At 43.4% G+C, this 72,089-nt stretch overlaps 1 protein-coding gene across 2 annotated transcripts; it reads left to right on the plus strand.

Annotated features, from left to right (window-relative positions):
- Positions 1-29,428: 29,428 nt before the first annotated feature.
- On the plus strand, positions 29,429-53,001 carry LOC136481709 (uncharacterized). Of its 2 annotated transcripts, none has more exons than XM_066479025.1 (5): positions 29,429-29,714; positions 29,818-30,224; positions 31,134-31,295; positions 31,385-31,538; positions 52,745-53,001. In XM_066479025.1, the coding sequence occupies exons 2-5, from the start codon at positions 30,210-30,212 to the stop codon at positions 52,804-52,806; spliced, it is 393 nt and encodes a 130-aa protein (XP_066335122.1). In that variant the 5' UTR covers positions 29,429-29,714; positions 29,818-30,209; the 3' UTR covers positions 52,807-53,001. The 2 variants fall into 2 exon arrangements, with proteins under 2 accessions (XP_066335122.1, XP_066335123.1); XM_066479026.1 differs by having other exon boundaries at positions 29,818-30,085.
- Positions 53,002-72,089: the final 19,088 nt, after the last annotated feature.

Here is a 72,089-nt window from a genome sequence, read left to right on the forward strand (position 1 = left end):
CATCGACAACGACTTTTGCTTCTCCAAATGATTGCACTTTTCCAAGTCATAAAACCTTGATTGCTTCAATCCAACAATGATGTCGCAAGCTCATAACCAACTTCATTCCAACGAGGATTTCACAAGCTCAAGACCATCTTAATGAAGATGTCCTGTAGATTCTTGTGACCCCCCCATATATCACTTTTACACCCAGAAGATAGTACTTCTATGCTTCATAATTGATAACTCCAGATAAAACGCTAGGTAATTCAACTCACTCTTCCTTAGTTGACTTAATGAACAAGCCACTACTTTTCTTCTTGTATAAGGACACATCCCACACCTTGACAAGATGCATCATTGTAGATATAAAGCTCTTGTCCTGATTTGGCAAAACTAATGCATAGGTTTTACTTCAACTTTTTTTTCTTTACTCCTTTCAATACTTAGGCGAGGTCTCTTGATCCAAACTAACTTAAAAGCTTCTTCGGTAGCTTTATCAACATCTTGGTGGTCTTGGATAAACTTCCCTCTAACCAATCCTTATTATTTAATACTCTGAGTTCTCCCTTACATCCTTGAGTGCCACCACGCTTCTGTTGCGCAAACTAGAACGTAGGACACTTCATCTTGCAAATTCTTCAACTTGGCTACCCCCTTAAGAAAGGACCAACTAGGGGACACCAAGCATAGCTTTCACCTTTTTTTAGATGAGCTAACTAGTATCAAGACATTCTGATATCCCAATGATACTCTTGTGTATGGGCAAGAACAAGAAATCTGAAATTCCTCATGAGTAGAAAAAAAGCAGCGCAGTAAAATAGTTGTAACTCTCATTCTGTTAATTCAATGATATTGTAGATTATACCGTTGGAAAGATTATCAAATTATCCACAACTTACTTAGAGAACACTTTTCCAAATTCTGCAGTTAACTTGGTCAAAAACAGTGCACAACAGAAACTATTCTAGGTTCCAAACAGCACAGATGCATTGCCTTGTGATTTTCATATCTCCATAACCAAAATAGCTATCAGGATGCTTCTTGCGCTCAAAGAAAGATATTGAAGTCTACTATTTTCTAGAATTTTCTCATGATTTATGATAGTACAAAATCAGAGATATAAGCCGAAGAGTGTAGGCTGCTGTGAAAAAATAGGATAGGGAGAACAGAAGAAAACCATAACCCAACTATTTATTGCACTAATCCTTATACCTTAGGTCTATAAACTAAATGATATTGTGGGAACACCCAATAAGATCATTACAGTTATTACAAAGATCCAAAACAAGCATAAACATAATGATAATTCAACAAGCAATAAAGGTGCACAATTCAATCATTAACTCAACTTACGATACTATCGTTCTTATTATACTTGGGGTAATAATCCTAAGACTCATCTTTAGATTACACAAGAAGGTGGTGAGGGATAGTTCTAAAAGCATATCAAGTCAAGGAGTGAAGATGAGAACAAGGACTTTAAAATAAGCACCAAGGTAGAGATGAATAATAAGGGTAGATATATAGTAGAGAAGAAAATATCAAGGTTCATAGAGCAAGGGTTTTTGTAGCAACTTCTAAACCTTAAAACAACCAGTTTCTACTAGGCTTGTGTCCTACAGTCAGCATTGCTCTGATACAACTTTATAGCACCCGGTTTTAAGAACAAAACCAGATACACACCATATGTGAGCTCGGGAAGTCAAATCTCACATATAACTACAAATAAGGGTAATATCAATAGACAATGCTCAATATATAACGTACTTAGTATAGAGAATATAAGCTTAGACAGCAAACAACGGAAAGACAACTCCGATCTTTGGGTGAAGACTCCAATTCCACAGGGACAACTGACTGGTTGATCACAAGCTTAATTCCTCCAAACTCTAGCAATCTGGTACCCATCCGGGATTTTTCCAAATATTTAAAAAGTAAAGCAAGCGTAAGTACATGTCATACTCAACAAATATAACATGGGATTCATGAGGCTCAAAAGGATGACACTGGTTTACTGCGTTCAGCTTTTAGTGAGTCACAATTTTTGCAATTGAGTAGCAACAAGTTTATGACAAGCCCATATAAACACATGATCAGGTAAACATGAATAATGAATAGCATAAACAGTATACATTAGTGAGCATCTTTATCTTCAGTATCATCAGTGTTCATCATCACTGACCATTAATGATCATCTATTCCGTATATGTTCCAAGGCCCCTTGTGACCGTGAGCACGGCTGATATACCAGTTTTACACTCTCCAGAGGTTGTACACTTTCACTGTGAGTCGTGATTTACCCTTTCACCCGAGGTGATCGGACACAAATATTTTTCATTCCACATATGATCGCTGTAAAAGTGGAAGCAAAAGTCAATTGTCGATTGCACTCATCATCTTGGAATGAGCTTCTATTCATATTGATCAATAACTGAGTACAAACACTCAATCCATGATCTGAGTAAGGAGGAGATCATGCCTAGTCTAGCACAACAGAAAAGAAAAGGCAGACATGGTCCCATGGCCACGGTCACCACGTTGAACTCTCGTAAATTTGTAATGGATCACGCACACACGTACTAGCCTATTGACTAAGCCATTTACAATTCTTAACACTCCCTCAATAGGTACCAATTATATGTGGGAGAAAATTTGGAAGTTAAAATGTCCAAACATGATAAAGCATTTCCACTAGAGAAAGGCTCATAATTCATTGATCTTATTATGATGTAACCTCAAGAGAAGGGGATTGGATGTGGATACTTGTCATTTTGTATGCAGAAGGCTAGATGAAGCTGGAGGCCATCTCTTCAATTCAAGTCCAAGTATGTAAAAAAAGTTTGGTGTGAGATGAATTTAAATGAAATCAAGGAGCAGTTGGCATGTTATGGGTCAGCGAAGGAAGTAGTGGAGTGCATACAAAGACTTGACTATGAGCCCCAAATAATGGTATTGTTTCTCCTAAATAATGGTGGTATGAGAGAGATAGAATCAAAGAAGGGGAAAGAATGTAAGAAACATAGACCCTAGTAAGGGCTTAGTGATTTTGTTGGTTGAATGAAAACATAGCCAATAGGATTAACAATGTTTGCTAGTATACAAGGGTACACTAGTCCTAGGATGCAAAGATGGACTTGATCTATGCTACAGCAAAATCAAGGAATCAACTCCTCAAATGAAGATCAAAGAGCAGTCATGAAGACCCCAAAAGAGACAAGTAAGGAGCTCAAGACACACTACAAGGATTCACCTCTAATGCCACGCCACACGTTTGCAACACCAGTAATTTGGTTGCCATAGGGGGGTCGTATTGCAACATTTCCGTAAAATGGTTGCAATATATGCCTATAATGCAACGGACTAAATGTGTTGCAATATGTGTGGTTTATCGTTGCAACAGGTGTGTGCTACTGCAACCATTTTAGAATTGTGTTGCAATTAGTTGGCATTATTGCCATGGCGCTTTAGAGTTGCATTAGTAATGATTTTCGTTGCAAGTATTTGGTGTTATTGCAACTATATTGGATTTGTTTGCTTTTGCTTGTAACTATTGCCATGGTTGTTATGCGTTGCAATAATCTTCTGTAGTGTTGCAATTGCTAGGTGGTTATTGCAACAAAAATTATGAATGCATGCAATAGCTTGTTCCTATTGCCATGGTTTTTTGGGTTATAATAACCTTTTGTGGCGTTGCATTTTTTAGGTACTTATTACAACTACAATCCTAAATGAACGCAATATCATGTTACTATTGCCATGTTTTTTGTGTTGCTATAGACTAATGTATTTGGTGGGCCTTTCTTTGTCTAGGACCCAGCAGAGGACATGAGCATCATGTTGGTTAGAGATGTGCATGGCTCTCTCCATCAATCGATCTCTAACACAACACGCATGCCACACCCTAAACAACGTTGAAGAAGCGATAGAGCGCAGCGGCTCTTCCCATTGATCTGATCAATCACATGTGCAGCTAGCTCCAGCACCACGCTCATCATGTTACTATTGCCACGGTTTTGTTGTGTTGCTATAGACTAGTGTGTTTGTTGCAATAAGTTGTGACCAAAATATTTAATACTATGCAACGCTATGTACATCATAAAGTCATACTAAAACATTTATAAATAAAACTAGTAGTAATACAACACCGAAGGCCAACTTCAGAGAAACAAAAAACAAAGAAGCACCGATAGATAGGCATATATGTCCATACGAACTACCTCACTTTTACTCTTATTTTTTCTTTAGACTAAAAAAACATTGTTGTCATTCAATTATGCAGCTACAAAAGGACAAAATAGTGCTTCATTTTCCCGTCTTAATTAATATGTAACCCATTAATTAAAGGATTTTATGATTAGACATGAAAGTTTCCATTGTTCAAATTATCCAAACTTTTATATAACCTAAATTTCATTTTGGAAACAAATTTAAATTTTATAAGCAAATTTCAATGAACAAGCAAGACTTGTCCTTGCAATACAATGTTTTTTGCATGGTATAAGCATTTTCAATGAACAAGAGGCATCAAAAGCCAAAAATCACTACATTAACATGTCCAATCATGCATCTCAAACATGCGAACCATCACTCCAGGCATGGGATGCTGAAGCGGTGGTTGCCTCAGCAGCATTAGTATGGCTATAACGTCTTCTAAAACCTGCAAGATGTACTAATGAGCTTAAAATAACCAAATATGGATAATAACAAGTGAAATAATCTCTTCTGAACATGATTGTTTTTAGAAGAATCTTAAAAAACAGGCTTTCTTGTGGGAGTATAACAGATCCACCAATTCATTATAAATATCTTACCACATAAACATTAATAATTTAGAAGTTATTATGCAAACTATTTCGATTAAGACTGATGCCAATCATGAACTTTGAATACTAACCGAATAGTGATTGAGGCTCACACCCTTTGGCCTATGTCAGGAGATGAACAAACATCTCTTATATCTTCCAAAATCAAGGAGCGAGCCATAAAAATCTCAATTATTTGCAACCACACTGACAACCATATTTGTTAAGAAGGCTGAGCTCACATATATCAAAACATTCTAGAAAAACCATGAACATTTTTGCTATTACACATATGCATAATTAGAAAAGAAACAGAGTGGCTGTTACTAGAATAGAGCACTAATGATGGTTGTTACCAGAATACAAAGTGGCTGCAAGCACACATCAGTGAACTAATAACTTCATTGGTGAACTCACTATTATCATCAATACACAAACAAAGAAGGTTCACTGAATTCCACACAAAAAATTAATGGTACCCTCGGGATCTAAATCTAATATACATGGATCCATAGAAGGCCAAGCAACAAATTCAGGTTTCATCTTATACAGGAGGGAGAACACAAGATAGCTGATGTTGCATCTATACAGGAAGGATTATGATTCACCCCTTCAGCAAAAGAGAGTTTCTGACTATTGCATATATATTCATCCACACAATTGTAAGGATGTAAACTTAATAACCATAATGAGGATGGACGAGCAATATGCGCAATAGGAGAGACCAAACCTACCTAAGCTGAGCATGTAAAGTTAATAATAAAATATCAAAGCAACCTAAGTAGGGCATGTAAAGTTAAAAATAAAATCATGTTTTACTTACAAATGTAACTTAACTGGAAACATCAATTTCTTAAAGAGGACAGAGTAGATTTACCTTCTCTACATCCACCTTCAGCAAGACAAGTATCACCGCTTTCAACTGCCTTTGGTAATGCTTTATCTTGTTCATCGATGCTTAGCAATAGATGAATCTATGAAGGTGAAATAAATTACAAGAACCTACAAAAAATGGTCGATGGTATCCACTCCCTAGCCACACAGAGTGCAGCGATCATGGTCCAGGAGACCGTGGCGTCAACGCCTTGATGCAATCCAGCAGCGAGCAATAATAGACAATCAAATGAAAAATTTGGCATGCGGGGGCCACAGTTTTCCAGAGTACGCGTTTACAAGGCACTGTAGTGGTATCAACCGCGACTCAATCAAGCAAGATAGACTCAAATGCCTGATTAGCACTCATTATTTGTTTATAAAGCTCAGCTCCACTAGTTATTTTATTTCAGCTCAAGCTTCTCCAAACTTCTCGTATTCAATCAAAGCATACCCCTCTATAGAGAAAGTGGTAAAAGTAAAAAAAAACAATGCTTGAGAAAATGTGTGTGTGTGTGGTGGGGGGGGGGGGGGGGGGGGGGAGACCGTAGTATTTAAACAACATTTGCCCCTTGATCAGATGCCAAAATATTTGTTTATTCCAGCTATTATCTGCAAGTTATGGAAGTCAATAATATTTAAGTCGACATCAGTTTTATTCCAAGGAAGCTAACCAATTGATGCTAAATTAAAAAAAAATCAGATATCCCATCCATGCTACAAAACTAACAATGAGAGATGATTTGCATCTACATGTTGAGCGGAAAAGTAAAAGGTCCAAATTCAAATGCAGGATTTTCACCTCCCAAATTTTCTTGAGCTTCTTCCTGAACTCCAGTGACCAACACAATCCATCCATCAATTACTGCAAGGGACCAAAATATATATACATGAACTCAAAGTGGAACTAATTATCATCATAGAGAAGAAACTTCTTATACAAAAGTAATATACATATATGAACTCAAAGTGGAACTAATTATCATCATAGAGAAGAAACCATTTCATGATGCTTTAATAACAAGAACCCATTCAGCCATTGCTATTTTTTATACCTTTTACTACAAGCATACATATATATACCTAAAAGTGACACATATATATCTATAGTAAATTAGTATTTCTGCTAGTTGCTGCCATTGTAGCATACAACATAGCAATCTTGAGTAATAGCAGTAAACTAGCTGCTGGTAGAAATCTCTAGTTTTTCAACTTTATTTTTGTTTCAAGTTGATACACCTGTACAACAAAAGTCTAATTTGCCAGCTTTAAGTTGATGCACCTGTGCATCTCTTTTGATGAGAAAGGACAACATAACCCCAAAACAAAGAAGGGAATACGACAACGAATTATATTACTACAAAACAACCGAAGGAAAATGTGGCTAAGAGACTATCAACCAAAAGGAATCAACAAGTTGGCAATGCACAGGTGATTTTTTTGTAACTCCACTACCTATGAATGTTTCTGTATCAGATTCCAAAGTGTATATGGTTTTCTTATATGCTGTCAGTGAGAGTGTTTTTTGTATATACCTAATTGACTTCTAGGCTTGATCATATAGCCTTTTCATGGGGAATTTTATTTTGAATACAACAACAACAACAACAAAGCCTTCAAGTCCCAAACAAGTTGGGGTAGGCTAGAGTTGAAACCCAGTAGAAGCAATCAAGGTTCAGGCACAGCCTTTAAGCACGGGAATTTTATTTTGAATGATTCTGCAAATTTATTTGCAAACTTGTTAGTCTTTAGTTTAAGATTTCAAATTGCTTACTTTGTCGACTCCATGCTATTGTTGCCAAAATAATACAATTAAAGTTTGCCTGATGCGTATACAAATGTTAATGATTCTTTCCAGGAGCAAGATGGAGTTTGAGTGGAGCGCACGATTGATGGATGATCAACATCAAGGCAACCTTTGATGCAGTGCTACATATATAGCTCATTACATTTTGATGTGCTCAAACTAGCTACTATGTGTCAGATACCTTATGTGTTTCAATTGTGCGTGTGTTATTGACTAAGTTTGACATTGCATGGTTTCATTAATGATTTGTACGGACAAAGCATATTTTGGTTTAATGGATGTCTAAATGCTTTATCCATCATATTGTTCGGCGTGCAATTATTGTTTGAAGCTACCGAACAAAGCGTTGCAATATGGACTATTGGCATAATAATTTGACATTGCAATATATGCTATAGTAACAAACAAACCGTGTGGTAAAAACATTATGCGTGGCAATAGTCTCCAAACTATGGCAACACAGTAGTAAGCGTGGCAACAGATGATTTCTCCTATAGCAACCAAAATATTTAGTGTGGCAATAGAGTGGCCACCTCTAGCAACCAAACATTTATCGTGGCAACAGAGGGTTCAACCTATAGCAACCGCAATGTTTAGTGTGGCAATAGAGAGTCCATCTCTAGCAACCAAATATTTATCGTGGCAATAGAGGATTTCATTTATAGCAACCATAGACATAGTGTGGTAATAGAGAGGCCACCTGTAGCAACCAAATATTTGTGTGGTAATACAGGGTTCCACCTATAGCAACCATAGAGATAGTGTGGTAATAGAGGGTCCATCTATTGCAATGTTATTTATGTGTGGCAATAAGGTCTATTGCAACACCCATTGTTGTTGCTAGTGCACATATTGCCACTCTTTGGGTATGTGGCAACAGGTATGTCTGGCAACACCAGGTGTTTTGCAATAGTTACTATTGCAACACCCACGGTGGTTGCTTATACTATGGATTGCAACACTACATGGTGTTGCAACAACACTCCATTGTGTTGCAATAGGGGAAAACCTATTGCAACACAAAAATAAACCGTGGTGCAAACTTTAGACCATGGTTATTGTGGCAACGCATCCCAACTAAATTTTTGTGTTGCAATTTTGTCTATTGCAACCATTTTTCGCATATTGCAATACTTTTAGGCTGTTGCATCAGGGGTGAAACCTTGTAGTGACATTAAGGAAGAATAGCCCTGAAAATTGGGCTTGAAGAAACACTTCACAGGAGCACTAGAAAGGCACACCGGAAAAAAGAAACCTATGTCACTAGGAGATTCTAGGTGGGGCGGTACAATAAGAACTTGGGCTGATTTGTCGATGTCTGGTTGTTTACATGAAATTCCCCTATACTTCTACCTGTCTGTTTCCTTCAGTTTGCCCCATCTCTTCCACTTCTCTACCTTCGACTAAGTTGAAAAAATATGTTAACATCTACAATATTAACCAAATGGAATATGAAGATGTATTTCATCGTGGGTTCAACAAAACTAATTTAATGTTGTATTTTTTGAGAGGAAATTTGATGCTGTATATGTTGGTGCATTTTGCCATGAACAGTTAATATGATTGTGTTGATCATGATCAATCTAAAAAGTTTCTTTAAGAACTTGCGGAGGAGACATGTAAGTTAGTCATGAATGCGAACCCTAATGTCTTGATTTGGGCTTGACCAGAATCTTCAAACAGGTCAAGTCATTAAAATCTTTCTGTAGCTCCCGTTGCAGCACACCACACTCACCTAGTTAAGGATGCAAATGGTACAAAAATATACCAAAACGCATCATTTTCTACATTTAATCCGATTAAATTCGTATTTTCGAACAAATTTAAATTTGGTTCAAAATTCAGAACACCAAATTCAAAATCAAAACAAAAATGGTTTAGTTATTTTTTTGACCATGTTCTACTTTTTAATTCAGAATACCCCGAATTCAAAATTCAGTTTGAACTGAATTTGACCCACTGCATAGGTCACACAGCCCAATTACAGGCTGCTCACCACGTAGCTGCTTGCTTTCTACTGGGAGCCAGCTGCTCTCTCATATAGACGACGTCTAGCCTCATCTCATTTCACCTCGCGAGGTGGTACAAAACGGCAGCAAGCCAGCAGCATCTTCTCCGCTTCCCTTCTTTCTCAGCTTACTAGTGCTACACGCAAAGCCCACCAGGGCCGTAGCCTATCAAAGTCATCGGTTTAACCATGTTGCCTCCTCAACTTTCATGAAAGTCTGTTTTTTCTCCTTTAAAACTCCAAAACCGGACAAAACACGTCCCTCAACTTTTAAAACCATTCACCTTACCTCCCTGACCATGTTATAAGCAGTTTTGAAGATGGTTTCGTTTTTTTATTTATTTTAGCTGAATCTTTGAAAAATCATAGTAAATCACAAAAAATCATAAAATAGAAAATCCAATTTTGTTGAACTCCACATGAGTAGATCTACACAGTGAACATATAATATGGTATGCTTTTGTACAAAGTTTTTGTTGTGTCTTTAGATCTATGTTTTTTATAATTAATTGGAATAATTCATAGCTGCAATTTTTATAGTGGGCTAATTATTGTATGATTGAACTGTAGTAAAATTTCGTACTCATTAGATAATATATAGCTTAGTTATAGATTTATTTATATTTAACAAGCATAAACCGAAATAAAATCTATAACTAAGGTATACATGATCCAATGAGTATGACATTTTTACTATAGTTTAAGCATACAATAATTAGTCCACCATAAAAATTTCACCATAATTTCACCATAGAAACTGCAGCTATGAGTTATTCTATTTAATTACAGAAAGGCATAAATCTAAAGCTATAGCAAAAACTTTGTACTAAAGCATATCATATTATATGTTCACTGTGTAGATCTACTCACGTGGAGTCCAATAAAATTAAATTTTCCATTTTATTATTTTTCTGTTATTTACTATGATTTTTTAAAGATTCAGCCAAAATAAATAAAAAAAGACAAAGATAAAATCGTCTTTAAAACCGCTTATAACTGGGCCAGGGAGGTAAGATGAACGGTTTAAAAAGTTGAGGGAGATGTTTTGCCTGGTTTTGGAGTTCAGGGAGGAAAAGCGAACTTTCGCGAAAGTTGAGGAGGTAATGTGGACTTTTTTTTCTTTTTGACTCAGTCAAATAAATCTTTGTTACTCAAAAGAAAATGCTAAATAAATCTTTAAAATAAAATACTTCTATTCCAAAAAAAATAAAATTATCCTGACTCAGTTCGTGTTCACGTTTCTATGACATCAAATTTTAGTTCAGATTCTAAAATGTATGCTAGTTGCGACATCTAATTTTAATTCCTATTATCCTGCTAGGTGTTAATTGTTTGTTCTATACTTGTATTTGTGTGTCAGCTGTTGTGTTAATACTTAAGACCAAGGATCATGCAATTGTTAATTATTATATGCACTTGAACTTGATCATGCATGTACATGTACTTAGTCATGCACTTGGGCCTATGGGTCGGTATTTCGTATTGAATTTTCGTATACCGACCGTGTTTGATATAATTCCGCTCGAATTGGTTCGTTTTCGAAATTCTCGATATTCCGTAAGTTTGCGTTCGTTTTCGTGTCCGGCTTTACCGTTTTCGTTTTTGTTTTCGTATTAAAATGTAAAAGTAGAAAACAATTTAGGAGTTTTCCGACCGTTTTCATCCTTAAGTACAGTAGGTAAAGCACGCATAGGATACTACTCGATGAAAAGAAAATGATGTATATCTTATGTATATAGAGGCACACAAAATATTAAGGGGTTATTTGAATCTCTTTATTTTGGAGGAATTGAAATCTATATAATGAATTAGGCTATTGGGTTTGGAATTTGACATTCCATAATAACATTACTAAGCTCACAAATAAGCCTATCTCAAATTAATCTATGCAATGCGTCATCATTCTACTTTCAGATCCTGAGAAGACGAGATTCAAGGAAGAGAGGATCCTGTCTCTTCAAAATGTCTGCTAACTACCTTAGTCCCGATGAGGTAAAAATCGTGTATTGCTGATCCATTTTATGCTAACATAAACCAAAAATGTTCTGCTAAGCTAATATTAAACTGTTCCTGTTTTACGTTCCAGGCCTTGGTGCAGTAAAGTGGAGGCAAAGCTACAGACAAGATAGACTCGATGGTTAATAAAACCTATAAAATATTCGTTGTGATATCATGCATATCATTCGAGAAGTTAAAGAGATCAGCGTTAATTTGATCAAGACATCCGGTGTCAATTTTTCTCCATTGAGCATTTGAGCTTGCCTCAGCGTTTGGTTTGAAAAAAAAAACTGACAAACTGTTAGAAACTTGACCTATTCCCTCCGTTCTAAAATATTTTTTTGTTATTTACAAGTTGTATAAAAAATTAACATTCTATAATAGTATGGAAAACTGCCTCTCCTAATATTGAAGATAATCATGGTGCATGCAAACAATAACTATCAATCTGGAAAAGGAAAGGAGAGGAGGGTACATGCGTCTTTTGTTAGCGTCCTTAGTGTGTCTTAAATTTTTTAGAAAGTTATTTATATCTATCTATATATTCACATAATGTTTAGAAATTCTCAAAATAAATAGAGAAAAAGCAAAATACTTGACCATTCATCTATGCTAGGACCAATTTATAATCATCCCAATCAAAATATATCTGGCCAATTGTTTCCAAGCAAACAAAAAGGGAAGTCCTTTTGCAACAGGTGGATGCCAATGGTTATTGATGCAATTTTGTGATCTATTTATATCTAATAGGTAGCATACCCGTGCATTGCTACGGGACAACTAAATCTTTTATACTAAAAACACACGGATCGCATGATAAAATAATAATACTGTTAAATTAAATACCGACGTTAAAGTAACATTTAATTCAAAAAGCAAAGTTCGTGAAATTAACACAGTCACAGAGAGCGCGGCGTCGCTGGCTCACAAACTCTACTGTATAGACTTTTTCGTGATATGACTAAGATAATATTTTATATCGACAGAAAGAATTCTCCGATATCTATTTCTTTCATGCGCCAATAAATCTATGAATAAGTTCCGCTGCATCTCTATATAATCCTGTACACACAGGTTCGAGTATATATGTAAATATTAGTGCATGTCACATGGATAATACTACGTGTCTTAAAAAATCTCTCATAAAATTTTAAAACAAAGTAGGTTATACTCACCGTATAAATATGTGTGGCTTTAGGACTATTTCACACAGACATATATTGTAGAATAAGGTATCCACTTGAGTGTCTGTTCCAAGATGTTGAATTAGGTGTTATAATTCTTAATTTCGACACATTTTTCACGTCAAGGCAACCAATGGTGACACTTTTCTTAGTGGTGCATAATTTTATTGTGCACCTCTTGACTATCTGAGTAAGGACAAGTTAGCACTGCAAAGGCTCAGAAAAGCTACTGAGAAGGCCAATGTTGAGTTTTCCTCTACTATGCATACTAAAACCTATGTCCCCGTTTATCATTGTCGATGCTTTTGATGCAAAACAATTCAACATTACCATGATCAGATATAAGTTTGAGTCTCTTGTGAGCAATCTCATAGAGGGACTCTCATCCTTTATGTGATCTGCCTTAAGGATATTGGCAGGACGATGGACCCATGTTGGAATGTCGCACCAGAAAGTGTCAACGTTTTGTCCACAATTTATTTTCCATAAATATATCCGGGTACTATGATAACACTAACTACACCAAATGAAAGATTAGAGAGAACTTACATTGCCTCCAGAAGGATTTATTTATTAAGTTCTTTAGACTCTACATGTAGTTTTAAAATATCTGTTTGCATGTCTTACCTCGTATTCTAATTCAAAATTTAGTTTAATTAGAATATTTAGGTGATTGTATATATATAATATTCAATACAAGAATAATCTATGCATGATCTTCTTGAAAGATTTCTACAGTGTAAAGACATCTTCGTTTTTCATGCATACCCGTGCTAACGCTACGGTAAAAACAAAAGGATAATATATCAATTAAAAAATAAAAACAAAACTCATGCTCAAAGTCAAAGAGATAAATTATGGATGCTTGAATTTTTTCATCCATTATCTACCGGCGTGCCTATAAAATAGACTGAATAAACAATTAAACATAGATAGAAAAATAAATTAATGAAAGGATCATTGGAAGACATCAATCATCTCATAGGTTCGGACAATATCGCAAAGCTACTAAAAACTGTAACTGTGCCCTCACCTCAAACATTATCCAGATAAATGGATTACAATGAAAGAAATAGATATCGAAGATTTTTTCCTGCCAATATAAAACATTATCTTAGCCGCATCATGGAAAGGTCTATAAAATAGAGTTTATGAGCCTGCGACGCCGTGCACTCCGTGACTATGTTAAATTCATAAACTTTAACGTTGGTATTTAATTTTTACAGTATTATTATCTTATCGTGCGATCCGTGTGTTTTTAGTATAAATTGTTAGTTATCCCGTAGCAACGCACGGGCACGCTACCTAGTGTAGGCAGATTTAGCAAGGTTCTCATAAATGCAAAGAGATTCCTTTTGTCTTAATTCTTTTTTCTTCTATGTTAATTCTCTTTCCTTTTGCTCGTTGCCATGTATGCTGGTGCATGCAAACATGCAATGTGTATATGGATAGCACAATAATTTTCTACTTCCTATTTTACCGTGATTCCTCTATCACATGACAGGCAATATTCAATCAAGGAGAATGGCACGATCAATCAGTGATTAAGATTAACCTGTAATCAATGTGTGATCGCACCAAAGGAAGCAGCATGCGGAAGATGTCGTGGGATCGCAGGCGTGGACAGACGGACGAACAAAAATAAATGTCGCACAAAAAAATATCCACACTTTATTCTTTTTAGTTGTAGGAGATGTATCTATCTACCCTACTCTATCTATCTATCTATCTATACGTGTCTATACCTATATGCTAATATATTCACATAATGTATAGAAATTCTCACAATAAATATAGAAAAGGAAACAAAATACTTAACCATCAATCTATGCTAAGACCAATTTATAATCATCCCCCCATCAAAAAGATATCTGGCCAATTACTTCCAATCAAACAAAAGGAAAGTCCTTTACAGGTGCATGCCATCTATGGGATTTTGATCTAGTATCTATATCTATCGAACTACTTTATCTATCTATATCTATATATCTATCTATACCTATGTACTAGTATATATTCATAGAGCGTCTCCACCTTCTCACGATGATAAGAGCAACTCCAAGAGAGTTGCTATTTCCTATTCTATAATCCGATTTAGAGAATTTCATGCAAAATAGATTTCCAACAGACTATCTATCTAACTGTCCAAAGATCACCGCTATTCCTCAGTTTTCGCTCGGCAAAGAAAGCTAGCCGCGTTTGCTAGCTATCTCGTGACGGACCCCGCCCGCTTGGGGACTTTTGCTAGCCACGGCTGGTGAGCTCTACTTGTCACCAACCAGTGACCGTCTGTCCAGACGGACCCCGCCCATGTCGCCTGCTCGTTCTGCGGTGTTTGTGCGTTACGCGCCCCTGCTCGCAGGATGGATCTCGCCCTCCCCTGCGCCGCCTCCGCTCGCGCCTGGACTCGCGCCTCCCATTGCGGCCACGCTCCATCCACCTACCGCAGCCCCTATCGAGGTCTGTGCCGATGACGAGCTCTACACTAGCGACCTCCACTCCAATCTGTAGCATTGAGCTGCACGCCGACGTCGAGCTCCACGTCAACGAGCCTTCATTTTTAAGTAGTAATTAGATGTTGCGCTTTAAAGCGCATATTGCAAGCGTTTATTTTAGATGTTTCAGAGGTATGTTGCAAGTGTTTCATATGGATGTTGCAAATTGCATATGTTGCAATGGCTATATATTTTTAGACGTATGTTACAAGTGTTTTTATTTGGATGTTGTACAAGTTTCATACATATGTTGCAAGTGTTTCTATATGAATGTTGCGTATGTTTTGCAATGACTTTCTAAGTGTTTTCAGGTGTTTTTAAGTGTTTTAGATGCATGTTTCAATTGTTTAATCTATCTTCAGACGCTTATTGCAAGTGTTTCATCTGGATGTTTCAAAAGTAGATAGGGGTGGTGCAGATGTTTGTAATATGACTCACCTGCCACATCTGCCTGCTGAAGCTATTAGGACGTTGTGCATGCATGTGGGAAGTGGAGGGATGGAGCACTACACGGCTACGGGCGCGGGGAGTGACGCAGGCGGTCCCTACCCAGCGTGGGCATGCAGCAGTCGTAGGCGTCCAGATGCGGCTTCCGTCCAAATGTCCGAATGCTAATAATTCCCTTAACTATTTGATTGAGTTGTGATAGGAGTACACGAGTGACATCAACCTAGCACGAACTGCAAAGAACAACGAGGTGCTGAGGACAAGAGGCAACAAAGGCATCTCAATGACTCGTGGGCCGCCAAAATAAGAACTTGGACCCACTTGTCGGTGTCTTTCAACTTATGTTGAAATTCCTCTTTCCTCTTTCCACTTGTGCCTGTCCATCTCCTTCGTGACAACATCAGACGCTGACATGATCTATAATGAAGCTATAGTTGTCAACACTGTCTATAACTTTATAGTTGACAAGTTTTTATATATAAAAACATTTAGAGTTCGAAATATTCGTTTCAAAATTCTAGATTGGCATGTCTATCTATGTAATCATCCAGCCCACTACAAGTGAAGCAACTGAAGATGACCATGGGCCAAGAGCAGGCTCACGTACTCGAAGGCCCAACGTGTGCTTAGCCAGTAGCGAGTGGGTGTGAGCGTGCATGTGTGCACGGCAGGGCAGCAGCCCATGTATCCAATATAAGAGACGAGAGAAAGAGAGAAGGAGGATCATCAGAATAAATGTAAACCAAACTCTCATACTCGCTAAGAACTCCTCCCGTATCCGTTCCTCCGCCTATTGCTTTGCTGTTCGTCCAATTTCCCCTTCCCCAATTCTCCTTCCCTTGCCTACTGCTAACAACTGGTATCAGAGACACCGATTTTGGGTCAATTCTGCTCGAGCGCACATACTCCATCGATCAATTTGGCAACGGATCTGGTTGGTTCTATCCAATCGCTAGCAGTGAGCTGTTGTTTGCGTTCTGGAACGCCGTAATTCCAATCCCCGCTTTGAGTCGATTTGTGGGTGTCCTCGATCTAGATCCTCCCCATCCCCTAGCCCACGACCACTTCACCTGCCGTCAACATCACCCCGGCGTCATGAATCCAGAAACTAGAATCATCCTCGATGAGCTCAACAAGCGCTTCACCGAGCACGATCAGAAGTGGGATTCACATTTCACGGAACAGGATGCCCGCATTTCGCTCTAGATATGCGATCTAGAGCAGGCGCAGGTGATCTGTATGGGGTCGATCGAGCACGTCACCGCATCCCTCGACGAGTGGCGGATGTCAATTGAAGGCGTCGTCGACGACATCAAGTTCGAAGTGTCCAAGACCAAGCTCGAGGTCGCGAAGATTTCACGCAACTAGGAGCGCGCAATCCTGGACCAGCCGGCTACCTCACCGGGCGTCTTCGCCACCACTCCCACCGCTATTGAGCGTCCGCCTCTTGGCGCTCCAGCACCAACGCCCAACGGGCACTGTGTCGACAACCATCACCAGGAGAGTGGATTCCGGGTAGTTCATACCCTGGTTCATTCCCCGGTCACGAGTATGCCACCACCTCCCAAACCCCAATCTCCTGATTTAGTACTGTAGCCACCCTTAGATCATGGTGTTCATAGTGGTACTACAGGGGTGGGTCACAATGGGTTTCATGGTCCCAAACTGCCTAAATTTGATTTCCCCAAATTTGATGGATCCCAACCCAAGTACTGGCTGAATCAATGTAAGGACTATTTCGAGCTCTATGGTACTCAACCACGCATGTGGGTGTGGGCAGCCAAAATGAATTTCACTGAGGCCTCATTCGTTTGTGTCGGATTGGCCCGTTCCAGGGCCCGTTCCGGGTGGATTGCTGCGACCCGTTTCCAATCCAGATGTGAATTGGAATGGCTGTTCATTTTGGCCTGGCCTAGAAAGAAAACCGGCCCGGCTTGGCCTTTCCCCCACACTCCACGACCACGACCTGGATCAGATCCTCGTGTCTTACGCTCCGGATCGAAGCCCGGAGTCCCCGTGAGGTGACGGCTAGGGGCGAGGCGACGGCGCAATTGGTGCCGCAAAGAGGCGATGGCGCGGCACAGCACCGACGGCGACCATCTCCCATCCAACGTCCACCCTCTCCGCTATCTTCTCACCAGTAAGGTGCCGCCCCCCTCTTCCTTCCCCTCTCCGGTCCTCGTGTTTCTTATTCTTGACTTGAGGTGCACGTTGGTGGAACAACGATGGCACAGCTAATCGGGCGAGCTCCTGCTGCCGGTGAGGATGCTCGGAGGTGGGGCTTTAATTTGTGTGGGCAGCGGAGCGGATGGGGGAGGGATGGAATCATGGGTCGGTCGACCGGATCTGAGCTCGTAGTGTTGTCGCTGCTAGCTTCTGGACTGCTGTAGCTTGGATGCTTCATCTAATTTTGGGGAAAAATAGAGAGCAGAGGGAGAAGTGTGAGCTGCTACTAAATTTGATTTCCTGAGTTATGGGGGTGCATTGATTGTGCACTACTCCTACTGGAGTGATTCATCTAGCTAGCTTTAGCGGTTGATAGCCATGTTCTAAGGTGGTTTTGCTGGTGCAGTGCATCATCAAGATTATATTCAGGCATATACACATGCAGCAGTGTCTTCTGGAAACAACACTTTGCATCATCTCTTGGTTTGACCATATGCTCGCCTAGATGGTGTCTCCTTGTCGAAACAAAATATGCATTATCTTGTTTTTTAGTATAAAAAATGCAACTACTTCGGTTGTCCTTCTGTTACTACTGGTAATGTTCCATACCCTAGTTCCTGGTACCTCAAATATGAAACAATGGAGTGTTCCTTGTCCTTCTGTTGAATGTTTTATTAGCACACAGTGTGGGTTAATCCATGCTTCATGTTCATTGTTAATCTCCATGCCGGCCTTATTAGCACACAGTGTGGGTTCAAATTTCTTGGCAATAGATGGCCATGTGCATTCTAGCAACTGAGACTGAGAACTTGGTTTTTGGTTTCATACGCTGCTCATTATTCTGCATCTAGCAATGCATAACTGATGGTAAAGAACTAAAGATATATTAATCTGGGCATTCTTATTGTTTCCTTACTGTCTAGTAGTATCATTGCATAGTATCATATTTCTATTTCCTTGCATAGTATCATTTTCCAGATTTGTCACTGTTCCTGGAACTAATGTTTAACTTTTTGTCTACCAGGCTTGAGTATGCAGGAGGTCTAAGGTCTATGGTCTTCACATAGAGTGCTTGTAACTTCTTTAAGAGATTTTTGCTTCTGCCAGTTCAAACTCTATTTGTCTTGATCTAGACTGAAAGACTGAAAGCTGGATCAAGACTCTATTTTTGTTTGCTACTTGTGCTACTTCTCCATCACTTCAGTCCCTTGCTTTTCATGTATGTAGATAAATGTTTACTATCAAGTTGCTGTCAAACAAGCTGCTAATGTATACTGTCAAGTTGCTGCCAAACAAGTGACCTTGATTTGCTGTCAAACAAGTGTTTACGTCAAGTTGTAATTATTGTGTCTGTTGAGTTGCTCTTTACAACCACAATGCTCCTTTTAATCTATAGGGAATGCTTAGAGAAAACCAGCCACAACCTGTAGTAGCTGTGGCTGTAAAGGTAAGCTAAACAGGAACGGAACCATGTAATCATTCCTGGCTGAAACGAACGGCAGTTGCACTAGCTCTGTGACAATTAATTTCTGGTTGTGTATCTGGGCCTGGAACGAGTGACACACCTGGATCCACTGTATCCGGGTCTGGAAAGTTCCAGGGACAGGAACGGAACCCAAGCAAACGAATGAGGCCTGATGATGATGCGCGCTGGTGTCCCTTAGTAGAATCTTAGTTGCAAACCTGTTCCTGGCCCACCTTTTCAGCTTTGATCCTTGAGCGTTTTGGGCAGGAACACTATGAACTCTTGCTTAGACAGCTCTTCCAAATTCGCCAAACCGGCCCAGTCCAGGAATATGTAACCCAATTCAGTGCCCTCGTTGATCAGCTAAAAGCTTATGGTGGTACTAATGAACCTCTCTACTATACCATGAGATTTGTCGATGGGTTAAAGGATCACATTCATGCTGTTGTTTCTATGCACCGTCCCAAAGACTTGGATACTGCTTGCCTTCTTGCCAAATTGCAGAAGGAGGTCGCCGATCCCATGAAGAAGGAGTACCGACGGTGGGACACGCCAATGGTTGCCCGACCGTTCGCTCGGAAGGCGCTCCCGCTACCTCCATCTCCACCTTGCCTTGCGTTGCCAGCCCCGGAGCCGAGACCGGCAGCGGAGGGTTCGCGGGGGCCTTCCACTGAAGACCGGTGGGCAGCAGTGCGCACGACACAGCACGCTCAAGGGCTCTGCATGCGTTGCGGCGGCAAATGGCCGCGTGACCATCAGTGTCCTCCCGCCGTTCAGCTGCACGTCGTGCAAGAACTTCTGGATGTCTTTCAAGTCGATGAAGCACAAGAGCCCGAGGAACCCCCTGATGACCAAGTCAATGGGCAACTCTTCCTATCTCTGTCCGTCGCAGCTGTGACCAGAGTGACCGTTCCTCGCACTATGTGTTTTTGGGGCCAGTTGGGGGATCATCAGATTCGCGTCTTACTGGATTCTGGGAGCTCGCATACATTCATCAGCACTAAGTTGGCTGGCCGTTTTTTGTCAGTTCAGAACCTCTCTTCTCCATTGCAAGTTCAGTTGGCCAACGGTCAGATTCTTACATGCTCAACTCACATATCGGATGCAGTTTGGTCCATTAAGAATTGTCAGTTCAGTTCTAACCTTAAGATCCTGCCACTGTCTACGTATGATATGATACTCGGCCTGGACTGGTTGGAAGACAACAGTCCAATGGAGATTCATTAGGGGCAAAAATGGATTCAACTCAATTACAAGGGCCAGTCAGTTCAGTTGTTGGGTATCTTACCTGATCTTCCGACTGGTGCGGTTTTATAAGTGTGTGCCACAGATCAAACAACATCAGAAGATCAGTTTGCTTGGCCTCCAGAGATTCAGCAGTTAGTCCAACACTATTCTACACCATTTGAGCCGCCAAGTCAGCTACCTCCTTCTCGGAATTGTGACCACTCCATTCCATTGATACAGGGTGCTGCACCAGTGTACTCTCGGCTATACCGGTTCTCTCCCACAATCAAAGATGAAGTGGAGCGACAAGTTAGAGAGATGTTACAGTCAGGCATCATTCAGAAAAGCTCAAGCCCCTTCTCTTCCCCAGTCTTGTTAGTCAAGAAAAAAGACAAGACATGGCTGCCAACTCAACGCCATTATCATGAAAGACAAGTATCATGTTCCAATCATAGATGGACTCCTGGATGAGCTCGGCGGTGCTACATGGTTCTCCAAATTGGATTTGAGCTCTGGGTTCCACCAAATCCTATTGAAGCCAGGGGAAGAATTTAAAACAACCTTCCAAACTCACTTTGGCCATTTTGAGTTTCGGGTGATGCCATTCAGTCTGACAGGGGCACCAAGGACTTTACAAGATGCTATGAACAATACTTTGGCACCGTTCTTACGGAAATTTGTATTGGTGTTCTTCGACGATATTTTGATCTACAGTCGATCCTATGAAGAACACATACATCACTTGGAGCAAGTATTCCACCAACTGCAAGCTCATGACTGGAAGATCAAGCTTTCTAAGTGTGAATTCGCTAAGCCAAGCATTTCTTATCTCGGCCATGTCATTACTAGTGCTGGTGTACAAACCGACCCTGAAAAGGTCTCTGCTGTGGTGAATTGGCCCGCACCAACTACTGTCAAGGAGCTTTGAGGTTTTTTGGGGTTAGCGGGCTACTACCGCAAGTTTGTGCGGCATTTTGGGGTTCTAGCCAAACCACTTACTGAGCTCCTCCGTAAGAACTCTATATTTAGATGGACTCCGATACATGAACAGTCCTTTAAAGCTCTGAAGCATGCTCTCAGTACCTCACCAGTGCTTGCCTTGCCGGATTTTGCTAAGCCTTTCAGTATAGAAACGGATGCAAGTGCTACTAGAATCGGCGCCGTGTTAATGCAGGATGGCCACCCACTGGCGTTCCTTAAAAAAGCCTTGGGTCCCCGTAGCAGTGGCTTGAGCACATATGAAAAGGAGTATATGGCCGTCTTGATGGCAGTTCAACATTGGCGTTCTTATCTTCAGCTAACCGAATTTACTATTTATACTGATCAGCAAAGCCTAGCGCAGTTAATGTTGGCCCACAGGATCACCGGCTCAGGTGAGTGAACCACTCACCAATCTTACCGAGCACCCGCTAGTGTTGTCGAGCAACCACTAGCCGTGCCGACCATGAACAAGCGTTGTCCGTCCCCACACACTATGGCTGGAGCTACAAGAAGAAGGGAGAACAGAGCAAGCGCACACAATACAAGACACCAGCGTTGGCCGAAGCCCTGTCTGTGAGATGGCAAATCTGAGCTCTCTTTACAGAGTTGCCGTGTCAGTCTATTTATACAACTCTATCCATCTAGTCCTAGTACAGCTGCCCTGCTGCAACAGTGACTAGATAACATACAGGGCTAACTCTGCGCCGGCCACTGCATGTGCCTACAGTGCTGCAGGTGAGCAGTTCGGCGCCTGCACCTGCAACGACTACAGTATCACAGCAGGGGGCCTTTTCGGTGCCGCCTTCCCCTTGATGTGTTCACACAAGGTAGCAGTAGATTATCTAACAATCTTCCCCTAATCCTACTGCTAAGCCTTGTACCCCCTCCATGCCGATCATCTCCTTCAGCTCCGTGAGTCGAAGACGTCCAAGCGGCTTGGTGAAGACGTCCACGAGTTGTCGACCAGTTTCGACGAACTCGATGACGATCTGCCCTCCATCGACACAGTCCCTGAGGAAGTGGAACTTTACGTCGATGTGTTTACTCCAGTCGTGCAGAACCGGATTCTTCGCGAGGGCGATGGCGGACTGGTTTTCCACCATCAGTGCTGGTGGGTGAGCTTCCACGCCGGTTAGCTCACCTAGCAGCCGGCGTAGCCACACAACTTGGCACGCCGCTGTGGCCGTCGCTACGTACTCTGCCTCGCACGTAGATAGCGCCACCACCTTCTGTTTCAGCGACAACCATAAAATTGGGGCCGACTAGAGGAAGACGAGCACACCAGAGGTGCTCTGTTGTCCATCGATGTCCCCCGCCATGTCTGCATCACTGAACACAATGAGCTGCAGCCTACTCTCGCCGGTCTTTGGGAAAATGATCCCTTGATCCACCATTCCCTTGACGTAGCGCAGTAGCCGCTTCACCGTAGCCCAGTGATCCTCTCTAGAATCCTCCATGAAGTGAGTGACATAGACCACGGTGAACGAAATATCCGGCCTTGTGTGGACTAGGTAGCGTAGACCACCGATGATGCTCTGGTAGAGTGTCGCATCCACCTTCGCCATGGTGTTGGCCTTCGTCAGCTTCAGCCGCTCCTCCATCGGAGTCATGCATGGCTTGCACTCAGCCATGCCGCTCCTCTCCAACAGCTTGGAGGCATACGCGCTCTGACCGAGCGTGAGTTCCTCCTTCCCCTGTCTCACCTCGATGCCGAGGTAGTAGGAGAGTGCGCCGAGATCGCTCATTCGAAAACGAGTCGCCATCTCATGCTTGAAGCTATTGATGTCCTCCGTGCACGCGTTAGTGACGATTAAGTCATCCACATACACACCGACAACTAGGTCCTCCTTCCCCCGTCGCTGCGTGTAGAGCGCGTGCTCGGTTGCGCATCGTTGAAACCCAAGCTCACCCAGCGTGGCGTCAAGCTTGACGTTCCATGCTCGGGGGGCCTGCCGTAGCTCGTAGAGCACCTTGCGTAGTCGGAGCACCCTGTGCTCCTCTCCCTTGACGGCAAAACCTGGAGGTTGCCTGACGAAGACCGTCTCCGCTAGTTCACCATTGAGGAAGGCCGATTTAACGTCCAAGTGATGGACGCGCCAGTCTTTTGCTACTGTCAAAGCAAGTAGCAAACGGACCGACTCCATGCGCGCTACTGGTGCAAAGACCTCCTCGAAGTGTATGCCCTTGCGCTAAACAAAGCCTCGGGTGACGAGGTACGCATTGTGCTTGACAATGGCGCCGAGCTCGTCCTACTTGACTTTGTACACCCACTTCAGGCTGATCGGACGGTATCCTGGAGGTGGATCGACGAGCTGCCAAGTCTCATTTTCCTCAATTGCCTTCATCTCCTCCAGCATCGCCCGCCATCAGTTTTCATCGCGCTCAGCTAGCGTGAACGTGGGTGGTTCATCAGCACTGACGAGTAGCAGCTCTGCGTCATTGAGCAGCCTACCCGCTAGACCTGAGGGACCTGTGCCGCCAATGATGTCATCCAGCCTGTGGAACCGCACCTCCTCACCTTTGTGGAAAGCATCCACGAACTCAGTGATGTCACTTGGAGGTGAATCGAACTCGATCGGCGTCGATGGGGTTCCCTGTTCCGCCGGAGTGCTTGGCACAACACCTTGAGTGCTCAGCGCCCTGGTTGCAGTGCTCGACACTGCTTCTGGACAGCTCGTCATAACTCCTGCAGTGTTCGGCCACACTGTAGGAGTGCCCAACCTCAGTATTAGAGTGGTTGGCACCGCTGCAAGACGTCTTGGCTCTGGCACGAGAGTGCTCGGCACCCATCCTGGAGTGGTCGCCACCACTGTAGAACCTCCCGGCACCACTCCTGGCATGCTTGGCATCCTTCCAAGAGTGCTCGGCCCTCCTCCTAGAGTGCTCGGCATCCCTCCCGAAGTGCTCGGCACTGCCCTAGGAGTGCTCGGCACTGCCCTAGGAGTGCTCGGTTCTACCGCCAGAGTGCTCGGCACCTCTTCCCCAGTGTCTCCACCACCATGGATGACCAAGTGCTCGACGACGAAGGTGCTGGTGAAGCTGCCAGCTTCCCCTGTGCTCGGATTACTCCAGTCCCAAGTCGCCTCCTCGTCGAACACAACATCGCTCGAGACAAGCACCTTGTCTCCGCGTGGGTCGTAGAGCTGGTACGCCTTGGTACCCTCCGCGTAGCCCAGAAACACCATCAGTGTGCTCCTATCCTCCAGCTTGGTGAGGTTTGGCTTTGTCTTCCTGACGTCGCCGATGCAGCTGAATGTCCAGAGGAAGGACACGCTCGGCTTCCGCCCATACCAAGTTTCGAATGGCGTCTTGCCCGTCAGGGCCTTGGTCGGAGCGTGGTTGAGGATGAACACCGCCGTGGTCACTGCCTCTCCCTAGAACCTTGTCGGCATGCCTTTGGCCTTCATCATGGATTGGGCCTTGCCGACCACCGTCTGGTTCCGTCGCTTTACCACGACATTCTATTGTGGCGAGTACGGCGCGATGTGGTGTTACCCCACACCCTAATCTACGCAGTACGCAGTGAACTCTACCGAAGTGAATTCACCGCCGCGATCAGTCCTCAGCACGCGGAGCTTCTTGCCGCTCTCAGCCTCCGCGCGCGTCTTGAACTTCTTGATCGCCGTCGCCGCTTCGTCCTTGCTCGTCAGGAGTTGCAGCCACATGTAGTGACTATAATCATCCACGAGCAGGAGGAAGTACCGCCGACCATTGTTTTGTAGCAGGCGTGATCAGCCCGTAGAGGTCGCTGTGAACGAGCTCGAGAGCGTCTTTCGCACGATACTTGGCCGCCTTTGGGAAAGGTAGCCTCCTCTGCTTCTCGGCCAGGCAGCTGTCACACAGCTCGCCTCCATGCTAGATGTGGGGTAGTCCTCGGACTATCTTCTCCAGCCGACCAAGCACGTCGAAGCTGAGATATCCGAACCGGGCATGCCACATCCATGGTTCCTCGGAGTGCCTTGCCGCCAGGGACACCGACTGCTCTATCTTTAGGTCGAGCAGGTACAACCGGTTCAGGGACCTCTTCACCTTGGTAAGAAGTCGCTGCTCCCGGTCCCTGATCCTAAGGACGCCATCCTTGATCAGTACCACGCTACCACGCTCATCCAGCTGACCAATGCTGATGATGCTGGAACGCAGCTGCGGGATGTAATATACATCCATTAGCACGCGGTGCTCCCTGTTCTGGCACCTAAAGATGATGGTGCCATGCCCTTGGATAGCCACCCTTGAGCCGTCACCAAACTTCACTATACCAGTAACATCGTCGTCGAGCTCGGAGAAGGATTCCTTGGAGCCCGTCATGTGGTTACTGGCATCAGAGTCCAGATACCACCGCTGCTCCTGGTCGGCGCCCACACGTCCGAGGTGGACTTGGGCGCGTGGTTCGTCGAGGTTGACAGCCTTCAGGGCCTTCCCAGGTCCTTCCACCATCGTTGCCTCTTCCCTTTCCTCAGCCTCGACGTTGTGCAGTACACAGAACGTCGCCATCAGGATAGTGGCCTCATCCTCATCATCGGCTTGCGCCAAGTGAGCCTGAGCCTTCTTCTTCTACTTGCGGTTTGGGCACTCCCGTACCCAATGGCCCATCTTTCCGCAATGCCGATAGGCGTTGGGGTCGACCTACTTCTTCTCCAAAGAAGCCTTGCTACGACGTTTGCCATCGCCACCGCGGCTGGAGGAGGCTGCCTTCCTACAGTTCCTCCGAGTAGCCCACTCCTCTTCCGTCAGCAGGAGTTTCCCACTGTCCTTCGTTGCTGTCGCCTGCTCTAGGTGCTCGTCCACCGCCCGTAGACGGCCTGTCACATCCTCAACGGTGAGGGTGGACAAGTCCATCATCGTCTCTATGGAGAGAGCGATCTGGATGTACTTTGCCGGCACTGAGTGGAGGTACTTGGAGACCGCCTTCTCTTCGTCGATGGTGATGCCGTGGCTCTTCAGCTTGCTGATGAGCGTCTGCAGGCGGAGGGAGAAGTTCTCCACCGTTTCACCATCCTTAAACTTGAGGTTGGCGTACTCCTGCTTTAGAAGCTGTGTCGTTGTCTTCTTTGCGCGGTCGGAACCGACACGCATCACCGCAATAGCCTCCCACGCCTCCTTAGCCGAGCTCTTCGCCCCCAATGGCTCCCTGTACTCCGTCGGTACGGCAGCGAGGATAGCCTCCAGTGCTGACATGTCATCTTCTTTATTGTCGGTGTCCTTGTCAACAGCATTCCAGAGTCGTCGGGCTCTGAGCTTGACCTTCATGGTCACCGACCACTCTCCATAGTTGGTGTGAGTCAGCGTCGGCCAACTGGTGCCGCTGACCTCCCGCACCGTGCGAACAATGACCTCCGGTCGTGGTTGGACAGCCACAGCAGTGCCACTGCTGTTGTCCATCTCCGAACCACCCGTCATCGCCAGCGGTTAGTCTGGCGACGGCGCTTGTACGGCTCTGATACCACTTGTTGGCCCACAGGATCACCGGCTCAGGTGAGTGAACCACTCACTAGTCTTGCCGAGCACCCGCTAGTGTTGCCGAGCAACCACTAGCCATGCCGACCACGAACAAGCGTTGTCCGTCCCCACACACTATGGCTGGAGCTAGAAGAAAAAGGAAAAACAGAGTAAGCGCACACAATACAAGATACCAGCGTTGGCCGAAGCTCTGTCTGTGAGATGGCAAATCTGAGCTCTCTTTACTAAGTTGCTGTGTTAGTCTATTTATACAACTCTATCCATCTAGTCCCAGTACAGCTGTCCTGCTGCAACAATGACTTGATAACATACATGGTTGACTCTACGCCGGCCACTGCATGTGCTTACAGTGCTGCAGTTGAGCAGTTTGGCGCCTACACCTGCAGCGGCTATAGTATCACAGCAGGGGATCTTTTCGGCGCCGTCTTTCCCTGGCTGTGTTCACACAAAGTAACAGTAGATTATCTAACAGTTAACTGATCAGCGCCTCCACACGTCCTGGCGACAGAAGGTCAGAAGCTATTCGCCAAATAGGTTGGCCTTCAATTGAAGATTATATACAAGCCAGGGTCATCAAATAGAGTCGCTGATGCATTGTCACGCAAATCAGTGCACGACTCAGTCTGTGCCGTAGTCTCAGTGATCACTCCGCAATGGATACAACAAGAGGTGATAGCAGGCTATACTTAGGATCCGCATCTACAGATATGATTGCTAAGCTTTGCATTGATCCCACAGCTGTTGCTGGGTTTTCATTACGGGATGGAGTCCTCAGGCATGGCTCCCGCCGCATCTGGATTGGTGACAATAACGCCCTCCAACTCAATATTTTACAGGCAGTTCTTTCAAGTGCGCTGGGAGGTCATTCCGGTTTTCCCGTGAAACACACGCGCCTGAAGCAAATGTTTTCTTGGCGCGGTATGAAGTCAGCTGTACGTGCATTCGTCAGTTCATGCATCACAGCCAACAGGCTAAGCCCGATCACACCAAGCTACCGGGCTTCTGCAGTCATTACCCGTGCCAGAGGCAGCCTGGCAGATTGTCTCACTGGACTTCGTGGAGGGTCTGCCACGTTCAGGCGTCAATTGTATCTTGGTGGTGGTGGATTCCTTCACTAAGTATGCCCACTTCCTCACCTTGCTCCATCGATTTACCGTTGCTGCTGTAGCGAAGGTTTTCCTGAACAATGTTTACCGGCTACATGGCTTATCGATAGTCATTATATCAGTCCGTGATTGTGTCTTCACCAGTATCTTCTGGAAGGAATTGTTTTGCCTTACTAATGTTTCCCTTAGTTACCACCCTCAGTCGGATGGACAAACTGAGCGCCTCAACCAGTCCATGGAAACCTTTCTTCGTTGCTTCGTCAACGCCTGCCTGACTAAATGATCCTCCTGGATTGCCCTCGCTGAATTTTGGTACAATGCTTCTACTCATTCCGCTACTGGGTTCTCTCCTTTTGAAGACTTATATAGTTATCCTCCCCGCCATTTTGGGATTTCTGTGTTCGACGATGTGGTAGTGCCAGAGCTCTCTACTTGGCTTCAGGACTGACAAGTTATCAGTGAATTGATCAAGCAACATTTGGCTCGCGCCAAGGAGCGCATGAAGCGTCAAGCTGACAAGAACCAATCCGAGCGGTCATTCCAAGTTAGGGACAAGGTTTTTGTGAAGATCCAGCTTTATGTTCAGACATCTTTGGCCCCTCGTGCCAACCAGAAGTTGGCATTCAAATTCTATGGACCGTTTGATGTGCTGGCTCGAATTGGCTCTGTTGCATACAAATTGCAGCTTTCGCCGTCATCATCCGTTCATCCCGTATTTCACGTGTCTCAACTCAAGGCTGCCATCCGTCTAGGTACTCTAGTTCTGCCCTCATTCCCGACTGATATCGAGTTACCTCGTGTGCCAATGGAGATTCTGAAGCAGCGCACCGTCCCTACTGCTACTGGTTCTGTGGAACAAGTGTTGGTCCACAGAACGGCTGGGATCGTGAGACGGCAACCTAGGAGAATGCTGCCCATCCTCATCAATCCTACCCCCGTGCCCTTGCTTGGGCCCCGGGGAATGTTATCATCCAGCCCACTACAAGTGAAGCAACTGAAGACGACCATGGGCGAAGAGCGGGCTCACGTACTCGAAGGCCCATGTACGCTTAGCCGGTAGCGAATGGGTGTGAGCGTGCATGTGTGCACGGCGGGGCAGCAGCCCATGTATCCAGTATAAGAGACGAGAGAAAGAGAGAAGGAGGATCAGAAAAATTGTAAACCAAACTCTCATGCTCGCTAAGAACTCCTCCCGTATCCGTTGCTCCGCCTATTGCTTTGCTGTTCGTCCAATTTCCCCTTCCCCAATTCTCCTTCCCTTGCCTACTGCTGACAAACTATTTGATTGAGTTGTGATAGGAGTATACGAGTGACATGAGTGGGACGAGCACGAGCTGCAAAGAACAGCGAGGAGTCAAAGACATGAAGCAACAAAGACATGTCAATGACTCGTGGGCTGCCAAAATAAGAACTTGGGCCCACTTGTCGGTGTCTTTCAACTCCCGTTGAAATTCCTCTTTCCTCCTTCCACTTCCGCCTGTGTCCGTCTCCTTCCTTTCGCCCCGTCACTGCCCCCGGTCTGCTGCTCCCTGCCCCTGCTCCAGTCCTCGGCTCCCCGCCGCCTCTCTTGCTGCCCATCCCGCACCTCTTTCTCCAACTCCACGCTCCTGGGATCGGGTTCTCTCCTCCGTGGCAACTGACCGCTCGAACTAGCAAGCCGTGCGTCGGTGGCCCCCTCGCCGGGAGATCTCCGCTGCAGCCGCCGCCGGTGAGGTGAGGCTACCACCCATCAAGGCTTCTAATTCGTACAGTATTATATTACTGCTATGCCCACAACCTCTTACATTTGGGTTTTCTCGCCATTCTTGCTCGGCAGTGTTGACGCCCGCAGTGTGTTCGACGGAATGCCTCTCGGGACGAGGGTATTGCTGGATGAGGGAGCGTCCGCGGAGGTCGGGGACGACCGCATCAGCACTCTTCGTGACGCCCTCTTGAACCACGTGCTCTCATTCCTGCCAGCGGAGGAGGCTGTGCGCACGTGCCCTGCTGGCCCGGCGCTGGCGCCATCTCTGGAAGTTCACCCCAGGCCTGTGCTTCGGGTGCCTTTGGGAATATGAACCTAAGTCTGTTCAGGAGCTCCAGAGGTTTGTGGACTATTTCCTCCTCCTCCGTGGATGTTCGCCTCTCGACACATGCGAGCTCAGGATTGGTGGCTTCCCTCGCAATGATGATGTGCTCCGTGTGAACCTCTGGTTCCGGCATGCTGTCATGTGCAGAGTTCGGGTACTCATACTCCACGTCTATCGGAATGATTATGTTGACCCCTGGCTTGAGCTCAATGACCTGCCTCTTGTCTCAAAGACCCTGACGAAGCTAGAGAGCTTCATGGTGTAAGGTGTCATGCTAGTTTCCTCAACTTGTCAAGCTGTCCAGCCTTGGAAAATCTACATTTTGAGTACTGTGATCTCCCATCGACCCAGAAAATCTCATCTGAGTCCATAAAAAGTCTGAACATCATAGATTCCACTTTAGGTGATGATTCCCGTGTTCGAATTTCTGCCCCAAATCTGGTTTCACTGCAACTAGACGACCTTTGGGACAAAACTCCCATCCTTGAGAGCATGCCAGCATTAACAGGGGCATTTGTTCGAATAGCCAAGCACTGTGATGACGCTGCAGTAAAATATTTGATCCATATCAAGATTGTAATTGTGAGTCTTGTGAGAGTTCTGACAGCATTGGTGATCAAAGTAACAATTGTGTGCTTCTAGAAGGTTTATCAGAAGCTAGGAGTTTAAGCGGTAGAGTCTTACCGCCTGTGACCGGAAGGTCCCGGGTTCGAGTCGTGGTCTCCTCGCATTGCACAGGCGAGGGTAAGGCTTGCCACTGACACCCTTCCCCAGACCCCGCACAGAGCGGGAGCTCTCTGCACTGGGTACGCCCTTTTTTTTTTTGGAGTCTGGTGTTGATTTCTACACTTGAAGACGTGGTATACTTGCACCTTATCTCAGTTACATCATAGCTTTATTAGTCATCCTCCTTATTTCTCTAGCATTGTTTGCCTTAAATCCACAGTATTATTTACATAGCTGCTGGACATTGATAGCTCTTGGTTAGAATGGCCTTTGCTTTTTGCTTTTTTCTTGCATTGTCACCAACTTGCCTTATCTTTTATGTTTGTGCCTTGTGCAGTTTATTTTCAAAAGGGATTTGAGATGGTGCCCTATGTTTTACAACTTGAGGACTTTGTTGCTCAATGAGTACTGGTGTGTACCTGATGGCATCCATGCATTAGCTTGTATTCTTGAACACACACCAAATTTAGAGAAGCTCACTCTTCTACTCTTTTCTGAGGTACATACTACATTAATTGGCTACTGCTGCATTTTAGGTTTGTTAGACTTCTTATTAATCTTACAGTTTTTTTTACTTGTTCACTGCAGGGGCCTAAACATAATGTAGAAATGGAAGGAAGCTTCAGTTCAGCAGTGCAATCTGCTGCAATTTCAAAATACCTTAAGATAATTGAAATCAAGTGTGAAGTGGTTGATGAGAGAGTTGCCAAAGTTCTGAAATTCCTGTGCACATTTAACATACGTAAGCTAACTTGAACTGTCCTTGTGCTTCTATATTTCTGACATTTTCAGCAACCTTCATTTTCATGAAAGAATGTTAGCAGTGTAAATTTGATAAATATAAAAGAAATTGTAAAATCCTACGACCTACAATACAAATGATAAGCACGCAATTTAGGATTGCTGAAGCAGCCCTGCACCGCCCCGCCCCACCCCGCCGCCCTGCGGCCCACGCGGCCCCCGGCCAGCGGCTTGCGCTGCGTATGCCGTCGGTCCACGCTGCTCCTTGTGTCCCTACGCCGGGCCCTAGAATTCGCTCCGCGCAGCTCCGTGCGCCCATGGCCGGGCCACAGAGTTCCTCGTTGGAACTCGCCGCACACCCCCATGGCTGGGCCCTGAAGCTCGTCGCGCTCTGCCATGGCCGGCCTGAGCTCGCAATAGAAAGGCCACGGAGGAGCCCCTGCTCCCATGCGAGAGAGAAGGAGAAGGCACGGTGTCGATGTGGGTCATCCGCAGCTTCCGTCGTCCGCTCGTCTGGAGAATCAACTCGGTGCTGACCTGCTCTGCCTCTGCTCGGTGCTGACCTGCCCTGCTCTGCTGCTCTTCGGTGCTGATCTGTTGCTACTGATGTGCTCTGCTGCTCTTCGGTGCTGATCGGCTGCTACTGATGTGCTTTGCTCGGTGCTTCTCTGCTCTGCTCAGCTGCTCTTCGGTGCTGATCTGCTGCTCCTGCTCTGATCTGCTGCTGCTCGGTGATCTGCTCTGCGGCTGCTCGGTGCCTTCTCCTTCTCTGCTGCTCCTCGGTGCTAATCTACTGCTACTGATATGCTCTGTGGCTGCTCGGTGCTGCTGCCATTCCTTCTTGACAAGACCATCGCTGGAGTTGAACTCCCCTCCATGGCTCGGCAGGTTTGCTCCCCTGGCGCTCTCCTCGAACTTGAGCAAGATCTTTCTCTCCGGGTAAGAGATTCCAAGCTGAAGTCCTTCACAAGTTCTCTTCTTCAGTACATCACCCATCATCGTCAACGGATGGCTCCTTCTTCATGCTTGGGGTTTTCCGAAGATACCTCTTTCAGTTGACTGAAGAGTCAGTTGCTATGGCTCTTCACTGTTGTTTGGGTGGCTCTCCTACTGGATTTCATGTTTCCTACCTGCAAGATCGACATTTCCACTTTTCTGTTGCCTCGAAGCATGTGGGTTTGTTGGTTCGTGCTCTTAAGAGGATTACCACTGATCACTTTGACGTCTACTTCCACATGTGGCGTGATGGAGGTGAAAACTGGGAACTAGAGCAGAAAAATTGGGAAAAAGAAGAGAAGGATATTTGGTCTAATGCGATCAATCGTAAAAACAAACGCAAGATGTCTGCCAAGAGGGTTTGTTTTCATAATAAGCTTATTCAAGATTCTCCAATTCATAAATCTCGCCCCAGGGAGCTTGCTTCGGTGATCAAGATTGGTGCTATTTTCTGCCCTCTTCCAAGGGATGCCTGCAACGTTTTTAGAAAATCTTCAGTTTCTTCAGATTATGAAAGAGGTTTTAGTTCTCTCGCTAATCAAGTGCAGGATGCTAGTAGTGTTACTCATGGGGTTCATGGTGATGCTGCTGATGAATATGCCTGCTCTTCGACAGCTAGGCTAACTGATGATGTCCCAACCCAGGAGGTTTTTCAAAATCTCAAACGAGATCCCCACGTTAGCATCAATCTTGACCATGCTGCCAACACACAGCCATCAACAAGGTTTAATGCTGGGCCTCCTCCCCAGGGTGAACACTTCAGTTTTTTTTTTTCAAATCATGCAACCTGCCTTTGTTTCAGATGCTTAAGTCCGACTCATCTTGTTAAAGATTGCTGGGAGGAGACTCGTTGTATTTACTGCTTCAATTATGGTCATCGGGCTCGTTACTGTACCAAGAGAAGATTAGACCTCAAGTGCAAATGGGGCATTAAGCCTAGCAAACTCCCCTCGGGTGAAGACCATGGTGGAGATGGAAGAACAAATTATATTCAATGGTCCCTTGGGCCCAATGCACCTAATGACGCCGTGCCTTCTTTGCTTGGCTCCCATGATTCAACTCCATGTATTCTCTCTAGTAGCCAAGAGGTTATGGAAGAGGATCAAGGTTTCGCTGTGATGGTTGATGCTGCTTCATCCCCGGCTAGCCCTGCCCTTCTCCAGCTTGGGCAGGGCAACGAAAAGGAAATCACTATTGACAGGCAGCCTGATCAGCAAGAAAACTTAGTGGTTGAACAAACTAGAATCCAGCAAGGTGATCAACAGCAGGTCAATGATCCTCCAGCCCTATCTGTCACAACAGGAAGCAACATCAACTGGCTGCCAAAAAATCAGAAGGACATTGAGCAGAGGGAAGCCATTTCAAAATTCCTTACTGATGGACTGAGGTGACTAATTATCAACCAAAGCAATGATGGCTTCTCCAAGATAATGGGAAGCCACAACTTTCCAAACTCCCTGATCCACATTGACCTTGCTGCTCTTGGGATCAAATCCCTCAGCATCGCTGTCAACATCCCTGATCAAAGTGATGCTTCACTGGTTACCCCTACTATGAGCACCCAACTGATGCTGCAAAACTCTGATGATGCTCAGATTCACCCAAATCTGCCAGCTCCTACAACACATTCTCTGGAGAAAGGTGCTCAAATCACCAAGGTTTACAATAGAAGAAGGTTCAAGAACAAGAGTGGTACCAATGATAAGGAAAACACCTTCCCTGCTTCCTCTGAAGAATATGTACTACCTCACTCACCAGCTCACTCTACTGACATTACTAGTATGGACAAGGGCAAAGATAATGTGGCAAGGAGAAGGAAATGTTGCACTCCTGTCTCCATCCAGATGCTCAGAAGAAGCCCAAGGTTCATTGAAAAGCTTAATGGGTGTAAACCTGTTGTGATTTCCGCAAAAAAGGCAACAAACAGAAACAAAGCCAAGGACAAGAAGATCAAACCACAAACTGATCTCTTGGGTGACATTCTTCTCCCTTCCATCTGTCAGACCAATGAATTCCCTAGGCTCTCTATTATTGATAAATATAACAGTATTTGTTAGATAATCTACTGCTACATTGTGTGAACACAGCAAGGGAAGACGGCGCTGAAAAGGCCCCCTGTTGTGATACTGTAGCCACTACAGGTGCAGGCGCCGCCCGGCTCACCTGCAGCACTGTAGGCACATGCAGAGGCCGACGTAGAGTCAGCCCTGTATGTTATCTAGTTACTGTTACAACATGTGCGCTGTACTAGGACTAGATGGATAGAGTTGTATAAAAAGATTACCACGGCAACTCAGTAAAGAGAGTTCAGATTTGCCATCTCTCAGACAAGGCTTCAGCCAATGCTGGTGTCTTGTACTGTGTGTGCATGCTCTGTTCTCTCTTCTTCTAGCTCTAGCCATAGTGTGTGGGGACAGACAACGCTTGTTCGTGGTCGGCACGGCTAGTGGGTTCTCGACAACACTAGCGGGTGCTCGGCAAGACTGGTGAGTGGTTCACTCACCTGAGCCGGTGATCCTGTGGGCCAACAAGTGGTATCAGAGCCGTACAAGCGCCGTCGTCAGAGTAACCGCTAGCGATGATGGGTGGTTCGGAGATCGGCGACAGCAGTGGCACTGCTGTGGCTGCCCAGCCACGATCGGAGGTCGTTGTTCACACGGTGCGGGAGGTCAGCAGCACCAGTTGGCCGACGCTGACTCGCACTAACTACGGATAGTGGTCGGTGATCATGAAGGTCAAGCTCAGAGCCCGACGGCTCTGGAATGCTGTTGACAAGGGCACCGATGAAGGGGACCGTGACGCCTCAGAGGGGGGGTGAATTAGGCGACTTAAAATTCTAACTATAAACTATGGCCTCTTTTTTTTACTTCTAGCAAAACATATGCAATAAATAAACTATATAAATGTGCAACTATAGTTTAGCTAGTGTGTTGCTATCTCTACCGCAAAACAAGTAATATAATCAATGTAAATGCGGAAGCTAAAGAGCAATGTAGAGATATGCAAACTCCTGTCGTCGACTTCGGTATTTTTACCAAGGTATTGAGAAGCGCACAAGCTTCCCCTCTAGTCCTTGTTGGAGCCCCTCGCAAGGGTCAAGCTCCCGGTCGGGTAACTCCGTGGATAGCCTTGGGCCCCCCCCCACGCGCAAGTGGGTCTCCGACGTGCCCTCCGGCAAGCCTCTCCCGGATACTCCCCGCCGTCTTCACTATCAAGCTTCCGGCCGAAACGCCACGGACCTTGTTCCCTCTGGTACACGGTGGCGGCCATAACACAAACGCGGTTGGTGTGATCTCGCAAGACTACAAGCCCCTCCGATGTACAACAATGGTGCGCGCAAGCACCGAGTGGTAAGAGGTATGCAAACCTCACTAAACACTGGCCTAAACCTAGAGCAAGCGCATGAGCAGTGGTCTAATCAACCTAAGCACTTCGCAAAGCACCTACGCTAATCACCTAATGAATCACTAAGCTCTATGCAAGTGAAGATCACTAAAATGGTGTATCAACACCATTGGTATGTTTCCTTAGCTTCGCCCTTCTCAAATGGCCGGTTGGTTGTTGTATTTATAAGCCCCGCTGAGAAAGTAGTTGTTGGGGACGAAATCCTGCTTTTCTGCTACTGACCGGACGTTGGAGTCGTCTTGATCGGACGCGTCCGGTCGTCCCGACCGTTGTGGCAGCGATTAACTGATCAGACGCTGCCAGCGTCCGGTCACTTGCCATCGGACGCGTCCGGTCACAAGTTCGCCGCTCTGGAACCTCTTTGTACTCGATCGGACGCTGCTGCTCTGCGTCCGGTCGGTTTGCCGCCAGCGTTCGGTCCAGCATCTGGTCACGCTGTTTTTGCCGAGCCTCTGATCGGCGCGTCCGGTCCAGCGTCCGGTCGATGCTGTTGTTGCTGATCTACTGATCGGTGCGTTCGGTCACTTTTCCTTCAGCGTCTGGTCCAGCGTCCGGTCGCCTTTATGAGCTCGTTTCTTCACGATTTTGCGTGCGGTTTGGTTACTCTCTTCGTGCTTTGACTTTGCATGTTATCTTGTGTATTCTCTTGTGCTCCTAAGGTCTTGCTTGTGGTGTTGATTCTCAGATCATCCCATCGCCTTCATCCAAGTCACGTCTTGCACCCTATTGAACTACAAAACAAACACTTGCAAATTCATTAGTCCAATTTAGTTGTGTTGGCCATTAAACACCAAAATCTAAAGTAAATAGGCCTAGGGTCCATTTTTTTTATAATCTTCCCCTTTTTGGTGATTGATGACAACACGACCAAAACAAGCAAATAATAAAGATTTAGAATTTAAAAATTATCTACTTGCTAGGATACAATGCACGGGGCAATGTTATATGACGCTAACTAAAATATACTACTTGTAAAACTACATGAAAACTTATCTTGCCCTTGCAAATGTCCCCATGTGGTATTATGAATTTAAGCCTTGCTACCTATTGATTCTCTCCATTATCTAGGCTAATCCATAACCCATAATCCTTCCTTTCTCGGACTATTACCATTTGTAGACACCACTTGTAAACCATTACTATTTGTAAATGATCTAGCTTTTGGTCCTACTTATTAATGCTTGCTTTTGTCCTCTAAATTCTTCCCCTTTAGAATCAAACACCAGAAAGAAAGACATTAGTAGCACAAGGAAGGGTCAAACTTTGTGATCCTTTGAGTATAGAGTGAAATAGGTCACAAAATTTGACTCACATTATATAGACTAAGCTTCCCCTAAATATATGTATATATATGGTGGAAGACAGCATATGCATAATTGGCAAATTTTTGCTCAAGGGAATTTAATCTATATAGTGCATGGAGAAAGCATATAAATATAAAAAAGAAATCAACATGATATCGGTTTAGAAATACCACATGTGGAAACCAATTTGATTTCTACCACTTGCAATAGGTGGTGGATATTTGAAGTACGATGCTTAGCTCCGAGGACTCTATTTTCCTTGCAATGAGACTACTACACATAATAAGCTTGGAAAGATGTTAGTCTCAAAGCATCCAACTCGTAGATTAGCCTCCCCCTAAATTTGTGCACACAAGTAAGAATATTTATAGGAAACATGCACATTGATTTTGGAATAAAAAATACCACTTGAAAGATGACATCTCATAAATGTGAATCATTTTTAAAGATGATATTCGGGAGAAGTTATCTACAATTTGGACTTTTGCACATATTAGATGAGCAATTGAAGGACAATTTACGTGCCGTGCTCCTAAATAATTTTAAACCATGTAGGATTGCTCCAAGGAATAAGAATGAAACCGAGCAAGCCTACCATATGAAATACCTAGTGTATGCATGACAAAATATATAAGAATGCAAGTGCAAACCTAGGCATGAAGAGTAACTAGATGCTAAAAGATATCAATTGTAGGAAAATTTAAATCTAATACCAATTGAAGTAAATTGAATCTAGTTACCTAACATGGGAAGGGGGATTTGGGTTAATAGTATTCACTAACTCACTTGATAATGATTTTGTCCATCATGATGCACCCCATGAAATGCATCCAAACTTTGTCAAGTCTTCAAATTTCCCAAAGTCCATTGGACTTTTCACTTCCCTTTCGGGATCTAAACTTTTTTGGTGTTCTTCATGTTGGAGATGATTTTTTTGACCCCCAAAAATGTTTGACCCCATTGTTGGCTTGCTTGTTCACCTTAATGGTCATCACCTTATCAATTTTCTTTTTCTTCAAGAGATAAGGTGTAGAGGCCTTCTTGTCCACCTTATTTGTGTAGGTGTTGGAGAGCTTGCTTGTTTGCTTCTTCTCTTTCTTCTTTGCTCCTTCCCCATTCTTCACCTTACACTTAGGACTTGTGACCTTCCTTGTGGCACATGTAGTAAACCATGGTTTGTTCTTCATCAAGCTTCTTCACTCTTTTGATGGTGTTATCTTGATGAAGTTGGGCTTGCTTTGCCTTGTCTTTCACTTGAGTCAAGTCCTTGGTGAGGCGAGCTACTTGCTTTAGCTGCTCATTCTCCTTTGCAACCTCTTGTGTGCATGTATCTACCACACATTTCTCAACGCAAACTTGGTTGCATAAATGTGAGTCTAAACATAAATCATTACAAGAAGTAGAGGCATTCTTTTTAGACATGTTTGAGCTTAGGGGTAGTACTAACGGCTTTAACATTAGCAATTTTATTAGTTAGCTCATCACAATGTTTGCATATGATTTCTATTTTAGCAAGCAAGCTTTTATAAGCATCTTGTGAGCTAGCTAACTTTTTTTTATAAGTTGCTCATCATTAATTGTTCATACATTTGTTATTGCATTAGCCTTAAGTTACTCAATTTTAGTAGATAGTTCAACATTGATATTAGCAAAGTTCTCATATTGTTCAAGCAAAGTTTGATAAGTTCTTGTGAACTATCTAGTTTTTCTTTTAAATTTTTGAGCTTCTTTTGTTGACTAGTGCAAACATTAGCATAATTATGATTTTCTTGTATAATTTCATCATAAGAAGGCATATCATCATCACTATCACTCTCACTAGAGGATGAGTTTTCGTTATCTCGTGCCATAAGGCATACACGAGAAGAGCTTGATGATAAGTGCTTGCGACCTCGCCTCTTGTGATGGTGTTCTTCACTTGAAGAATCATCCCATGTCCTTCTTAATGTGAGGGTTTGTTTCTTGCATGGCTTCTTCTTTGTCTTGGGTGTGGGCTTATTTGGACAAGCTTTCACAAAGTGCCCCAACTCGCTGCATCCATAGCATCCTCTTTTTTTGTTCATTTATTTGATTTGTGAAGATGAGATCTTGGATTTGGATGGGCACACCCTTGATATTGAGCTTTTGGATCATCTTCTCCACCTTGTTGATTAGTTTGATTGATTCTTCATCAAGGTCGGAGGTGGAGGAGGAAGATTGATCATCATCACTTGAATCATCATCATCATCATCATCTTCTTCTTCACTTGATGAGCTTGAGCTTGAGCTTGGCTCAACTTGCTTGCTCTTCATCTTCTTTTTCTCGCTACATGCGAGAGCTTTGCCTTTGCTTAATAAAGAGACTTCTTCTTGACCTATCTTGCGTGACATTTCAAATGCCACTATCTTGCCAGTGACTATGGCCGAGGTCATGGTGCTCAAGTTCTCCATGTTGTGAAGGATTGTGATGATGTTTGCATATTTTCTTTGTGGTAGCACGAAAATAATCTTCCTCACGATGTCCGCGTCATCTAGCTATGTTAATCCTATAGAATGGAGCTCATTGATAATTAAATTTAAACGTGAATACATATCACGAACAAGCTCATCATCATTCATTTCGAAGGAATCATAATTTTGTTTAGCTAGACAATATTTTTGCTCACGGACATTTCTTGTGCCGTCATGGAGATCTTGGAGTTTTAACCATATTTCATATGCCGTATTTAAAGTGAACACTTGGTTAAAGACATCCATGCTAAAAGATTCAAACAAGCAATTCTTAGCTCTAGCATTGAAGTGTATTTCCTTTTCATCACTCTTTGTGGGTTTATCAGAATTTTTAATGGGTTTCATCCCGTCACGAGTGACTCTTCAAACTCTCAAATCAACCGCCTCAAGGTAGCAAGCCATTCTAGCTCTATAGTATGGGAAGTTGGTGCCGTCAAAGTGCGGAGGCCTAGAGGTATCCATCCCAACCACTCTAAATAGCGTCGGCTCAACTGCGGTTAAGCCAATGGTCCAAATTGAGCCAACCGGCTCTGATACCAATTGAAGGGGACCGTGATGCCTAAGAGGGGGGGGTGAATTAGGCGACTTAAAATTCTAACTCTAAACTATGGCCTCTTTTTCTACTTCTAGCAATACCTATGTAATAGATAAACTATATAAATATGCAACTACGGTTTGCTAGTGTTTTGCTATTTCTACCGCAAAACAAGTAATATAATCAATGTAAATGCGGAAGCTAAAGAGCAAGCTAGAGATATGCAAACTCCCGTTGCCGATTTCGGTATTTTTACCGAGGTATCGAGAAGCGCGCAAGCTTCCCCCTAGTTCTCATTGGAGCCCCTCGCAAGGAATCCCTCGTAAGGGTCAAGCTCCCGGTCGGGTAACTCCGTGGATAGCCTCGGGCTTTCCCCACGCACAAGTGGGTTTCCAACGTGCCATCTGGTAAGCCTCTCCCGGATGCTACCTGCCGTCTTCACTATCAAGTTTCCGGCCGAAACGCCGCGGGCCTTGTTCCCTCTGGTACATGATGGCGGCCACACCACAAACACGGTTGGTGTGATCTCGTAAGACTACAAGCCCCTCCGATGTACAACAATGGTGCGCGCAAGCACCGAGTGGTAAGAGGTATGCAAATCTCACTAAATACTAGGGCTAAACCTAGAGCAAGCGCATGAGAAGTGGTCTAATCAACCTAAGCACTTCGCAAAGCACCTACGATAATCACCTAATGAATCACTAAGTTCTATGCAAGTGGAGATCACTAAAATTGTGTATCAACACCCTTGGTATGTTTTCTTAGCTTCACCCTTCTCAAATGGCCGGTTGGTGGTTGTATTTATAAGCCCCACTGAGAAAGTAGCCGTTGGGGACGAAATCTCACTTTTCTGCTACTGATCGGACGCGTCCGGTTGTCCCGACCGTTGGGGCAGCGATCAACTGATTAGACACTGTCAACGTCCGGTCACTTGCCACCGGACGTGTCCAGTCGTAAGTTCGTTGCTCTGGAACCTCTCTATACTCGATCGGACGCTGCTGTCCTGCATCCGGTCCAGCGTCCAGCCATGCTGTTTTTGTCGAGCCTCTGATCGGCGCATTCGGTCCAGCATCCGGTCGATGCTGCTGTTTGCGATCTACTTGATCGTGCGTCCGGTTACTTGTCCTTCAGCGTCTGGTTCAGCGTCCGGTCGCCTTTGTGAGCTCGTTTCTTCACGATTTTGCGTGCGGCTTGGTTCATCTCTTAGTGCTTTGGCTTTGCTTGTTATCTTGGGTCTTCTCTTGTGCTCCTAAGGTCTTGCTTGTGGTGTTGATCCTCGGATCATCCCGTCGTCTTCATCCAAGTCACGTCTTGCACCTTATTGAACTATAAAACAAGCACTTGCAAATTCATTAGTCCAATTTGGTTGTGTTGGTTATTAAACACCAAAATCCAAAGTAAATGGGTCTAGGGTCCATTTTTTCTTACAATCTTCCCCTTTTTGGTGATTGATGACAAAACGACCAAAACAAGCAAATAATAAAGATTTGGAATTTAAAAACTATCTACTTGCTAGGATGCAATGCAAGGGGCAAGGTTATATGATGCTGACTAAAATATACTACTTGTAAAACTATATGAAAACTTATCTTGCCCTTGCAAATATCCCCATGTGGTATTATAGATTTAAGCCTTGCTTCATATTGATTCTCTCCATTACCTAGGCTAATCCATAACCCATTATCTTCCCTTTCTCGGACTATTACCACTTGTGGACACCACTTGTAGACCATTACTATTTGTAAATGATCTAGTTTTTGGTCCTACTTATTAATGCTTGCTTTTGGTCCTTAAAATTCTCCCCCTTTGGAATCAAACACCAAAAAGAAAGACATTAATAGCACAAGGGAGGGTCAAACTTTGTGATCCTTTGAGTATAGGGTGAAATAGGTCACAAAATTTGACTCACATTATATAGACTAAGCTCCCCCTAAATATGTGCATACATATGGTGGAAGACAAAGCATATGCATAATTGGCAAATTTTTGCTCAAGGTAATTTAATCTATATAGTGCATGGAGAAAACATATAAATATAAAAAAGAAATCAACATGATGATATCGATTTAGAAATACCACATGTGAAAACCAATTTGATTTCTACCACTTGCAATAAGTGGTGGATATTTGAAGTACGATGCTTAGCTCCGAGGACTCCATTTTCCTTGCAATAAGACTACTACACACATAATATGCTTGGAAAGGTGTTAGTCTCAAAGCATCCAACTCGTAGATTAGCCTCTCCCTAAATTTGTGCACACAAGTAAGAATACTTGTAGGAAACAAGCACATTGATTTTGGAATAAAAAATACCACTTGAAAGATGACATCTCATGAATGTGAGAATCATTTTCGAAGATGATATTTGGGAGAAGTTATCTATAATTTAGACTTTGGCACATATTAGATGAGCAATTGAAGGACAAGTTATGTGCCGTGCTCCTAAATAATTTTAAACCATGTAGGATTGCTTCAAGGAATAAGAATGAAACCGAGCAAGCCTACCATATGAAATACCTAGTGTATGCATGACAAAATATATAAGAATGCAAGGGCAAACCTAGGCATGAAGAGTAACTAGATGCTAAAAGATATTAATTGTAGGAAAATTTAAATCTAATACCAATTGAAGTAAATTGAATCTAGTTACCTAACATGGGAAGGAGAAGTTGGGTCCATAGCATTCACTAACTCACTTGGCAATGATTTTGTCCAACATGATGCACCTCATGAAATGCATCCAAAGTTTGCCAAGTCTCCAAATTTCTTGAAGTCCATTGGACTTTTCACTTCCCTTTCAGAATCCAAACCTTTTTGGTGCTCTTAATATTGGAGATGATTTCCTTTGGCACCCAAAAATGTTTGACCTCATTGTTGGATTGCTTGTTCACCTTGATGGCCACCACCTCGTCATTTTTCTTCTTCTTCAAGAGATAAGGTGTGGAGGTCTTCTTGTCTACTTTATTGGTGTAGGTGTTGGAGAGCTTGCTTGTTTGCTTCTTTTCTTTCTTCTTTGCTCCTTCCCCATTCTTCACCTTACACTCATAGGACTTGTGACCTTTCTTGTGGCACATGTAGTAAACCACAGTTTGTCATTCATCAAGCTTCTTCACTTCCTTGATGGTGTTATCTTGATGAAGTTGGGCTTGCTTCGCCTTGCCTTTCACTTGAGTCAAGTTCTTGGTGAGGCAAGCTACTTCTTTCTTTAGTTGTTCATTCTCCTTTGCAACCTCTTGTGTGCATGTATCTACAACATATTTCTCAACACAAACTTGGTTGCACAAATGTGAGTCTAAACATAAATCATTACAAGAAGTTGAGGCATCCTTTTTATACATGTTTGAGCTTTTTCTTTTAGATGCCTTGGTAGGGGTAGTACTAACGGCTTTAAGATTAGCAACTTTATTAGTTAGCTCATCACAATGTTTGCATATGATTTCTATTTTAGCAAGTAAACTTTTATAAGCATCTTGTGAGCTAGCTAACTTTTTTTTTAATTTTTCATTTTTCTTTACAAGTTGCTCATCATTAATTGTGCATGCATTTGTTGTTGTATTAGCCTTATGTTGCTCAATTTTAGTAGATAGTTCAACATTGATATTAGCAAAGTTCTCATATTGTTCAAGCAAAGTTTATAAGCTTTTTGTGAATTATCTAGCTTTTCTTTTAAATTTTTGAGCTTCTTTTGTTGACTAGTGTAAACTTTAGCATAATTAAGATTTTGTTGCATAATTTCATCATAAGAAGGCATATCATCATCACTATCACTCTCACTAAAGGATGAGTTTTCGTTACCTCGTGCCATAAGGCACACACGAGAAGAGCTTGATGATGAGTGCTTGCGACCTCGCCTCTTGTGATGGTGTTCTTCTGCACTTGAAGAATCATCCCATGTCCTTATTGATGTGAGGGTTTGTTTCTTGCATGTCTTCTTCTTTGTCTTGGGTGTGGGCTTTTCTGGATAAGCTTCCACAAAGTGCCCCAGCTCACCGCATCCATAGCATCCTCTCTTTCTTTGCTCATTTATTTGATTTGTGAAGATGAGGTCTTGGATTTGGATGGGCACACACTTGACATTCAGCTTTTGGATCATATTCTCCACCTTGTTGATTAGTTAGATTAATTCTTCATCAAGGTCAGAGGTGGAGGAGGAAGATTGATCATCATCACTTGAATCGTCATCATCTTCTTCTTCTTCACTTGATGAGCTTGAGCTTGAGCTTGTCTCAACTTGCTTGCTCTTCATCTTCTTTTTCTTGCTACATGCGAGAGCTTTGCCTTTGTTTGATGAAGAGGCTTTTTCTTCACCTATCTTGCGTGACATTTTAAATGTCACTATCTTGCCAATGACTATGGCTGGGGTTATGGTGCTCAAGTTCTCCATGTTTTGAAGGATGGTGATGATGCTTGTATATTTCCTTTGTGGTAGCACAGAGATGATCTTTCTCACGATGTCCGCATCATCTAGCTTTGTTAATCCTATAGAATGGAGCTCATTGATAATTAGATTTAAACGTGAATACATATCACGAACAAGCTCATCATCATTCAATTCGAAGGAATCATAATTTTATTTAGCTAGACAATGTTTTTGCTCACGGACATTTCTTGTGCCGTCATGGAGATTTTGGAGTTTTAACCATATTTCATATGCCGTATTTAAAGTGAACACTTGGTTAAAGACATCCATGCTAAAAGATTCAAACAAGTAATTCTTAGCTCTAGCATTGAAGTGTATTTCCTTTTTATCACTCTTTGTGGGTTTATCAGAATTTTTAATGAGTTTCATCCCGTCACGAGTGACTCTTCAAACTCTCAAATCAACCGCCTCAAGGTAGCAAGCCATTCTAGCTCTATAGTATAGGAAGTTGGTGCCGTCAAAGTGCGGAGGCCTAGAGGTATCCATCCCAACCACTCTAAATAGCATCGGCTCAACGGCGGTTAAGCCAATGGTCCAAATTGAGCCAACCGGCTCTGATACAAATTGAAGGGGACCGTGACGCCTAAGAGGGGGGGGGGTGAATTAGGTGACTTAAAATTCTAATTCTAAACTATGGCCTCTTTTTCTACTTCTAGCAAAACCTATGCAATAGATAAACTATATAAATGTGCAACTATGGTTTTGCAATTGTGTTGCTATCTCTACTGCAAAACAAGTAATATAATCAATGTAAATGCGGAAGCTAAATAGCAAGGTAGAGATATGTAAACTCCCATCGCCGACTCCGGTATTTTTACTGAGGTATCGAGAAGCACGTAAGCTTTCCCCTAGTCCTCATTGGAGTCCCTCGCAAGGAATCCCTCGCAAGGGTCAAGCTCTCGGTCAGGTAACTCCGTGGATAGCCTTGGGCCATCCCCACGCGCAAGTGGGTCTCCGACGTGCCTTCCGGCAAGCCTCTCCCGGATGATCCCCGTCGTCTTCACTATCAAGCTTCCGGTCGAAATGCCGCGGGCCTTGTTCCCTCTGGTACACGGTGGCGGCCACAACACAAACGCGGTTGGTGTGATCTCGCAAGACTACAAGCCCCTCTGATGTACAACAATGTTGCGCGCAAGCACCGAGTGGTAAGAGGTATGCAAACCTCACTAAACACTAGGCCTAAACCTAGAGCAAGTGCATGAGCAGTGGTCTAATCAACCTAAGCACTTCGCAAAGCACCTACGCTAATCACCTATTGAATCACTAAGCTCTATGCAAGTGGAGATCACTAAAATAGTGTATCAACACCTTTGGTATGTTTCCTTAGCTCCACCCTTCTCAAATGGTCAGTTAGGGGCTGTATTTATAAGCCCCACTGAGAAAGTCGCCGTTGGGGACGAAATCTCGCTTTTCTGCTACTGACCGGACGTTGGAGTCGTCCTGATCGGACGCATCCGGTCGTCCCGACCGTTGGGGCTGCGATCAACTGATCGGATGCTGCCAGCGTCCGGTCACTTGCCACCGGACGCGTCTGGTCACAAGTTCGCCGCTTTGGAACCTCTCTGTACTCGATCGGACGTTGCTGTCCTACGTCCGGTCGGTTTGTCGCCAGCGTCCGATCCAGCGTCCGGTCACGCTGTTTTTGCCGAGCCTCTGATCGGCGCGTCCGGTCCAGCGTCCGGTCGATGCTGCTGTTGCTGATCTACTGATCGGTGTGTTCGGTCACTTTTCCTTCAGCGTCTGGTCCAGCGTCCGGTCGTCTCTGTGAGCTCGTTTCTTCGCGATTTTGCGTGCGGCTTGGTTCCTCTCTTCGTGTTTTGACTTTGCTTGTTATCTTGGGTCCATGCCTTCAACAATTTGTCCAGATATGCCCACGAGTTTGTCAACATAGACGAAAAGAAAATAGAGAGTTTCAAGAGAGGCCTTGGCACCAAACTAATGAAGACTATGGCCAACTCAAGGTGTGCCACCTATAATGAGTTTGTCATTGATGCCTTAACCCAGGAGAATCAGAACAACTTACGTGCAGCAGCAAAGGGCCGCAAAAGAGCAGCTGAGGCAGGTGCCTTAGGGTCATCTTAGTCCAGAGCTCTAGTGGTAGCTAGGCCATAATTTCATCCACCAGCACCTAAGTTTAGGCCTCCTCAGCTAAAATCTCAAGCCAATCGCCCTTAGAAGATATTTCGCATGGCATTCACCATTGCCATACCTAAGGGCAATGCAGGCTAGGGAAGCTCAGCAGGACCAAGGAACAACCAGTCATGCTTCGAGTGCAATCAGTTGGGTCATTGGGCTAAGGAGTGTCCCCATCCTAAGAAGAATGGCAATCAAAATCAGGGTAATCAGAAACAGACCAATCCAAAAGCACTTCCTGGATACGTGCATTATACAGCTGTGGAAGAAATTCCCACGGGAGAAGCTATGACCGCTGGTATGTTTCTTGTTAACAAACACCCCGCCATTATTTCATTTGACTCTGGAGCTTCTCATTCATTTATGAGCCAAACATTTGCATCTAAGCATCATCAGAAGATAATTGAGGTAGACAAGGGTGGTTATAGTATAAGTTTAGCTGGGGCCACTATTTCTACTAATCAATTAGTGAGAGATGTGCTCATCTCTATATAAGAGAGGGAGTACACTACGGATCTTATAATATTGCCAGGACTAACAATAGATGTGATTTTGGGCATGAATTGGATGAGGGGTCATGGAGTTCTCATTGACAATACCACTAGAACAATTATGTTGAGAGAACCAAAGGGGGATAATGCTTTTCTAGTACCACTTCCCCAGAGTTTTGATCTCCAAAACTTGTCTTGCGCTATACAAGCCACCACTCTATGATATTCTAGTAGTTTGTGAATTTCCTGATGTATTTTTAGATGAATTGCTGGGTTTACCGCCTGATAGGGATTTGGAATTTAAGATCAAGTTAGTGCCAGGTACGGCACCTATCTCAAGAAGACCCTATAGGATGCCACCAAATGAGTTAGCCGAACTTAAAATCCAGTTACAGGAACTTTTAGACATAGGTCTTATTTGACCTAGTTCGTCTCCTTAGGGATGTCCAGCTTTATTTGTAAAGAAGAAGGACAAATCCTTCAGAATGTGTGTGGCTTATAGGCTGCTTAATGCTGTGACCATTAAGAATAAGTATCCTTTACCTCGCATCGGTATCCTGTTCTATCAACTGGCAAAAGCAAAGGTATTCTCTAAGATTGACTTGAGATCAGGCTAGAAGATGTACCTAAAACAACTTTCTCCACTAGGTACGGCTTGTATGAGTATTTAGTCATGTCTTTTGGACTGACAAATGCTCCTACCTACTTCATGTACTTGATGAATTCGGTATTCATGCCCAAGCTCAACAAGTTCGTGGTTGTGTTTATCGATGATATCTTGATTTACTCCGAGAATGAGGCAGATCATGCAGAGCATCTGAGAGTTGTTTTGTCCAGATTGAGGCAGCATAAATTATATGCCAAATTTAGCAAATGTGAATTCTAGTTGAAGAAAGTACCTTTCTTGGGTCACATCTTATCTAAAGATGGAATTTCAAAAGACCCATCCAAAGTACAAGAGGTCATGGATTGGAAGGCCCCGACTTCAGTTCATGAGGTTCAGAGTTTTCTAGGGCTAGCAGGCTACAATCGTCGTTTCATTCCGGATTTTTCCAAGATAGCTAAGCCCATGACCAGACTACTCTAGAAGGATGAAAAGTTCAATTGGACTCAGAAGTGTGAAGCCGCTTTTCACACCCTACGGACCTTGCTAACTACAGCTCCTATTCTTGGACAACCTGACATTAAAAAGCCTTTCGATGTGTTCTGTGATGCATCGGGTACAAGTTTGGGGTGTGTGCTCATGCAAGAAGGTCGAGTTATTACCTACGCTTCCCAACTATTGTGAAAGCATGAAGTCAACTACCCTACACATGATTTGGAGTTTGTAGCAGTTGTCCACGCTTTGAAGATATGGAGACATTATTTATTGGAAAACATAAGTCACATATACATTGACCACAAAAGTCTCAAATATATCTTCACTCAACCTGAGCTGAACATGAGACAACATAGATGGTTAAAGCTAATCAAGGACTATAATTTGGAAGTGCACTACCATCCAGAAAAAGCCAATGTTATAGCAGATGCACTTAGTCGGAAATCTTATTGTAACACCTTAGAAGCCTTATTGGAAGATGGATTTAATTTGTTGCATCTTGTTGTGCTACACAATATCACTATCAGTTGTTCACTTGAAAGCAAAATCATCGAGCTACAGAAGACAGATGTAGGTGTATTTCACATTAAGAGAAAGATGAAAGAATAGGAAACCAAACATTTTAGGTTAGAAGAAAGAGGTGTGCTTGGTTCGAGGATCGACTTACGGTACCAAAAGACCAAGAGCATAGAAATCAAATTTTAGATGAAGCTCATTCATCCAAGTTGTCTACTCATCCGGGCAGTAGCAAAATGTACTAGGATTTGAAAACCAGTTTCTAGTGGACCAAGATGAAGAAGGAAATTACAGCCTATGTTGCTAGGTGTGATGTCTGTAGCCGAGTGAAGGCAGATCAACTGAAACCTGGTGGACAGCATCTGCTGTTGTCCATCCTAGGCTGGAAATGGGAGGAAATAAGTATGGACTTCAGTACAGGCCTCCCGGTAACACAACAAGGTCACGATTCTATATGGGTCATTATAGATGGCCTCACTAAGTCAGCACATTTTGTATCGGTTAACACAACGTATCTCACTAGGAGGTACGCTGAGTTGTATGTTCCACAAGTTGTGAGGCTACATGGAGTACCAAAGACCATAATCTCAGATCGGGGACCATAGTTTATAGCTCGCTTTTGGGAACACTTGCACCAGGCCTTGGGAACCAAACTAATCAGAAGTTCAGCATACCATCCACAAACCTCTGGACAGGCTGAGCGAGTGAATCAAATTTTGGAAGACATGTTGAGATCTTGTGTTATATCCTCCAAGGGTTCATGGGAGAAATGGCTACCTTTAGCCGAATTCTCCTATAACAACAATTATCAAGAGCATCAAGACGACTCCTTTTGAGGCCTTGTACAGTCGGAAATGTAGAACTCCCTTGGATTGGATTGAGCTTGGAGAAAGAAGGTACTATGGCATAGATTTTGTCACAGAAGCTGAAGAACAAGTACGTGTTATCCAACAGCACATGAAAGCATCTCAGTCAAGACAAAAGAGTTATGCTGATAAAAGAATAAGACCACTGAGACTATGTGTACTTAAAAGTTTCGCCCATGAAGGGAGTGTAGAGATTTTAGTAAAAAGGAAGCTTGCGCCTAGATATGTAGGGTCATACCAGATTATTGAACGGAACGGAAATGTCGCCTACAAGTTACAACTTCCCCTAGAAATGAGTGCTATATTCAATGTCTTCCATGTTTCTCAGTTAAAAAGATGTCTTCGCATACCTGAGGAAGCTATCGCACCCACCAACATTAAGCTCCAATCGGATTTGACTTATGAAGAGAAACCAATCCGAGTGCTAGAAGAAATAGAAAGTGTAACCCGGAGCAAGGTCACTAAGTTCTACAAGGTGGTGTGGAATAACTACAGTGAACAAGATGCCACATGGGAATGGGAGGATTATTTGCGTGAAGTCTATCCAGCTTTTTTTGAAGAATGGTAGGTCTTGCAAATCTCGAGATGAGATTTCTATAAGGGGGAGGGGTTGTAATACCCTAGTGTTAAGCATTGCATTTGGCAATTTCATTTCATGAGCACAAGCATCATCCAAGCATTCATGAGCATGCGCATATGAAGTTTCATTTTATTCACTTTTCTCTTTATCACATGTGATGTTGCTCATATATTTAATTATGCTTGTGATCATATGTGACCAATGCATGAGATGGTTGTGAGGTCACCAAAATAGGTTAGACACACCTAGAATGATAATCGGAACAATGTTTATATTCATAACTTGAGCCAATTTTGCTTCCAAGTGTTGGTTTACTTGGTAATGTCATTTTCTTGATCCTAGTTTGACCAAAGTTGAACAATAGCTTAGAGTGTTTGCATGGCTGTGTGACCTAAATAAAAGTTGTAGTTCACGTCACGGGTAACAAACTTTGTTTAAGGGTCATGAACTGAATTAGTGTCTAACATGGCCAAATAGAGCTCACAAGTATCAACAAAATGTTGTTTTGTGACTTAAATTTTTTTAGTGTAGAATGCTGATTTTGGTTTCAATGTACGTCACTTTAGAGCTTTGTAGTTTGAAAACCATTGTGAATTAGACAAAACTCATTTAAGCAATCTTGTAGTACTCATGTAGCTCTACAATTTTTATTAAGGAAGTTTTTGCTAAATCACCACGGATTAGGAGGACTGATCGCTTGAACTTGCTTCGTCAGTCGGGTTTAGTGGTGTCTGTACCGGCGCCGCGCGCGCGTCGTGGCCGACCGACGTTAGGCCACGGCTACCGCATGGAGGCTATCCACCGACATCGGGTCTGCGTGTCAGGCTAGGGCGGGCAGCAAAACCACATGACGTCGCTGCTCACTCTCACTCACGCTCACTCTCTCTGTCTTGCTCTCGCTCCCACTCTCGTCGCGCCAGAGCTAAACCGAGCGTCATCGCCATTGCCGCCAAGCTCCGCCACGCTCACTCGCTGCCACCACCGCACCACTACATCTCGCCCACAGCTCCGCCATCATCTCCTCCACCTCCCCAAACCACCTATGCCACCATCTGAGCTCAGGTGAGGCCGCAGTTTGAGTTCACCGTCACTGCGCCATCGCCGAGCTCGCGCTCATTGTGGCCATGCTCCACCAAGCCATCTCGCTCACTCTCTTCCCTCGTTAGGGTTAGCATAGGCTCACATCCTACTCACGCTGCTGGCCATTGAGCCAATGTCAACCTCGTCGGAGCGGAACGTCGACATGCTGCCGTTGCGCTCCCACCACCGTGCTGCCATGCATGCGGTCGTGCCACATCAAAGATCGACCGAGGGGATCACTCTATTGGAATTCTACGAAGAAGAAGAGGAACATCAGGAGGCACCTTAGCCCGTAGCTCGAAAAGGCGAGGAGCAAGGTCTTGAGGACCTGACCGAGTGCCCGGATCATCGACCAACTTCTTTTCTCAAAGGCAAGTCTCGGAGCATTCTATGTCTCCCATGTTTTACAAAATACCACTTAAGTCCTTTTTATGTTTGATGCATTAGGTTATAAGAGTTGATTGGAAACACTTGATGCATAGCACCACCTTGTCCAGGTATATATACCTTTAACCATGTATAGGTCCAGGATCGAATATATGCTTAGCCATGCTTAGACCGGTAGAAGTCGGGTGATTTTCTATCACATGCGAGATATAGGTGGATACCGAAGCACGGTTGACTATATTTGCTATCGTGGAAAAGAACCATGGGGTAATGTAACTGGAGGTCGAATGGAGTCTATGTGTAGGTTGACTCATGTGAAAGTGCGCACTCTGGATGGTAGTAAAGATGTGTGGGGAGCCAGACGTGAGCCCAAGGGCAGGCCGGGCCTGAAAGTCCTAGCAGCTGGTCGTCCCTGATTATGCGACACTGATCAAACCCGCGAAATGTGAACCTGAGTTATTCCAAAGGTGACCGTTGATCTGGTCTATCTAGGTTTGTATTAGGAATAAATTCCCAGCTGATTGAAATTGATTTGAATTGTCGTCTCTCCCAGATAGTGAGAAATTTGACTGAGCTTCCTTCTATCGTAGTGTTAATGGCAAGTAGAATGGTTTTGAGAATGAAATATTAAATGGCTATGGTTGTTATTGTGCTGTCATTAACAATATACTACATGTTTGGCATAGGTTAGTCGCTAATCTAGAGATGAATAGATATAATTAACTTAATGACTGAATTATAAAAAAATGTAGTTGAATTAGTGGTTTTTTATGCAAAATATTGTCAAGCTTGCTCCACTTATAAAGCCTTGTATGATCCTTGGAGTCATTTTATTTTTGGTTTATGATAGGTAAGTCTAGCTGAGTACGTTCTTATACTCAGGGTTTTATTTCCTATTGTTGCAGATAATACGATGTATCAGGGCTACTGTAAGAACAGCTTCTGTCCTGCCGTGGACGAGGAGTAGGGCCCTAGGCAAGGCATCTCTTAATAATCCCTCTCTTATACGATGTATCAGTGATGTAAATTGTAAGGATATTTCCAGATTGACATTCCGACAAAAGGGTCTCATATTCAAATATTTTTTGTGGATATTTGAGTGTTCTTTCAACACCATGTACAAATTGAGATATATTCTCCGGATATTGGATATACAAATATAATGGGCCTGTTTGCTTGCAAATCAAATTTTGCCAAAGGTCAATATACACAAGAGTAGATAGTATGTTCATATACATTTTAAAGTGGCATGATAACAAACAAATACAGATGTTGTTTTACTATTATTTTTGGGGCTCTTGCATTTTTGCTCCTGTTTTGTATTGAAATTTTGATTTTGCCTTTGTTTTTTTGTGATTTTGTGAATTTACCCCTATTATTTTAAAACGAAGTACAAGTTTGCCCCTATTTCGTCATCCTCCCCTAATGGTGTTAAATTTTGTATAAAAGGACAGAAATACACATGCGATTTTGCCCTTGTTTATTATGCCTAATTGTGATTTTACCCTTGTTATGGAATTACACATTTATACTGTATGTTGACAAAAAAATTATTACATTTGGTCAAATATATTTGGCATAACTTGCGATTTTCAGATTTAATATTGAAAGAATATTAAAAAATTTCCTGAAGGATAGTGTCCGAGCCATCCGAAATCCAAAAATGGAATCCATCACTGTAGGGGCATCACTTTGCCTGTTATCATGCTCCTCACCTTGATTCCAGAGAGAAGAGCGCGCAAGGCCGTAAGCAAATCTTGGCTGTCTTCCGTAGCTCCAACTTTGAAATCCGGCGCTCTGTGCTTGTGTACATATTTCAAAACTTCAATTGGGTTCGGCACGTCTGCAGCACTTGTCTCCACAAAAAGCTCCTTCAGTACCTCGGCATGGGGACTTTTTGGACGATCCATTGCTAACATCCTTTCTTGCAGCTTACCAAGCACAAATAGGCACTGCAATACTGCACTCATGTAGCATGTGTTTCGGAGATTCGGTATCCCTGTGATAGCATGGCCTTGTGCGTCAGATGATCTGGACTCATAGCTAGGCCATTTGTCTGCAAGATCCACACCAAACCCAGATGGACGGCTTTCTGCCTGAAATTTGCCATAGCCTTGCGCATCAGATGATCAGATGAAGATGCTGGCCAAGGTTGACAATAAGGGTGGAGGGCTCGGTAGGGCAAGGTAGGGCGCGGATACCCACCCCAAGTTGATCCGGCCATCATGGATTCCAGGTTGAAGGTTCCGCCGGCTGCTGGCTGCTGCTATCGAAAACTCTGAACGTCCGCACGAGGAGGATGATTGAACCGTTCACTTCATTAGTTGGCCTTTGCCCTTGGGCCTTGACGCTTGCCTTGTGGGCCGCGCAAGCACATTAGCTAGCCCTTTCATTTTCTAGCGCAAGAACGACCCTTTGCCTTCCGCCGCCGGCCGCTCCAAATTCCTATCGCGGCTCGCCAGTTCGACAGACGGCAGTTCGTGACTTCGCTTCTCGGTCTCGGATGCGGTGCAGGCAGCAACAGCAAGCCGGCGATCACTGACATTGAGACGAAGCCTTCGGCACTGTCGCACGGACAGTTCGCAATCACAGGACGCAGTAAGTCGTCCAACTCTCTGATATTTTTTTTGTTTTCCCATTGTTATTATTCAATCATTTGGTTTTCAAATTAATTTGTTTTGGTTGATTTTGAAACACAGGGAATTATAAAAATTTTATTATGAAAGAAGATGACTTTGACTCATATGAGTTTGAACAAGCTGTCGCTGCAGTTGAAGAGGAGATGGAAAATGAAATGGCAGGATTACATGTTGAGGAGGAGATTGAAACTGATGGGGAAGGTATTATACCTCAGTTCAATCCGGATCACGTTATCACTGATCCCAGGCTTCGTATACCGATTGATCAATTTTCTATCAACATTAGATCCGAAGTTAGAAGGGCTTTCATAGATAAGGGTCCAACTCAACCAATTGGTTATCAATTCCCTAAAACAAATAAGAAAAGATGCTTTCAGAAAAGTTGGTTCAAGCAACATCCTTGGCTTGAATACAGTGTCGAGAAGGATAGGGCTTAATGTTTTTATTGTTATCTTTTCAAGCATGATCAAATGGATGACAAATTTGGATATGATGTCTTTACAACATTGGGGTTTAACAATTGGAAGAATGCATATTTGGTGCTTCCAAAACATGATGGAAAAATCCACAATCAGTGTAGGACAGCATATGAAGATTTAAATAATCAAAGAACAAGTGTGAAACATAAGGTTGACAAAGATACAAAAGATGCACTAATCAAATATGAAACTCAATTGGATACATCATTGGGTATTGTGAGTTTGCTCACATTGCAAGGTGAACCATTCCGTGGACACGATGAGTCCCTTGCTTCTTTGAATAAGGGGAATTTTCTAGAGTTTCTTGATTGGTATAAAGAAAGGAATGAACATGATATCCCAATACCAAATATGAATGAAGCAGTGCCAAGATTTGGAAGATCAAGAAAAGGGGGCAAGAACAACATCACTCAAGACCATTATTTTCGTGTTGATATCTTCTGTGCTGCTATAGATGCCATTACCACAGAGTTTGATCATCGGTTTAATGAGGTATCTTCAGAGTTGCTTGTTTGCTTTTCTTGTCTTGACCCGAGAGATGCATTCTCTAAATTTGATGTGCACAAGCTTGCATGGCTTACTGAGATATATTCTGATGATTTCTCCTATTCAGAAAAGAAGGGTATAAAAGATCATCTTGAGTTATTTATTATTCATAGAAGAATTGAGGAGTTTAGAGATTGTCATGATCTGGCAAGTCTAGCTGCAAAAATGGTTGAACTTGATAGACATACTGTTTTCCCATCGGGTTATCGTCTAATTGAGTTGGCATTGATACTACCGGTAGCGACGGCATCAGTTGAAAGGGTCTTTTCAGCTATGAAGATTATCACAACAGAGTTGCGCAACAAGATGTCCGATGCTTGGCTTAATTACTTAATGGTGTGCTACATTGAGCGAGAAATATTCAAAGGAATTGATCTTGAGAAGATCAAGAATACATTTCAAAACAAGAAAGATAGGCAAATGCAATTGCCTAGGTGTAAAATCCCGGGTTTTCGAGCATCCAAAATGTGAGCTTTTTATATTTTTTCCTGCAAATGTGTGAAGCATGTAGCTTCTAGGTCAAACCCGAGTCTAACCCACGAACAAATCGTTGCATCCATTTAGATTGTTTGTAGAAGTGTGCCGGTGCTCTCGAGTTTATTTGGTGTTTGAGTCTTGTTAGCGTTTTGTAACACCCTAAAATTTTGCACTTTTGAAAATAGAGTTAAAATAATGGTTATCGATTTTTGTGCTCATGAAATATAGGAAAAGTAATATTTTTTTAAAAAATTAAAATTCATCATAGGAGAGCAACATGCGGGATTGTGCATTCATGCTGGTTGCATTTGGTGCTTATGAGTGCAAATGGTTTTGAAATATGATAGAGCGATGTTTCTTTCTCTTCGGAAAATTTTCCGACCTTTTTCGAATTAAATTCCTTTTTCCTTGGGCTTAATATTTTTCCTTGATCTTTGCAACAATAATTTCGTGAGCTCTAAAAACTTTATTTGGGTTCATTATGTTCAAAAGTGTCTTCGAGAATTTTCCTAGAATTTTTGGAGCCATCGGAGTATTTTTCATGGGCTAAAAATCAATTCTGGACTTTTCTGGAATTATTTTAATCCCGGAATTAATTAAATCCGAAAATAATAAAATATCTCGTTTTTCCACCGACCTCAAAACCATACACTATATATATGCCGGCGTAGCCCTCAATACGAGGATTCCAGAAGTACAGCCCGTTTTTCGAGCCGCCACTCGTAGCCCCGCAGATCGGACGCCGAAGTTCTCCATAGCTAGGTTTCCGGCGAACCTTCGGCGAGCTTTTCCGGCCACCTCGGACGCCTCCAGCGAAAACCGTCACCACCACGAGGTAGATCTTGTCGTCCTCTACACCGGCACGTCCTTCGTTTGCCGAATACACCATCATTTGATCGTTTCCCTAACCCATCTTCCTCTTTTCCGGCGAGTTCATTCATGGCTGGCACCTTCTTCCTCTCTCTCCGGCCGAGGAAGCTTCCCCTGCGGTTGGCCGTCCACCACCGCAGTCTGGAACCCAGCGCCGACCCCGCTGCCGCCTTGGAGCCGTGCCCTGCCCTTCGCGCGTCCCACGCGGGTGGAGCAGCGCCGCCGCTGCTTGTACAGCTGCTCCGCCGCCGGCCTTCGGGCCCTGTGCTGACCGCCGTGAGGGCATGGCTGACGCGCCACCGCCGTGTGCGCCCTGCGCCGCTGCTGCGCCGTCGGCTGGCCGGCAGGCCGAGGCCGAGGCCCCTCTCTCCCCTCCGTGAGCAGCAGCATCAAATTTCCATGGCTGCCATGCCACGTCCGTGAGCAAGAAGAAGGCAAGGAAGAAGATGATGCAAATTACAGAATTGCCACTGGTTCGTTTAATCTCCGTCGTTTCTTCGTTTTAAATCCGTTTCAGTTCGTTCCAGTTGCGTTAGTTTCGTGTCGTCGAGATCTACGCAGTAGAGTTATTAGTTTTTATATCACATGTTTATGAATTTATTTTATTAAAATATTAATTGTGTCTATAATTAATTAATCGCTGATTAATTAAAGTCGATTTAGGTTTTTGATGTCGATTCGATTGCACGAGTTTCATCGCAGTGTGTGATACATGTTTGCAGCGATGATTAACATATCTCACATCTTGGAAATTTATAAGTTGAATATTAATTTGATTAAGGATTATTCAATAATTTGTTAATTAAGAGCAATTTAAATTCTAATTTCGTTTTGCACCGTTTAAGTTGCGTTTGGTACATGCTGACGTGAATGATATGTTAGGGGCAATGTTTTTCATGTCACATGATTTATGTTTTTAATTTATAGATGTTTAAATGACTAAAAGTATATATATAATCTTTTATAATTATAAAATATGACGTATACCAACATTAATGCCTTTTTAATTATGACTTGCTTAGATCAATTATGAGACATAATATAATTGTTCTATTAGTTGCTCTCACATGTTCTATATTTCTAAAGTAAAGTTTAAATACTTTATATAATATGAGATATGTTGATTAATAAAATATGATTAATTAGTGACATAAACATGTATGTCTTTAAATTGTAATTTGCCAAGTTTAAATGTGACATATATACTTTGAATATATATACTCTCATTTGTTATTATATTTCAATTTAATTTGCATAAATGATATCAAGATATTTATAATTAAGATATGATTAATTTATCTTAGTTTTCTAAATCTAATAACTCAAGTATAAAATGACTTAACTCAATTTTAGATATTCCCCTGAGATATCTTATACATGTTTTATGATCATTAAAATAGATAAAGCATATAGTTTTCTTTCCAACGTAAATCCTTCGATAGATGTTTCTGTTTTACCGTAGCTCTGATTAGTGTACCTTTCGCGTGTGCGTGATCGTAGCAATGCGTAGATTAGATTTCGAATCTTTTCATTGATTGGTGTATTGTTCTAATCTAGTATGTTTGCTATGCATGCTTGTTCGGATGCTTGTGTGGTGCTTTTCGGTCTTGTCCAGTCGGTGAGTTTTGCGTTGGTGATCTATAAGAAGTTGGAGAAGAAGAAGAAGAAGAAAACGTTGAAGATTAAAGCTTACCGAAGGATCGGTGTTTAAGGCAAGTATAGTTTGGGTTTTCTTTCTGTGACCATGATCTTGAAACTTGATTAATGAATATGCTATAAGCATAAAAGATGACTTGTTAGCAACAACAGGAGGGTTAAATTCCCTGTCCACAAGGTCTTATTTGTAAGTGATCATCCGGGACTTACAGTACAGCTGTGAGGGCTATATGGCTCTGGCTCTAGTTGCTTGGGAGACCTTTTCTAGCAGGCTTAGAGGATACTGCGAGTTGGGTATAGGACAGCCTCTGTCCTGTTGTGCCTTGCTATGGAAGCGGCCTTTTAATGGAAGGGGGGTTCCTATATCCGATGACCCTGCGGCCCTTCCCGGTTAGACGAACTTCTGAGTAGCTTTATATGATTTTTGGTGTTTGGACCTTGCAAACCCGTACATTTGGAAATCATGACTCACAGTGAAAGTGTACACCTCTATGCAGAGTTTAATAAACTGATATATCAGCCGTGCTCACGGTCACGAGCGGCCAAGGGATTCTTACGCCAAAGATGAGCACTTGTTTAATTATGCTTAACTGAGTTGTTTTGAGCTATTTATTATTCAATTATACTTGATCATGTGGCTATGGAATGCACTACCTTGTTGCTATATTTGCTGAGTTCGACATGGACTCACCCTTGCAATTTCCCCCACACCTCAGGCTGCTGGAGTCTGAAGGAGTTAGGCTTGTGATCAACCAGTCAGTTGGATCCAGTGGAGTGAAGTCTGCACCCGGAGATCAGAGTTATCTATCTGTTGATTGCTTTCTAAGGTTATCTCTTTTGCTAAGTTCGCTATATATTAAGCATTGTGAATTGATACTACCCCTTCATTTGTAGCTATATGTGAGGTTTGATTACCAGGGCTCACATATGGTGTGCATTCGGCTTTGTCCTTAAAACCGGGTGTTACAAGTGGTATCAGAGCAATGCTGACTGTAGGACGCAAGCCTAGTAGAAACTGGTTGTTCTAAGGTTTACAAGTTACAGCAAAAATCCTTGTTCTATAAACCTTGATATTTTCTTCTCTACTACATTCTTACCTTTGATATTCGTCCCCTCCTTGATGCTTCTTTAAAAGCTTTTTGTTCCCATCTACTTCTTGCTTTGATATGCTTTTAGAATCTTGTCTTACCACCTTCTCGCGCAATTTGAAGTTAAGCTATAGGATCTTTACCCATAATCTGCAGAAGACGATAGTATCGCAAGTTTAAGTCAATGATTGAATTGTGCACCATAAGTGCTTGTTGGCTTGTCATTATGATTATGTTTTGTTTTGAATCTTTGTAATGAGTGCAATGATTTTGTGGGATTTTCCACAAATTCATTTAGTTTATAAGCATAAGACATAAGGATTAATGAATAGATAGTTGGGTTTTGGTTTTCTCCTGTTTTCCTATCCTATCTTTCTGGAGCAACCTATCATCTTTGGTTTATATCTCTATTCTTGGGTAATTAAAAATCATGACAAAATTCTGGAGAACAGTAGACTTCAACATGTTTCTTTGACCGCAAGAATCACCCTGATATCTAATTTGGTTATGGAGTTATCAAAATCTCAAGAGGATATAGCTGTGCTGACTGAGATCTGGAGCAGTATGTGGTTTTCTGGTTATATCACAATACCTGTTCGAGAAAATGTTACAAAATTTCTATGGGATCAACTGGACTTCTGTACCTATCATATGCCTCCGGATTCACCCTCATAGCTATTTTAATTTGGGAAATATAGTCATCACAAGTTGAAGTTTCTGTGCAGTCTGAAACCTGGAACAGTTTCTGTTGTGCACTATTTTCGACCAACTTAGCTGTAGAATCTGGAGAAGTCTTCTACATGAAAGTTATAAAGGATTTAATGAGCTTTCCAACGGTGTAAAGTACGACATTATTGGATTTACAGAACAGGAATTATAGTAGTTTTACTGCACTGCTGTTTTTCTACTCGCGGATAAACTGAGGTTACTTGTTCCTACTTATACACATGAGTTCCTCTTGGTTATCAAAGGTCATCCTGATAAGTTAACTCACTTAGAAGAAGATTCAAGCTATCCTTTGGTGCCCTACTTGATCTTTTCTTAAGGGGGGTAGCCAAGGCATAAAGGAATCGCAAGATGGAGGTCTCATACAATCTAGAGCTTCACTTGGAAGTATCGGTTATTCCTACGGTTGAGGGATCACTATCAGACACAAGGATCTTTGTTCAAGATTGTTAACAGGTTGGATCATCTACAAGGAGCTCAAATATTTTGTCAGGATTGGTCTTCGCTTCAAGCTATCATCACTTGGGAGTTCAATCTTCAACTCAAGACAAGTTGGTACTGATGGCATACGAAAATATGATGATTGGACTCCTCTACAGTTGGTTCTTTGGCAACTTAAGTGAGTTAGTGTGGATGGAGTTCTCTTTTTGGTTGTGGGATAGTCTCTAATGATAGAATTATACGGACAATCGCTCAAGAGAGATGTGTTGAGCTAGAACCCGCTTAAGTATGCAAGAGGGATTCAGAGTTCCCTCGGAATGGTAAGATTCTATCACACGTTCATTAGAGGTATTATAGTGTTGAACACAAGAGTTTCTTTTATAAAGCGGTTGGCAAGGATATGGATGTGCTCTATGTAAGAAAAGCAGTGAATTATGCATCAAGTCAACTATGGAGGCTTGAGATGGGCTATTTGACATATGAGATCTGGAGATATCCATTGTGGAGCATAGTGGTATTATCTACTTGGACATGAAGAGTGATATCTACGTGAATCATAAGAATCTAAGGGACACTTTCAGTAAGTTGGTTTGAGATTGTGACATCAGTGTTGGGTTCAATTAACTAAATGTTTTTGGTTTAGAAGTATGTGTTATCTTTAGAAGAAATAAAAGTTGTTGCCAATGTCGTTAGCAAATTGGAAGAGCTATGCTAAGAAGATTGGACGACACCATGGATTAAGTTTTATGTTTAAGAGTCACAACTCAACCTGAGCATATATATAGTTAATAGTGTTTTGAAGTTGGAATCTATTTTGGACCAAGAGAGTAATACATGAGGATCAATTGGAATATGGATGTATGAAGTGGTCGATTTGATATCTTGGACTAAAAAAAATCTAGCAAGACATGTTGAGAAGTATTGTGTTACATTTTGGAATTAGTGAGGACAAGAGTTTGTCACTCAATGGATTCCAAAGTGGTCTTTGTGAGAAGCATATGGAGTGTCAGAGTGAAGAATAAGCTAGCACCCAGCTGCAACAGTTCATTGAGGTTGTTAAAAAGGAAAAGAGAAGAGACCTAACAATTGGAAGAGTACCAGAGAGTTGGTTTGTGGATACTTGAGAGTTAATTAGAGGGCCTATCAACATTTTGGGATCAGCGAGTATGCTATTTGGAGTAAAAGTTAACAGGTGTGCAAAGTCAAGAGGAATCTTTGTCAAGATGGTGGAACTACTCGAGAAAGTGGAGAAGATCCAATGGCAGTGTGCATTCCAGTGTCTTGATCATCATCTTCCGAATCTCGAGGACGAGATTCATCTTAGGGGGGTAGAATTGTAACACCCTAAAATTTTGCACTTTTGAAAATAGAGTTAAAATAATGGTTATCGATTTTTGTGCTCATGAAATATAGGAAAAGTAATATTTTTTTAAAAATTAAAATTCATCATAGGAGTAGCAACATGCGGGATTGTGCATTCATGCTGGTTGCATTTGGTGCTTATGAGTGCAAATGGTTTTGAAATATGATAGAGCGATGTTTCTTTCTCTTCGGAAAATTTTCCGACCTTTTTCGAATTAAATTCCTTTTTCCTTGGGCTTAATATTTTTCCTTGATCTTTGCAACAATAATTTCGTGAGCTCTAAAAACTTTATTTGGGTTCATTATGTTCAAAAGTGTCTTCGAGAATTTTCCTAGAATTTTTGGAGCCATCGGAGTATTTTTCATGGGCTAAAAATCAATTCTGGACTTTTCTGGAATTATTTAATCCCGGAATTAATTAAATCCGAAAATAATAAAATATCTCGTTTTTCCACCGACCTCAAAACCATACACTATATATATGCCGGCGTAGCCCTCAATACGAGGATTCCAGAAGTACAGCCCGTTTTTCGAGCCGCCACTCGTAGCCCCGCAGATCGGACGCCGAAGTTCTCCATAGCTAGGTTTCCGGCGAACCTTCGGCGAGCTTTTCCGGCCACCTCGGACGCCTCCAGTGAAAACCGTCACCACCACGAGGTAGATCTTGTCGTCCTCTACACCGGCACGTCCTTCGTTTGCCGAATACACCATCATTTGATCGTTTCCCTAACCCATCTTCCTCTTTTCCGGCGAGTTCATCCATGGCTGGCACCTTCTTCCTCTCTCTCCGGCCGAGGAAGCTTCCCCTGCGGTTGGCCATCCACCACCGCAGTCTGGAACCCAGCGCCGACCCCGCTGCCGCCTTGGAGCCGTGCCCTGCCCTTCGCGCGTCCCACGCGGGTGGAGCAGCGCCGCCGCTGCTTGTACAGCTGCTCCGCCGCCGGCCTTCGGGCCCTGTGCTGACCGCCGTGAGGGCATGGCTGACGCGCCACCGCCGTGTGCGCCCTGCGCCGCTGCTGCGCCGTCGGCTGGCCGGCAGGCCGAGGCCGAGGCCCCTCTCTCCCCTCCGTGAGCAGCAGCATCAAATTTCCATGGCTGCCATGCCACGTCCGTGAGCAAGAAGAAGGCAAGGAAGAAGATGATGCAAATTACAGAATTGCCACTGGTTCGTTTAATCTCCGTCGTTTCTTCGTTTTAAATCCGTTTCAGTTCGTTCCAGTTGCGTTAGTTTCGTGTCGTCGAGATCTACGCAGTAGAGTTATTAGTTTTTATATCACATGTTTATGAATTTATTTTATTAAAATATTAATTGTGTCTATAATTAATTAATCGCTGATTAATTAAAGTCGATTTAGGTTTTTGATGTCGATTCGATTGCACGAGTTTCATCGCAGTGTGTGATACATGTTTGCAGCGATGATTAACATATCTCACATCTTGGAAATTTATAAGTTGAATATTAATTTGATTAAGGATTATTCAATAATTTGTTAATTAAGAGCAATTTAAATTCTAATTTCGTTTTGCACCGTTTAAGTTGCGTTTGGTACATGCTGACGTGAATGATATGTTAGGGGCAATGTTTTTCATGTCACATGATTTATGTTTTTAATTTATAGATGTTTAAATGACTAAAAGTATATATATAATCTTTTATAATTATAAAATATGACGTATACCAACATTAATGCCTTTTTAATTATGACTTGCTTAGATCAATTATGAGACATAATATAATTGTTCTATTAGTTGCTCTCACATGTTCTATATTTCTAAAGTAAAGTTTAAATACTTTATATAATATGAGATATGTTGATTAATAAAATATGATTAATTAGTGACATAAACATGTATGTCTTTAAATTGTAATTTGCCAAGTTTAAATGTGACATATATACTTTGAATATATATACTCTCATTTGTTATTATATTTCAATTTAATTTGCATAAATGATATCAAGATATTTATAATTAAGATATGATTAATTTATCTTAGTTTTCTAAATCTAATAACTCAAGTATAAAATGACTTAACTCAATTTTAGATATTCCCCTGAGATATCTTATACATGTTTTATGATCATTAAAATAGATAAAGCATATAGTTTTCTTTCCAACGTAAATCCTTCGATAGATGTTTCTGTTTTACCGTAGCTCTGATTAGTGTACCTTTCGCGTGTGCGTGATCGTAGCAATGCGTAGATTAGATTTCGAATCTTTTCATTGATTGGTGTATTGTTCTAATCTAGTATGTTTGCTATGCATGCTTGTTCGGATGCTTGTGTGGTGCTTTTCGGTCTTGTCCAGTCGGTGAGTTTTGCGTTGGTGATCTATAAGAAGTTGGAGAAGAAGAAGAAGAAAACGTTGAAGATTAAAGCTTACCGAAGGATCGGTGTTTAAGGCAAGTATAGTTTGGGTTTTCTTTCTGTGACCATGATCTTGAAACTTGATTAATGAATATGCTATAAACATAAAAGATGACTTGTTAGCAACAACAGGAGGGTTAAATTCCCTCTCCACAAGGTCTCATTTGTAAGTGATCATCCGGGACTTACAGTACAGCTGTGAGGGCTATATGGCTCTGGCTCTAGTTGCTTGGGAGACCTTTTCTAGCAGGCTTAGAGGATACTGCGAGTTGGGTATAGGACAGCCTCTATCCTGTTGTGCCTTGCTATGGAAGCGGCCTTTTAATGGAAGGGGGGTTCCTATATCCGATGACCCTGCGGCCCTTCCCGGTTAGACGAACTTCTGAGCAGCTTTATATGATTTTTGGTGTTTGGACCTTGCAAACCCGTACATTTGGAAATCATGACTCACAGTGAAAGTGTACACCTCTGCGCAGAGTTTAATAAACTGATATATCAGCCGTGCTCACGGTCACGAGCGGCCAAGGGATTCTTACGCCAAAGATGAGCACTTGTTTAATTATGCTTAACTGAGTTGTTTTGAGCTATTTATTATTCAATTATACTTGATCATGTGGCTATGGAATGCACTACCTTGTTGCTATATTTGCTGAGTTCGACATGGACTCACCCTTGCAATTTCCCCCACACCTCAGGCTGCTGGAGTCTGAAGGAGTTAGGCTTGTGATCAACCAGTCAGTTGGATCCAGTGGAGTGAAGTCTGCACCCGGAGATCAGAGTTATCTATCTGTTGATTGCTTTCTAAGGTTATCTCTTTTGCTAAGTTCGCTATATATTAAGCATTGTGAATTGATACTGCCCCTTCATTTGTAGCTATATGTGAGGTTTGATTACCAGGGCTCACATATGGTGTGCATTCGGCTTTGTCCTTAAAACCGGGTGTTACACGTTTGGAGTGCACAAATCCGTAGCAGGAATCCCTTCTCAAATTCCCTTTGAATTCTCTCCAAAATTCCTTTTCCCCCTTAGCCCGCTCTATTCGATCCCATCCAAGCCATGACGATTGGATCAAAGACCGGACTATCACTTCTAGTTAGCAAGGCTATGGTCTATGTCGTGTTCTCGGAACCATGCGAGTCGACTTGATCGACCTTTAGAGTGCCATCTCTACCGAGGATGTAACATGGACAAGCCTAGCCAACTTTCTCCTTTTCAAGCCCGAGGATACGGACTCACTTCATGAGGGCTAGTCTTGTTTTCCGTGGTATTTGCTTATGATGAGCAAGGGTCTAGGCCATTACCCTTGAAGCTGTACAGGTCGACACAATTGACCCGGAAAGTATTGGTTAGGCTGTGACTTAAGCTTGTGCTTAGGAAATAACCACTTCTGCCTCTTTTTGGCCCAAGGGTCGGAAATCCTCCGCTAGGGCTAAGTCCTTTTCCCTTGGTGTTCTTTTGGTGTTGTTCGATCTTTCTTAGTCTTGTAGCCTTTTTAGAGTATTGTTTGCTTATTGCCATGTTTGTCACTATATCGAGGTAGTTGCATCAAGGATAACGTGATTGGACTGGGACATGTTGGAAGAAGGAAAGCATGGATGACAGCTGGACTTTGAGGAGAACGACTATGAGTACACTGAGGATCTGAGAGATGACCAGTCCACATGTGCTGCGTCCCACCCAACCTGGTAGAATCCTATTAGACATGCAATAATGTAGTTGCTAGTGCTTTACTTTCATGCAAATGATCTGTGATAGGTTGCACGGTAGAATTGCTTGAAAGCCATTACCTTGATGCAACCTTTACCCCTACACACCCGTTGTTAGGATAGACGCTCGCATACTACTTACTACTTGCTTCTACTACGTATTATATCTATGATGTGATGCTTGGTGGAGGATTGTTTGTGAGTGGCTAAGGCACATGATGCCGCTAAAACTGGTAACAACTTGGGGAGATCTTGGCGTGTGTCTTGGGTGTGTGGAGTGTCTTTATGGGATGAAGCACCAGGATGGAGGTATCGCCGAGGCATGGGGTGTTGGTTATCCCCTTTGAGAAGATATCATGTCTGATCCCCCTAAGGACTGGTATGTCGAGAGAACCAGATCATAGGACCCTACGTGCACGCCACTCATTCCTGAATGGGCGGGGGACGGATGCAGACCAGCTTGGACAGTGCCGCTACTACTAGGTTGGAAGTGGATAGTGTAGGGAGGTACGAGCGTATGGCCCACACCCTCCTAACACAGCATAGTGACCTCTAGGGCCTAGTACTATGTCTCACTGTCTTAGCATTTTGGTGGACTCCGGGGTGGCCTAGGGCTAAGTGGTAGGGTGGCATCACACCGGTTGGAAGGTAGCCCAGTATCGGCCTAGGCGGGGCGCACCGCCGATGATGGTGATCTTATGGTTCTAGGTGTACATGCTCTATAGAGTTGATCAAACTATACGTTGAGCCACGTCCTTGTAGCATCCGGTTTTAAGAACAAAACCAGATACACACCATATGTGAGCCTAGGAAGTCAAATCTCACATATAGCTACAAATAAGGGTAATATCAATAGACAATGTTCAATATATAACGTACTTAGTATAAAGAATATAACCTTAGATAGCAAATAGCGGAAAGACAACTCTGATCTTCGGGTGAAGACTCCAATTCCATAGGGACAACTGACTGGTTGATCACAAGCCTAATTCCTCCAATCTCTAGCAATCTGGTATCCATTCGGGATTTTTCCAAAGATTTAAAAAATAAAGCAAGCGTAAGTACATGTCATACTCAACAAATATAACATGGGGTTCATGAGGCTCAAAAGGCTGACACTGGTTTAACTGCGATTAGCTTTTAATTGTCACAATTTTAGCATAGGAGTACCAACTATTTTATTCACAGCCCATAAACACATGATCAGATAAACATGAATAATGAATAGCATAAACAATTAACCATTATTGAGCATCTTTATCATCCGTATCATCAGTGTTCATCATCTATTCCGTAAATGTTCCAAGGCCGCTCGTGACCGTGAGCATGGCTGATATACCAGTTTTACACTCTACAGAGGTTGTACATTTTCACTGTGAGTCATGATTTACCCTTTTGCCCGAGGTCACGAGCCTCTTAACCCACTACCAAGGAAGGTCGGCAGGGTTCACTATGAAACCTTTCAAAAGATCATCTAACAAGTTAGGGCTATTAGATTCACTCGGTAAACAAATGTAGAGCCCCCACTACTATAGAATATTTATCCGTGTCGGGCGTTTTGGGTTTCCCGCAGCGGGCAAACTGGTCCGCCGCCACCGAAAGGCCACGGTAAATCGTGGCTTCCCGTGGCGGACAGCTTTGCCCGCCGCGGTTAATCGATTTACCGCGACGGCCACGTAAGAACGCCCGCCGTGGCAAATCATTCAGGAAAAACAAAAAAAAAAGAAAAAAAGCCCACATGGGCTTGGATCCAGGCTGCACTGAACCTAGATCCCGTCGCCGCCATCGATCCACCGCCGTCGATTGGATCCGCCACAGCTCCAACCCGCCGCACCGCCGGAGGGAGAGGAAGGGCCAGGGTGGGCGCCATGCCCACCGGATCTGCGCCACCGTCGATTGGGTGGGAGGGAGACGATGCCCCGTCGTGGATCCACGACGTCGCGGCAGGTTGGGGCCGCCCCTCCATGGATCCGTGCCGTCGCGGTGGGTTGGGGCCACCCCTCCGTGGATCCGTGCTGTCGCGGCGGGTTGGCGCCGCCCCGCCGTGGATCCGCGCCGGTCGGGCCACGCCGCTGCTCGCCACCGTGCGTGGAGGAGCACCCGTCGCTGCTGCTCGCCACCGTCGTTGGGGATCTGCAAGGGTGCGAGTGTGAGAGGGACAAGATCCACCATTGATCTGAGAGAGAAGAAAGAGGGCTCCACACCTTGCACCGGATCCGCCGCCGCCACCGGGGCCTCCATGCCGGCATCGGGGCCTCCACCGCCGGCCGAAGGAGGGAAAGGTAGGGGCGCCGTCGGGGCCTCCACCGCCGCCGCCGGGGTGGCCTGACCTGGAGCGTGTGGGGAGGAAGAGAGTGGGGAGGAAGAGAGGGAGGAGGAAGGGAGTGGGGAGGAAGGGAGGCCGACTGTGCGACAGGAACAGAGTGGGGAGGCTGACTGTGCCCCCCGAAACCCTAAGTATACCTATATATACGTGTAGACGAATATCGGGCCAGCTTAGGCCTGATGGGCCTAGGCCTTTTCCGTGGCGGGCTTTTAACGTTGTCCGCCACGGTAAATTGATTTACCGTGGCAGACACCTTACGATGTCCGCCACGGTAAATAGGGTATTTACCGTGGCGGGCATCTTAATATGTCTGCCACGGTAAATCGATTTACCGTGGTGGGCAAAAGTGCCCGCTGCGGTAAATAAAAAATGCCCGCCGTGGTAAATCATGAGATTTACCGCAGCGGGCAAAAATAGGTGCCCGCCACGGAGTGCAAAAGTGCAACGCTGCGCATATTCGTTTGTGTAGTAGTGCCCCCTTACCGATGGCACAATGACGCGCAGCCTATACCCAAGGGGACAGAGGCACACTATACCCGATTCGGCAAGCCATTCTTACGCCAATAAAGGTAACCTCTAACAAGCTAGAAAAGGTCCTCATTCTGAGCTAAAGCCAGAGCCATGTAACCCTCATAGCTGTACTATAAGTCTCGGATGATCACTTATAGATAAGTCCTTAGGGAGAGGAATCTGAAGCATTTAGAAAGTAGCTAAATACTTCAGCCCCCTATTTCTAGAAATAGTGAAAAGGTTTGAAAGATGTTCTACACACATAGGCGCAAAGAGCACACTAATCAGTGCTACGGTTTGAAAGAAACGGCTACCGAAAGATCTACTTATAAGAGAAAATATAAAACTATAAGCTTCATGTGTTTTAACTATATAAAAGCTGATATAAATTGAATTAAGTGAAATTTATATTTGAATTATAAAACTAAAGTAAAACAAATAATATTTTATTTATAAAATCCAGTTGCATAATTATTATTCAAATTAGAGTTTAAACCATGAAATTCTAGAAATAGTGACTTGATAAACATTGTTACTAACGCGTAGATCTTGTTGCAATGAATCTAGCGTAACTTGAACAGGTCAAATCAGAGCTAAAACATAGAAGATATGAATTAAACAAGATTTCCTTTAATAAAATAATAGATTAAATCTAACCTCAAGTTTTAAAAGTTGAAAACATATCTAACAATTGTATGAACATGTAGATTATGCAATTACGAATATAACGCAAGTTGAACTGGTCAAATCGGAGTTAAAACAGAGAAGTTATGTCCTAATGAAAATAGTGGCAATTTTGTAAATATTTTGAATTCAATTTCGTATTAAAAATAATTAAAAAACCGAATTAAAACAGTCCTATGGACCGGGGGTCGTTTTTGGGAAAACACAGGGGTCAAAACATAAAAACTAGGGGCATTGATTGAATTATTTTTGAACTACTCAGGATGGAGGGCTGATTTCATAAAAACTTAGGGTCTCTTTAGCAAAAAGGCCAGCGAAGGGGTATCTTCTAATCTAAGCTGTTGATCTCAGATCGAACGGCCGGAAACAAATCGGTGACCGAGCCCATCGGTGTTCTTGGAAACGGTCTATGGTTCACGATTGCATGAAACGAGGGTACCGGGCGAGTGAGGGGATGATGGCGAGCTCACCTACTGTATTCTCAAAGGTAGAGGAGGCACGGAGATGACGCACGGCTTGGCAGTGCGACGGCGGACGACGGTGCTAGGTTTTTAGCTTAGCGCGGCGGCGCTACGAGGTGGCGGTCACTCTGGAACGCGATAGGGAGGGCGGCGCGGTGCGGGCAATTGGTATTTAAGGATGGGGAAGGCATGGGCGACACGACAACGGGTGAGGCAGGAGTAGCGCGGAGTGTCGGCGACTCAAGGTGGAAGAGAGGGGAAGCGCGGGCGCATCTAGGCCGGAAGGCTATCCGGGCCAGCGCGTGTGGTTGGGCTTGGGCCGCGCTTGGGCCGACTTGGCAACTGAGCCACGCGAGTGATGGAGGGAGTCAGCCCGTGGGAGGGATGGAGTGGTGCTGGGCCTACGCGGCTGCGCTGGCTGGGCCACCAGGCCGAAAATAGAGAGAGGGAAAGGTTCTTCCCTTTTTTTCATTTCCAAACCCTTTTCAAATTCTCATTTCAAAAGCATTTCAATAAATTTTGAATTTCTTTTTGAAGCAAAACAACTCATCTTAATAAATCAAATGCAGTGATATGTATGCTCAAACATGTTTCTAAACCCTATGATAAATTTTATTTTAATGAAAAATTATTATGTCCTATATTTTATGAGCACAAATATACATAATTGAATCATTCTAACTTTATTTCAGAAAAAGCAAATTTTCGAGTATTACAGTCCTCGGATATGAACATTCCTATGACCTACGCTCCCCTTGATTAGTGAGAGGTGTCCTTTCTTCTTCTTCCTGCCTGGTTTTGGTGTTAGTTTTCGGCTTGGGCCGTTGAGGCAAGGTACAAGCGGGAGTCATCCTTGCCGCCTAGAGAGTGAGAGTGTGGTGAGATGTGTGTGATGGGATGGGTGAACGTGTGGATGAGATGGGCTAAAACTTGATGAACTATTATAAAATATGGATGAACTTGCATAGGAAACCTACAACCATATATAGGCCTTTTTGCTCTACCCTTGCATTCCACTTACCACAAAGCATACGCAAGCATAGGGTGGGAGCCAGTGGCCAGTACAAATCGTATTGAAAGATATTTGGCAGGTTTTGGATGTCATCTACGATGATGACAACAGAGATTAGAAGGATTAGATGGTCTCGTGCCTACGCTCAAGTTTGGTTGAGGAGATGAAGATGAAGTCTACGCCCGCTGTTGTTCTATGCCTACTCTGATGATTGCTCATGAAGGAGGTGCCTTCACCTATCGACGCTCCATGTCGACTCTGATGATGGTCTGTGAAGGAGGAGGCCTTCACCCACTGACGCGCCACGTCTACTCTGATGAAGCCCTATGTGCGTTTCCGCTAGTATAACGATGTATTTAGGTGCGTAACCAAGTGTTCTAATACCTTGTAAACTTGTACTTCCTATGTATGAACTGTGGTATCAACTGTTATTTGATAATGTGATGGTTCGATCTCTGGACTATCACATTATAATTCGTATCTGTGGATTTTCCCTTCGTGGAAAATCGGGATTGTTTCACTAGTCCACCTAGGCGTGACTGAAGCTTCATCGTCACATGGTTAGTTGACTTTGCTTGTATTTTCTATAGTTCTTTATATCCTAAATGCTTGTACATTGTGCTTTCACTATCACTATGTCTAGTGAACCATTTTGAGAGATATTACTTTACTATATATGTTATCGACTTCGCCCCACCTTAAAGTTTTTTTTTCGTCCTCCCCCACTGTTGACAATGGCCAGGGACAGGGAGGTTAGGGACTGAATGAAGCTGAACAAGAAACAAATAGGGGACTCGCAGGAGGAACTACTACAGGGATGACAGGCAAGGCAGGGTGGTACAACAATGGCGCTAGAGGTAGATTCTTTTGGGAAGGAGTGGGAAATAAGAAGTATCATATG

This window comes from Miscanthus floridulus, chromosome 9 (genome assembly GCF_019320115.1).
Source record: "Miscanthus floridulus cultivar M001 chromosome 9, ASM1932011v1, whole genome shotgun sequence".
Taxonomy (NCBI): Eukaryota; Viridiplantae; Streptophyta; class Magnoliopsida; order Poales; family Poaceae; genus Miscanthus; species Miscanthus floridulus.

Coding starts and splice junctions, on each gene's coding strand:
- LOC136481709 (XM_066479025.1), top strand. Junction 31,296..31,384: donor CTCTTCTACTCTTTTCTGAG/GTACATACTACA, acceptor TGTTCACTGCAG/GGGCCTAAACATAATGTAGA. Junction 31,539..52,744: donor CCTGTGCACATTTAACATAC/GTAAGCTAACTT, acceptor CTATTGTTGCAG/ATAATACGATGTATCAGGGC.